This window comes from Triticum urartu, chromosome 6A (assembly GCF_056163025.1).
Source record: "Triticum urartu cultivar PI428250 chromosome 6A, HENAU_Tu73, whole genome shotgun sequence".
In the NCBI taxonomy this organism is placed as follows: Eukaryota; Viridiplantae; Streptophyta; class Magnoliopsida; order Poales; family Poaceae; genus Triticum; species Triticum urartu.
Genome location: NC_141878.1, coordinates 526,406,453 through 526,478,274, shown reverse-complemented (window position 1 = coordinate 526,478,274; position 71,822 = coordinate 526,406,453). Strand labels below are relative to the sequence as shown.

Sequence of the window (71,822 nt, the reverse complement as noted above, 5' to 3'; positions counted from 1 at the left end):
CTTGTTCATGATAATCGTTTATTATCCATGCTAGAATTGTATTGATAGGAAACTCAGATACATGTGTGGATACATAGACAACACCATGTCCCTAGTAAGCCTCTAGTTGACTAGCTCGTTGATCAATAGATGGTTACGGTTTCCTGACCATGGACATTGGATGTCGTTGATAACGGGATCACATCATTAGGAGAATGATGTGATGGACAAGACCCAATCCTAAGCCTAGCACAAGATCATGTAGTTCGTATGCTAAAGCTTTTCTAATGTCAAGTATCATTTCCTTAGACCATGAGATTGTGCAACTCCCGGATACCGTAGGAGTGCTTTGGGTGTACCAAACGTCACAACGTAACTGGGTGACTATAAAGGTGCACTACGGGTATCTCCGAAAGTGTCTGTTGGGTTGGCACGAATCGAGACTGGGATTTGTCACTCCGTGTGACGGAGAGGTATCTCTGGGCCCACTCGGTAGGACATCATCATAATGTGCACAATGTGATCAAGGAGTTGATCACGGGATGATGTGTTACGGAACGAGTAAAGAGACTTGCCGGTAACGAGATTGAACAAGGTATCGGGATACCGACGATCGAATCTCGGGCAAGTATCGTACCGCTAGACAAAGGGAATTGTATACGGGATTGATTAAGTCCTTGACATCGTGGTTCATCCGATGAGATCATCGTGGAACATGTGGGAACCAACATGGGTATCCAGATCCCGCTGTTGGTTATTAGCCGGAGAGTCATCTCGGTCATGTCTACATGGTTCCCGAACCCGTAGGGTCTACACACTTAAGGTTCAGTGACGCTAGGGTTGTAGGGATATGTATATGCAGTAACCCGAATGTTGTTCGGAGTCCCGGATGAGATCCCGGACGTCACGACGAGTTCCGGAATGGTCCGGAGGTAAAGAATTATATATAGGAAGTGCTATTTCGGCCATCGGGACAAGTTTTGGGGTCACCGGTATTGTACCGGGACCACCGGAAGGGTCCCGGGGGTCCACCGGGTGGGGCCACCTATCCCGGAGGGCCCCATGGGCTGAAGTGGGAAGGGATCCAGCCCAAAGTGGGCTGGGGCGCCACTTCCCCCTAGGGCCCATGCGCCTAAGGGTGGGGAAACCCTAGGGGAAGAGTCCTAAGAGGGGAAGGCACCCCTAGGTGCCTTGGGGGGGAGGGACTCCTCCCTTGGCCGCCGCCCCCCTAGGAGATTGGATCTCCTAGGGCCGGCGCCCCCCCCCTTGGCCTCCCTATATATAGTGAGGGAAGGAGGCCCTCTCACCACGCGCCTTGGTGCCTCCCTCTCCCTCTCCAACACCTCCTCCTCCTCCATAGAGCTTAGCGAAGCCCTGCCGGAGTACTGCAGCTCCATCACCACCACGCCGTCGTGCTGCTGTTGGAGCCATCTTCCTCAACCTCTCCTTCCCCCTTGCTGGATCAAGAAGGAGGAGACGTCGCTGCTCTGTACGTGTGTTGAACACGGAGGTGCCGTCCGTTCGGTGCTAGGATCATTGGTGATTTGAATCACGACGAGTACGACTCCATCAACCCCGTTCTCTTGAACGCTTCCGCGCGCGATCTACAAGGGTATGTAGATCCACTCCTCCCTCGTTGCTAGATGACTCCATAGATAGATCTTGGTGACACGTAGGAAAATTTTGAATTTATGCTACGTTACCCAACATTACGTTGTGATGTTTGGCACACCCAAAGTATTCCTACAGTATCCGGGAGTTGCACAATCTCATGGTCTAAGGAAAAGATACTTGACATTAGAAAAGCTTTAGCAGACGAACTACACGATCTTGCGCTATGCTTAGGATTGGGTCTTGTCTATCACATCATTCTCCTAATGATGTGATCCCGTTATCAATGACATCCAATATCCATGGTCAGGAAACCGTAACCATCTATTGATCAACGAACGAGTCTACTAGAGGCTCACTAGGGACATGTTGTGGTCTATGTATTCACACATGTATTACGATTTCCGGATAACACAATTATAGCATGAACAATAGACAATTATCATGAACAAGGAAATATAATAATAATCATTTTATAATTGCCTCTAGGGCATATTTCCAACAGTCTCCCACTTGCACTAGAGTCAATAATCTAGTTACATTGTGATGAATCGAACACCCATAGAGTTTTGGTGTTGATCATGTTTTGCTCGAGGAAGAGGTTTAGTCAACAGATCTGCGACATTCAGGTCCGTATGCACTTTACAAATATCGGTGTCTCCATTTTGTACATTTTCACGAATGGAGTTGAAGCGACGCTTGATATGCGTGGTCTTCCTGTGAAACCTGGGCTCCTTGGCAAGGGCAATAGCTCCAATGTTGTCACAGAAGAGAGTTATTAGGCCCGACGCTTTGGGAATAACTCCTAGGTCGACAATGAACTCCTTCATCTAGATTGCTTCTTGTGCTGCCTCCGAGGATGCCATGTACTCCGCTTCACATGTAGATCCCGCCACGATGCTTTGCTTGCAACTACACTAGCTGACTGCCCCACCATTCAAAATATACATGTATCCGGTTTGTGACTTAGAGTCATCCAGATCTGTGTCGAAGCTAGCATCGACGTAACCCTTTACGACGAGCTCTTCGTCACCTCCATAGACGAGAAACATATCCTTAGTCCTTTTCAGGTACTTCAGGATATTCTTGACCGCTGTCCAGTGTTCCATGCCGGGATTACTTTGGTACCTTCCTACCAAACTCACGGCAAGGTTTACATCAGGTCTGGTACACAGCATGGCATACATAATAGACCCTATGGCCGAGGCATAGGGGACGACACTCATCTTTTCTCTATCTTCTGTCGTGGTCGGGCATTGAGTCGTGCTCAATCTCATACCTTGCAATACAGGCAAGAACCCCTTCTTGGACTGATCCATATTGAACTTCTTCAATATCTTGTCAAGGTACGTACTTTGTGAAAGACCAATGAGGCATCTCGATCTATCTCTATAGATCTTGATGCCTAATATATAAGCAGCTTCTCCAAGGTCCTTCATTGAAAAACACTTGTTCAAGTAGGCCTTTATGCTTTCCAAGAATTCTATATCATTTCCCATCAATAGTATGCCATCCACATATAATATGAGAAATGCTACAGAGCTCCCACTCACTTTCTTGTAAACACAGGCTTCTCCATAAGTCTGCGTAAACCCAAACGCTTTGATCATCTCATCAAATCGAATGTTCCAACTCCAAGAGGCTTGCACCAGCCCATAGATTGAGCGTTGGAGCTTGCACACCTTGTCAGCATTCTTAGGATCGACAAAACCTTCCAGCTGCATCATATACAATTCTTCCTTAAGGAAACCATTAAGGAATGCTGTTTTGACATCCATTTGCCATATCTCATAATCATAGAATGCGACAATTGCTAACATGATTCGGACGGACTTCAGCTTCACTACGGGTGAGAAAGTCTCATCGTAGTCAACCCCTTGAACTTGTCGATAACCCTTAGCGACAAGCCGAGCCTTATAGATGGTCACATTACCATCTGTCCCGGTTTGTGTAAGAACCAAGACTAAAGGCCTTGGGCTTTAGTAACGACCCTTTAGTCCCGGTTTGAGAACCATGACAAATGGGCCTTACGAACCGGGACAATAGGCCCTTTTTCTACTAGTGGATTAAGCTCCGTGACACCAACCGTCTAGGGCACCAAAGCACCCAAGAGGAACAATCTCTAGGGTGCCCAAACACCTAAGAGTAATAAGCTTCTCAACTTCACTTTCACGTACCACCATAGAGAACTCAAACCTATGCACTAAATGCAATGGCAAAGGCACACGAAGTGCCCAAGTCCCTCACTCTCCCGAGCTTAAAAAATAAGCCGCCTCGTAAATTTGTTGAGACTTCTAAATTAGTTATCTCATAACTAGTTCAGAAGCCCCAATAAATATAAGAGACGGCTTGTGGTAAAAGCTAGGGAGGAAGTGGCTTATTTTTAAGCTGCCAAAAGAACTGGCCCTAGCTCAAGTCCTAGATGCATAATCTTTTTGAGCCGATACATCATTGATTTATATGTTTTAGCATAAACGAGACAATTGATGTATTTTTGTATCATTAATAGGGTTTTTATGTATTCTTGTGGAAGAAATGCATGAAAGATGATTGTTGTATGAAGAGGTTTATACCCAATGATATGAGTTCCCATAAAAAACAAAGAAAATCGAGGGTAGCCAAGTCAACACTCCTCCCATTGGCGCTGCCGCCGGTCTGCCCCATCTCCGATGGCCTCTGGGTCATGGAGGTGCAGAGGATCTCAGGCTCCCACTGGTGGGAAGGACCCAGTTCTCGTTCTTGTTAGTTTCGGCGTCTTGGTTGGGGTTGTGTGGCGACGGCGATGTCCCTTAGTAGGAATAATGCATCCCATGTTCTATCCCTGTCTCGATGGTGCATCTAGTATCATCAGAGTGTGTTTAGAGGTGTGTTTCTGTCGGATCTCATCAGATTCGGTCGGTGCTGGCCTTCGATGGATCTGTTTGGATCATGTCCTCGCTTGAGTGTTTACAGGTATCTGATCTACAACTTTCTTCATCGGCGATGGTTGCTTCTCTAGTGTGCTGGTCCTATGGAGTCTTAGCACGACAACTTACTGACTGTCCTCTACAACAAGGTTTGTCCGGCTCTAGTGAGGGAGGGGCAATGACGGGTCGCTAGATGGTCCACAGACATGGTTGTAATTTTTGTTACCTTTATTGTTCTTTGTACCGTCATGGTTGAGAATGAATAGATCGGAAGTTTCTAAAAAAAGGTTTTACCCAATGCCGTTCTCTTTACCAGAACATGAATGATGGTTCCCTAAGAAAAAACATGAATGATGGATTGATGTTCCACACACAAAGTGTGCAAATATGACGTTTGTAGACCGGAGATAAATATGAAGTCCGCAGTGAAGCCGGAGTCCATCCAACAAATCCAGCGTTACGTTTAGCGATCTCGGCCGACAACTCGCTAGGGTTGGTTCTCGAGAACGAGCCCGTGTTGCTGCATGGCGGAACCGGAAGCCCAGGAGATCGGGGGCGGGAAGAAGGGAGATCAAGGCGATCTAGGGTTTAGTGCGGAGGCGGGAGTTGCAGGAGGACAAGGGAGGAAGTTTGGGGCGCCTTTGGGTGCGAACGGGGCTGGATCCATGGAGGCGGCGGGGGCTGTGGCTAGAGATGCAGATCGGGAAGAAGATGCAGATCGGGAGGAGGATACTGTTGGATGGGATCAATTTGGCCCGGACCCAGAGTTGGAAGACGTGTTTGAAGGCCTAAAGCTTCATGGTGAGGAGGAGGAGGACCTCAATCTTTCAGGAGAGGTAGATGAGTTGATTAAGGATGTTCGTTGGTTGTGCTTGTTTCGGGTTCATACTATGAGGCCGTTTAGTCATGCGGCGTTACTAAATTCAATGAGCAACGCATGGGCTTGTGCCCAAGGAGTTACCTTCAACATCAAAGGGCCGAACCTGTTCTTGGCTCAGTGTCATTGCCTGGGCGATTGGAAACGGGTAATGGATGGAGGACCTTGACAATTATGACCCGGTGCTATAAATATTTACAAACTAGATATTTTGGCAATGATAAACCGGCAAGCTCTACAAGCCGACTGAAAGTCAGATGAGTTTTTAAGACCAATATTTTTTAAACCGGCGCTTTGGAAGCCAATTCAAGTGGATTATTTATTACAATATAAGATACCAATGTCTGCAAATTGGTTCTGAAGCTGGCCTATTGACCCAGATTTCTCAAAAGAAGTATCTGGATTTTTGCATTGGCAAGGTTTGGACATATCTGTAGAGATTTTCTATAAGATCTTTGAGTATGCATCCAGGAGGAAATGACAAGGACTTAAAGATGATCAGGTGCCGGTTCAGGAAAATATTTAACCCAAAGCACAACCTATCAAGTTTGTTCTTGTGTTTATTTTACAGGATCAGTTTAACATGGATAAATCCAAATTAAACTGGGGGCTAATGTCGGGGATATACCCCGCGGTATGACCCGGCCGGAATCATGACCTGGCCGGGCTTGGCGACTCACCAGAGACCTCGCTAGAGCTTGGCGACTCACTGGCGATCCACCCGGACATGGCAGTTTACATGTAACCCGCCTGGACATTGTGACTCATTGGAGACCCGGCGGGCGGATCAGACGGACGACAAGGCCCAAGGCCCAGCAGGCCGGCTTATACTCTGGTGGGCCGGCTTAAGAGGAAAGGGATGACAAATATTTCCTTTACAAGGAAGCAAGACACGGACTTGTATTCAACTTGTGAGAAAGGATAGACTAGTCCTAGTCCTACTAGGACTCCATATGTAACCCGCCCCTTCAACATATATAAGGAGGGGTAGGGCTCCCCAAAGAGGGACAAAAAATAATCTCTAGAGCTAGACACGAAGAGCCGGCTTACCGGCAACTCCCTCATGATCATAATGAGACCTAGCCACAAACAGCATGTAGGGTTATTACCGGATGATGTTTCCCGGGGCCCGAAGCTGTCTAAACCCTTGTCTTGTGTTGCGTCTCTCGATTCTGCCCAACCCCTCTCAAGCTACCACATAGATGGTTGGCCTCGCGACTAAGTCCTCACACTAAGGACATCTGTTGTGACAATTCCACGACAGATCCGGTAGTCATTGTGGAATACGATGGGTTCACTAACGTCTCTGAATATGCATTGGATATGTATCCTTTGTGGGCGAGGATCAAAGGCTTGCCGGATGGGCTCACAAGAAAGAGGGAGTTGGCGGAGAAGGTATCCAAGAAGGTCGGAGAGCCGCTGTTTACGGTGGTAGTTAATGAGGGGAGGATTAACCTAGCTAGCCACTTAAGGGTGAGGGTTTTTGTGAATGTCCAGAAGCCATTGGTGAGGTTTGTGAGTATCACCCTTAAGAAGATGAAACGGTACCCTGTTACGTATGAGAAGCTGCCGGATTTTTGTTTTTTCTGTGGCTGTATGGGGCATGTGGTAGAGGAATGCGGGGACGGGGTTCATGATCCCGCCGAGTGTGAATGGAGGGATTGGCTGCATTGGAGTAGTGAACCGGCCATGGCGGGAGGTGGTGTAGGGCGTGGTAGAGGAGGGAGGTCAACAGGCCAAGGCGTGGGGGGAGCGAGTCGGGCTGGTAGAGGTGGAGGCAGAGGCGTAGGAGGTTCAGGAGGAAGGGGCGGTTCAGAGGAAGCTCGGGCAAGAAAGGTAGATGTTGATGTTCAGTATGTGGGGGGTGGTGTGCACACCGTGTCGGGAGCTCCCAATATTGGTGATGACAATGTGCGGACGGCCCGCAAGAGGCTGATGGGGGTGGACGGTGTTGTTATGGTGCGAGGGCAACCAGTGCCAAACCTTGCGGGCAAAGTCCCGAACACAGTTCTGATGTTGGAGGGGGGAGTGGTTCAGGGGCGAATAATGGGCCGGACTCGACGTCTACACCGGGCAAGGTGCCCATTGTGAAGAGAAGGAAGCAAGGGGAAGATGGGGATGATGGTGACACAACTATGACTGAAGAGGCGGCCTCCTTCGAGGGGGACCGCCGGGCCCAATGAATGTCTTAAGCTGGAACTGTTGGGGAGGGGGGAATACCCGGACAGTTCGTGAGTTAGCGACTATCTGTCAGTCGCATTCCCCCAGTATGGTGTTTTTGTGTGAAACAAGACAGAAGGCTGAGAAAATAAAAAAGGTGTGTGGGAGGATTGGTTTGAAGGGTTTTGCTGGGGTTGACAGTAATGATATGAGTGGTGGTCTCGCTCTTTTTTGGCATGAGAACTACGAAGTGGAGATCTTGGATAAAGAAGAACACTTTATAGATGCAGTGGTCCATGTCCAGGAGGGGTCGGCGCAATGGAGGATCACTTGTATTTATGGTGAACCACAGGTAGAAAACAGGCACATCATGTGGTCAAAAATCGAGCAGTTAAAAGTTGTGAATGACCTACCTTGGCTTGTAGTCGGCGACTTCAACGAGGCCATGTGGGACTTTGAACATCTATCTGCTACACCGCGTGGAGAGCCACAAATGATTGCTTTTCGGGATACGTTGGAGAACTGTGGCCTAGTTGACCTTGGCTTCGTTGGTGTTCCCTTCACATATGATAATAAGAGGGGAGGAGGAGGTAATGTGAAGGTAAGGCTGGACAGGGCAGTTGCAACTAATGCGTGGAGGAACTTGTTTGCATATGCTACGGTGGTGCATGTTCCTTCACCTTGTTCAGATCATGTGGCCCTTGTCCTAAAGGGTTTGGCTGATCCGGGGCCGCTAGGTGGAAAGCAGAGGAGGTACGAGGTGTTTTGGGAGCGTGATGAGTCACTGCCTGAGGTGATAAAGGAGGCCTGGGAAGCAGTGGGGGGAGTTCATAATATGTCTCAGTTGCGGGACGCTCTGTCTAAAACAATGACAGCTCTCAGGGTTTGGAGCAAAAAAGTTGGTAATATCACTAGAGAGATTGCCAAGTCCCGCACTCAGCTAGAGGAGTTGATGAATATGAACGCTGACCGCCAAGATATCGCAAGAGTGACGGACAAGATGAACGAGCTTTTGTACCAAGAGGAGATGCTTTGGTTACAACGAACGCGTATCACGTGGTTGAAGGAGGGGGATAGAAATACAAAATATTTTCAAAGCAAAGCAGTCTGGAGGGCGAGGAAGAACAAGATTCGAGAGTTGACGGATAGTGTCGGTGTAGTTCACTCTGATCTTGCCTCTATGGGGGAAGTGGCTAACCGTTATTTTCATGATATTTTCACAGCTGATCCCACACTTAATGCAGCGCCTATTTTGGAACTAATTAACCCGGTGGTGACTGAGGAGGATAACACCAAGTTGTGTGCTCCTTTTATAGGTAAAGAGATCTCGGATGCTTTGTTTCAAATCCGACCACTAAAAGCTCCGGGTCCGGATGGTTTCCCCGCTAGATTCTTTCAGCGGAATTGGAGCACTCTCAAGGAGGGTGTGTTGGCTGCGGTGAAGGATTTTTTCAGCACTGGTGTCATGTCGGAGGGAGTGAATTCTACATCTATTGTACTTATTCCCAAAGTTCCCAACCCGGTAAAAATCACGGACTACAGGCCCATTAGTCTGTGTAATGTTATCTATAAGGTCATCTCCAAGTGCCTAGTGAATAGGATGAGGCCTTTGCTGGATGATCTCATCTCTCCTGAGCAAAGCGCCTTTATCCCAGGAAGGATGATTACAGATAATGCACTAGTTGCATTTGAGTGTATCCATCATATCAAGCAGGAGAAGGATCCCACAAGAAGTTTCTGTGCTTACAAACTGGACCTATCAAAAGCATATGATCGAGTGGATTGGGTCTTCTTGAGGCAAATGATGCAAAAGTTGGGTTTCTCTCAGCGATGGGTTGACTGGATAATGTCGTGTGTCACGTCGGTGAGATACTCTGTCAAACTTAATGGAACCCTCTTGGATTCGTTTGCGCCGACGTGTGGTCTTCGGCAAGGAGATCCGCTCTCTCCGTTTCTTTTTTTGCTTGTGGCAGATGGTCTATCAGCTCTACTAAAGAGCAAAGTGTCTACGGGTGACATCACGCTGGTGCGGGTTTCTAGACGAGGACCGGGCGTTTCACACTTATTGTTTGCTGATGATACTTTGTTGTTTTTTGAGGCTTCGAGAGAACAAGCAGATGAGGTTAAAGTGGTGTTGGATTTGTACGGGAAGGCGGCGGGCCAGTGCCTAAACCCTAACAAGTGCTCCATTCTTTTTGGCGAGGCTTGCCCCGTAGCAGTTCAGGAGGAAGTAAGGTCAGTACTTAATATCACGAGCCTTCACTTCGAGGAGAAATATTTGGGCCTACCGACTGTTGGGGAACGTTGCAGAAAACAAAAATTTTCCTACTCGTTTCACCAAGATCCATCTAGGAGTTCATCTAGCAATGAGTCATCGGATGCATCTACATACCTTTGTAGATCACGCGCGGAAGCGTTCAAAGAACGGGGATGAGGAAGGCGTACTCGACGTGATCCAAATCACCGATGACCAAGCGCCGAACGGACGGCACCTCCGCGTTCAACACACGTACGGGACGGGAGACGTCTCCTCCTTCTTGATCCAGCAAGGGGGGAGGAGAGGTTGATGAAGATCCAGCAGCACGACGGCGTGGTGGTGGATGCAGGGCGTCACAGTAGCAGGGCTTCGCCTATACTACGAAGGAGAGACGTAACGGGGAGAGAGGGAGGCGCCAGGGGCTGGTGTATGAAGTCCCTCCTCTCCCCCACTATATATAGGAGGGCCAAGGGGGGGTGGTGCGCAGCCTAGGAGATCCAATCTCCTAGGTGCGGCTGCCAAGGGGAGGTTTCCCTCCCCCCCAAGGCACCTAGGGGTGCCTTCCACTAGTGGGACTCCTCCCCCATGGAAACCCTAGGCGCATGGGCCTAGTGGGGCTGATGCCCTTGGCCCATCTAGGCCAAGGCGCACCCCCTACAGCCCATGTGGCCCCCCGGGACAGGTGGCCCCACCCGGTGGGCCCCCGGGACCCCTCCGGTGGTCCCGGTACAATACCGATAACCCCGAAACTTGTCCCGATGGACAAAACAGCACTTCCTATATATAATTCTTTACCTCCGGACCATTCTGGAACTCCTCGTGACGTCCGGGATCTCATCCGGGACTCCGAACAACATTCGGGTTACTGCATATACATATCTTCACAACCCTAGCGTCACCGAACCTTAAGTGTGTAGACCCTACGGGTTCGGGAGACAAGCAGACATGACCGAGACGAATCTCCGGTCAATAACCAACAGAGGGATCTGGATACCCATGTTGGCTCCCACATGCTCCACGATGATCTCATCGGATGAACCACGATGTCGAGGATTCAATCAACCCCGTATGCAATTCCTTTTGTCAATCGATATGTTACTTGCCCGAGATTCGATCGTCGGTATCCCAATACCTCGTTCAATCTCGTTACCGGCAAGTCACTTTACTCGTACCGTAATGCATGATCCCGTGACCAGACACTTGGTCACTTTGAGCTCATTATGATGATGCATTACCGAGTGGGCCCGGTGATACCTCTCCGTCATACGGAGTGACAAATCCCAGTCTTGATCCATGTCAACCCAACAGACAATTTCGGAGATACCCGTAGTCTACCTTTATAGTCACCCAGTTACGTTGTGACGTTTGGTATACCCAAAGCACTCCTACGGTATCCGGGAGTTACACGATCTCATGGTCTAAGGAAAAGATACTTTGACATTGGAAAACTCTAGCAAACGAACTATACGATCTTGTGCTATGTTTAGGATTGGGTCTCGTCCATCACATCATTCTCCTAATGATGTGATCTCGTTATCAATGACATCCAATGTCCATAGTCAGGAAACCATGACTATCTGTTGATCAACGAGCTAGTCAACTAGAGGCTTACTAGGGACATGTTGGTGTCTGTTATTCACACATGTATTACGATTTCCGGATAACACAATTATAGCATGAATAAAGACAATTATCATGAACAAGGAAATATAATAATAATGCTTTTATTATTGCCTCTAGGGCATATTCCCAACAGTCTCCCACTTGCACTAGAGTCAATAATCTAGTTACATCGTGATGAATCGAACACCCATTGAATTCTGGTGTTGATCATGTTTTGCTCTAGGGAGAGGTTTAGTCAACGGATCCACTACATTCAGGTCCGTATGTACTTTACAAATCTCTATGTCTCCATCTTGAACATTTTCACGAATGGAGTTGAAGCGACGCTTGATGTGCCTTGTCTTCTTGTGAAACCTGGGCTCCTTGGCAAGAGCAATAGCTCCAGTGTTGTCACAGAAGAGCTTGATCGGCCCCGACGCATTGGGTATGACTCCTAGGTCGGTGATGAACTCCTTCACCCATATTGCTTCATGTGCTGCCTCCGAGGCTGCCATGTACTCCGCTTCACATGTAGATCCCGCCACGACGCTTTGCTTGCAACTGCACCAGCTTACTGCCCCACCATTCAAAATATACACGTATCCGGTCTGTGACTTAGAGTCATCCAGATCTGTGTCGAAGCTAGCGTCGACGTAACCCTTTACGACAAGCTCTTCGTCACCTCCATAAACGAGAAACATTTCCTTAGTCCTTTTCAGGTACTTCAGGATATTCTTGACCGCTGTCCAGTGTTCCTTGCCGGGATTACTTTGGTGCCTTCCTACCAAACTTACGGCAAGGTTTACATCAGGTCTGGTACACAGCATGGCATACATAATAGAACCTATGGCTGATGCATAGGGGATGACGCTCATCTCTTCTATATCTTCTTCCGTAGTCGGACATTGAGCTGAGCTCAATTTCATACCTTGTAACACAGGCAAGAATCCCTTCTTAGACTGATCCATATTGAACTTCTTCAATATCTTATCAAGGTATGTGCTTTATGAAAGACCTATGAGGCGTCTCGATCTATCTCTATAGATCTTGATGCCTAATATATAAGCAGCTTCTCCAAGGTCCTTCATTGAAAAACTTTTATTCAAGTAGGCCTTAATGATGTCCAAGAGTTCTATATCATTTCCCATCAAAAGTATGTCATCTACATATAATATGAGAAATGCTACAGAGCTCCCACTCACTTTCTTGTAAACGCAGGCTTCTCCATAAGTCTGCGTAAACCCAAACGCTTTGATCATCTCATCAAAGCGAATGTTCCAACTCCGAGATGCTTGCACCAGCCCATAAATCGAGCGTTGGAGCTTGCATACCTTGTCAGCATTCTTAGGATCGACAAAACCTTCCGGCTGCATCATATACAATTCTTCCTTAAGGAAACCATTAAGGAATGCCGTTTTGACGTCCATTTGCCATATCTCATAATCGTAGAATGCGGCAATTGCTAACATGATTCGGACGGACTTTAGCTTCGCTACCGGTGAGAAAGTCTCATCGTAGTCAACCCCTTGAACTTGTCGATAACCCTTGGCGACAAGTCGAGCTTTATAGATGGTCACATTACCATCCGCGTCTGTCTTCCTCTTAAAGATCCATTTATTTTCTATGGCTCGCCGTTCAACGGGCAAGTCAGTCAAAGTCCATACTTCGTTTTCATACATGGATCCTATCTCGGATTTCATGGCTTCCAGCCATTTTTCGGAATCCGGGCCTGCCATCGCTTCTTCATAGTTCGAGGGTTCACCGTTGTCTAACAACATGATTTCCAAGACAGGGTTGCCGTACCACTCTGGTGCGGAACGTGTCCTTGTGGACCTTCGAATTTCAGTAGGAGCTTGATCAGAAGTATCTTGATCATTATCATTAACTTCCTCTCTAGTCGGTGCAGGCACCTCAGGAACATTTTCTTGAGTTGCGCCATTTGCCGGTTCAAGAGGTAATACTTCATCAAGCTCTACTTTCCTCCCACTTACTTCTTTCGAGAGAAACTCTTTCTCTAGAAAGGACCCATTCTTGGCAACAAAGATCTTGCCTTCGGATCTGAGGTAGAAGGTATACCCAATAGTTTCTTTTGGGTATCCTATGAAGACGCATTTTTCCGACTTGGGTTCGAGCTTTTCAGGTTGAAGTTTCTTGACATAAGCATCGCATCCCCAAACTTTTAGAAATGACAGCTTAGGTTTCTTCCCAAACCATAATTCATACGGTGTCGTCTCAACGGATTTCGACGGAGCCCTATTTAAAGTGAATGCGGCAGTCTCTAAAGCATAGCCCCAAAAAGATAGCGGTAAATCGGTAAGAGACATCATAGACCGCACCATATCTAATAGAGTGCGATTACGACGTTCGGACACACCGTTACGCTGAGGTGTTCCAGGCGGCGTGAGTTGTGAAACTATTCCACATTTTCTTAAGTGTGTGCCAAACTCGTGACTCAAGTATTCTCCTCCACGATCTGATCGTACAAACTTGATTTTCCTGTCACGTTGATTCTCAACCTCACTCTGAAATTCCTTGAACTTTTCAAAGGTTTCAGACTTGTGTTTCATTAAGTAGATATACCCATATCTACTTAAATCATCAGTGAGCGTGAGAACATAACGATAGCCACCGCGAGCCTCAACACTCATTGGACTGCACACATCAGTATGTATGATTTCCAATAAGTTGGTTGCTCGCTCCATTGTTCCTGAGAACGGAGTCTTGGTCATCTTACCCATGAGGCATGGTTCGCACGTGTCAAATGATTCATAATCAAGAGACTCTAAAAGTCCATCTGCATGGAGCTTCTTCATGCGTTTGACACCTATGTGACCAAGGCGGCAGTGCCACAAGTATGTGGGACTATCATTATCAACCTTACATCTTTTGGTACTCACATTATGAACATGTGTAGCATCACGTTCGAGATTCATAAAGAATAAACCATTCACCATAGGAGCATGACCATAAAACATATCTCTCATATAAATAGAACAACCATTATTCTCGGATTTAAATGAGTAGCCATCTCGAATTAAACGAGATCCCGATACAATGTTCATGCTCAAAGCTGGCACTAAATAACAATTATTAAGGTTTAAAACTAATCCCAAAGGTAGATGTAGAGGTAGCGTGCCGACGGCGATCACATTGACCTTGGAACCATTCCCGACGCGCATCGTCACCTCGTCCTTTGCCAGTTTCCGCTTATTCCGCAGCCCCTGCTTTGAGTTACAAATGTGAGCAACTGCACCGGTATCAAATACCCAGGAGCTACTACGGGCACTAGTAAGGTACACATCAATTACATGTATATCACATATACCTTTTGTTTTGCCGGCCTTCTTGTCTGCTAAGTATTTAGGGCAGTTCCGCTTCCAGTGACCGCTCCCCTTGCAATAAAAGCACTCAGTCTCGGGCTTGGGTCCATTCTTTGGCTTCTTCCCGGCAGCTTGCTTGCCGGGCGCGGCAACCTCCTTGCCGTCCTTCTTGAAGTTCTTTTTACCCTTGCCTTTCTTGAACTTAGTGGTTTTATTGACCATCAACACTTGATGTTCCTTCTTGACTTCTACCTCCGCTGATTTCAGCATTGAGAACAACTCAGGAATGGTCTTTTGCATCCCCTGCATGTTGAAGTTCATCACAAAGCTCTTGTAGCTTGGTGGAAGCGACTGGAGGATTCTGTCAATGACCGCATCATCCGGGAGATTAACTCCCAGCTGAGACAAGCGTTATGTAACCCAGACATAGTGAGTATGTGCTCACTGACAGAACTATTTTCCTCCATCTTACAGCTGAAGAACTTATCGGAGACTTCATGTCTCTCGATCCGGGCATGAGCTTGAAAAACCATTTTCAGCTCTTCGAACATCTCATATGCTCCATGTCTCTCAAAACGCTTTTGGAGCCCCGGCTCTAAGCTGTAAAGCATGCCGCACTGAACAAGGGAGTAGTCGTCAACACGTGTCTGCCAAGCGTTCATAACATCTTGGTTCTGTGGGACGGGAGCTTCACCTAGCGGTGCTTGTAGGACATAATCTTTCTTGGCAGCTATGAGGATGATCCTCAGGTTCCGGACCCAGTCCGTATAGTTGCTGCCATCGTCTTTCAGCTTGGTTTTCTCTAGGAACGCGTTGAAGTTGAGGACTACGTTGGCCATTTGACCTACAAGACATATTGCAAAGATTTTAGACTAAGTTCATGATAATTAAGTTCATCTAATCAAATTATTAATGAACTCCCACTTAGATTAGACATCCCTCTAGTCATCTAAGTATTACATGATCCGAGTTGACTAGGCCGTGTCCGATCATCACGTGAGACGGACTAGTCAACATCGGTGAACATCTTCATGTTGATCGTATCTTCTATACGACTCATGCTCGACCTTTCGGTCTTCTGTGTTCCGAGGCCATGTCTATACATGCTAGGCTCGTCAAGTCAACCTAAGTGTTTGCATGTGTAAATCTGTCTTACACCCATTGTATGTGAACGTCTGAATAAAACACCCGATCATCACGTGATGTTTTGAAACAGCGAACTGTCTCAACGGTGCACAGTTAGGGGGAACACTTCTTAAAATTAGTATGAGGGATCATCTTATTTACTACCGTCGTTCTAAGTAAACAAGATGCAAAACATGATAAACATCACATGCAATCAAATAATGAACGTGACATGATATGGCCAATATCACATAGCTCCTTTGATCTCCATCTGGGGCTCCATGATCATCTTGTCACCGGCTTGACACCATGATCTCCATCATCATGATCTCCATCATCGTGTCTCCATGAAGTTTCTCGCCAACTATTACTTCTACTACTATGGCTAACACGTTTAGCAATAAAGTAAAGTAATTTACATGGCGTTTCTCAATGACTCGCAGGTCATATAAAAGAATAAAGACAACTCCTATGGCTCCTGCCGGTTGTCATACTCATCGACATGCAAGTCGTGATTCCTATTACAATAGCATGAACATCTCATACATCACATATAGATCATTCATCATTCATCACAACTTTGGCCATATCATATCACAAACCACTTGCTGCAAAAACAAGTTAGACGTCCTCTAATTGTTGTTGCAAGTTTTACGTGGCTGAATTAGGGTTCTAGCAAGAACGTCTTCTTACCTACGTTAAAGCCACAACGTGATTTGTCAACTTCTATTTACCCTTCATAAGGACCCTGTTCATCGAATCCGCTCCAACTAAAGTGGGAGAGACAGACACCCGCCAGCCACCTTATGCAACTAGTGCATGTTAGTCGGTGGAACCGGTCTCACGTAAGCGTACGTGTAAGGTTGGTCCGGGCCGCTTCATCCCACAATACCGCTGAAGCAAGAAAATACTAGTAGCGGCAAGAAAGTTGACAAATCTACGCCCACAACAAATTGTGTTCTACTCGCGCAAGAAGAACTACGCATAGACCTAGCTCATGATGCCATTGTTGGGGAACGTTGCAGAAAACAAAATTTTTCCTACTCGTTTCACCAAGATCCATCTAGGAGTTCATCTAGCAATGAGTCATCGGATGCATCTACATACCTTTGTAGATCACGCGCGGAAGCGTTCAAAGAACGGGGATGAGGAAGGCGTACTCGACGTGATCCAAATCACCGATGACCAAGCGCCGAACGGACGGCACCTCCGCGTTCAACACACGTACGGGACGGGAGACGTCTCCTCCTTCTTGATCCAGCAAGGGGGGAGGAGAGGTTGATGAAGATCCAGCAGCACGACGGCGTGGTGGTGGATGCAGGGCGTCACAGTAGCAGGGCTTCGCCTATACTACGAAGGAGAGACGTAACGGGGAGAGAGGGAGGCGCCAGGGGCTGGTGTATGAAGTCCCTCCTCTCCCCCACTATATATAGGAGGGCCAAGGGGGGTGGTGCGCAGCCTAGGAGATCCAATCTCCTAGGTGCGGCTGCCAAGGGGAGGTTTCCCTCCCCCCCAAGGCACCTAGGGGTGCCTTCCACTAGTGGGACTCCTCCCCCATGGAAACCCTAGGCGCATGGGCCTAGTGGGGCTGATGCCCTTGGCCCATCTAGGCCAAGGCGCACCCCCTACAGCCCATGTGGCCCCCCGGGACAGGTGGCCCCACCCGGTGGGCCCCCGGGACCCCTCCGGTGGTCCCGGTACAATACCGATAACCCCGAAACTTGTCCCGATGGACAAAACAGCACTTCCTATATATAATTCTTTACCTCCGGACCATTCTGGAACTCCTCGTGACGTCCGCGATCTCATCCGGGACTCCGAACAACATTCGGGTTACTGCATATACATATCTTCACAACCCTAGCGTCACCGAACCTTAAGTGTGTAGACCCTACGGGTTCGGGAGACAAGCAGACATGACCGAGACGACTCTCCGGTCAATAACCAACAGCGGGATCTGGATACCCATGTTGGCTCCCACATGCTCCACGATGATCTCATCGGATGAACCACGATGTCGAGGATTCAATCAACCCCGTATGCAATTCCCTTTGTCAATCGATATGTTACTTGCCCGAGATTCGATCGTCGGTATCCCAATACCTCGTTCAATCTCGTTACCGGCAAGTCACTTTACTCGTACCGTAATGCATGATCCCATGACCAGACACTTGGTCACTTTGAGCTCATTATGATGATGCATTACCGAGTGGGCCCGGTGATACCTCTCCGTCATACGGAGTGACAAATCCCAGTCTTGATCCATGTCAACCCAACAGACACTTTCGGAGATACCCGTAGTCTACCTTTATAGTCACCCAGTTACGTTGTGACGTTTGGTATACCCAAAGCACTCCTACGGTATCCGGGAGTTACACGATCTCATGGTCTAAGGAAAAGATACTTTGACATTGGAAAACTCTAGCAAACGAACTATACGATCTTGTGCTATGTTTAGGATTGGGTCTCGTCCATCACATCATTCTCCTAATGATGTGATCTCGTTATCAATGACATCCAATGTCCATAGTCAGGAAACCATGACTATCTGTTGATCAACGAGCTAGTCAACTAGAGGCTTACTAGGGACATGTTGGTGTCTGTTATTCACACATGTATTACGATTTCCGGATAACACAATTATAGCATGAATAAAGACAATTATCATGAACAAGGAAATATAATAATAATGCTTTTATTATTGCCTCTAGGGCATATTTCCAACACCAACGCCGGAGGGGCGGATGTCTAAAGGGCGTTTTCAGAATCTACAGACTCGGCTCACTAAACGGTTGATACAATGGGGGGATGGCCTCTTGGCGCAACCGGGGAGAGAAGTGTTGATAAAGTCGGTTGCGCAAGCGCTCCCAACTTATATTATGGGCGTCTTCAAGTTACCGTTTTCAGTTTGTGATGATCTTACACGCATGGTGCGGAATTTTTATTGGGGATCGGCAAAGGGTAAAAGAAAGGTGTACTGGAAGAATTGGGACCATCTCTTGCAGCCCAAGGACAGAGGAGGAATTGGTTTTCGCGATTTTCGACTGTTTAACCAGGCCTTGTTGGCTAGGCAGGCGTGGAGGCTTTTAACGAAGCCAGACAGCCTGTGTGCTAGGGTCTTAAAAGCACGTTATTACCCAGATGGCAAGTTGGAAGACGCTGTTTTTGCTGGGAACGGGTCATCATCTTGGCAGGCTATATGCCATGGCCTGGAACTGTTGAAAAAGGGGCTGCTATGGAGAGTAGGGGACGGGCAAGCATAAGGGTGTGGCGGGATAGCTGGATCCCGAGACCCTTCTCATATAAGCCGATCTCTCCTCAAGGGTGTTGCCGTATTCGGTTTGTTTCTGGTCTGCTAAACACTAATGGGTCTTGGAAAGTTGAGATCCTTCGGGAATATTTTGTGGCTGCAGATGTACATGAAATAATGAAAATTCGTGCATCTCCTAGAATGGAGGGAGACGTGATCGCTTGGGGCCCCGGCAGACATGGTATTTTTACATTTAAATCAGCTTACGAATTGGCTTTCGATGAGGCTCATAGCAGTTCTGCGGTGGCGTCGAGTTATGCGCCTTCGGGAAGCTGTGCTTGCTGGGACTTCATATGGAAGTGTGACGCCCCCCCCCCCCCCAACGGTGAAGCACTTCGCTTGGCGCCTGTCGAATGATGCACTACCCACAAGCACCGTATTGGGCTGGAAACCACAGGTATGTGTCCGGTATGTGGAGCAGGAGAGGAGGATAACTTTCATCCATTCGTGCGCTGCCAGTTTGGGCGTGATCTGTTTGTGGCCATGGCCAGGGTGTGGAGGCTCCCGGATGTCACATCAATACTTAACAACGGGAAAGAATGGCTGCTACACGTCCTGGATCCTCTTACAAACCTTGAACGAACAATGTTACTAATGATTTTCTGGAGGAGTTGGTTTGTCCGGAACGAGCTAGTTCATGCTAAGCCTGCCCCGCCTATGGAAGTCTCTCTAAGATTTCTGCAAAGCTATCTGGTGTCCTTGGTTGGTATCAAGCAGAATCCACAGGCTGACCCAACCAAAGGCAAAACTTATATCGAATGGAAAGATACAGTGAGAAGGGGGAGAAGCGTTGGTGATCAGGACGAACGGAGTTGGACTACGCCCGAGCCGGAGTGGTGCAAATTGAATACTGATGGATCTTTTGTTGCGTCAGAACAAGCGGGTGCGGGCATGATCTTACGTGATCATTGCGGGGCTATCAACTTCTCGTCATGCAGGGTGTTGTTTTCGTGCAGAGACTCCCTTGAGGCGGAGTTGTGCGTGTGTATGGAAGGCTTGTCCCTTGCCTTGCAGCGAAGCGAGTTGCCGATCGTGGTGGAGATGGACTCTCTCGAAGCGATCTCTCTCATATCAAGCTTGGATGCGGATCGCTCAGTTTACTCTTCTATTGTTAGAGAGATTAAGCACTTAATGGGTTTAAGGAAGACTTGTATTTCTCATATAGTTAGATCTCAAAATAAAGTTAGTGATTGCTTAGCTAAGTTTGCTAGAACCCAAGGCAGGACCTTGACTTGCTTAGGAGCTGGTCCAGATGAAGTAGTGGAAATAGCATCTTATGATTGTAAAGACGTTGTGATTGAGTAATGCAATGCTATTTCTCCCGAAAAAATAAGTCCGCAGTGAAGCGCGCGCGTGCACAAACACACGCAAAAGTTTTCAGGTTAATATATACAGGAAGAAAAGGGAATCCTACGTGGCAGACAACGTGTCGTGCCATTACGTACACGCAAGCATAGAACACGTCAGGTACGAGATCTGAATACGCCCACCAAATCCACGGGCGGAAGGAGGGAACCATCGGCTCTCGGTCGTGCCGTGCGGGGTCCTGATCCCCATCGGACACCGTCGTCATCGGCCGGCTCCCAGTCCCACCTCCGTCTCCATGCGATCTCCTCGGCCGGCGCGGCTCGCTGCCGTCGCGCTTCTCCTCGCGGCGCTCGCCGCGGCCGTGGGCGCCCCCGCCGCGGCCGCGGCCAGCAGAGACGGGTACGGGCGCACGAGGAGGCTGCGCATGAGGGGCAAGGTCGTCGAGATGTGAGCGCTCCCCCCTGTCTTAGCTACCCTCTGCTCGATTTCTGTCGGGTTTAATCCGAGCTTTGGGACTGGGAAGGTTCCATTTCGTCGCGGGGATTTCTGTGTCGTACGGGGAAGATGATTTTAGCTGTCCTGTAAGCTCCGTCTTCAGACAGAAGCCCCTGTAATTCGGGTCGCAGATAAAAATGCGAACTTTGTTCGTCTTGTTCAGACGAGTGCCAACATCTCGAACTAACGCCTGTAACCAACGTTTTGGCCCATGTGGTCAATGAATCACTCCATAATCTCTCTATTTCAGTCCTGAAATAATTTTGCACCCCCCAGTCCCCAGAGCATCAGCCCATGTGATCAATGAATCACTCCATAATCTCTGTATCTCCATATTCTAGTACTGATCCATTTCCACTCATTTCAGGTTTTATCATGCTTATGACAACTACATGGCGTATGCATTTCCTGTATGTTCATCAGCTATTTTAGGAATTCTTGAGCAAAATTCAGTTCATTTGTTCATGGCCAATCTGATGTTTTCTGTGTTGATACCTTTTCAGCATGATGAATTGAAGCCTCTTACTAAAGGCTTCACTGACTCCCTCAGTGAGCTTGGCAACTTAAATGTATTAATGTATCGACAAATTTACAGTTTCCAATTGACATCACAAAAGCTTAAAGATACCCAGGCGTAATATCAACTCTTTCTTCCTTCTTGTAGCTTGAGCACTTGCCACAGGATTATAATGGATCAGCATTGACACTAGTTGAGTCATTATCAAGGTACACTTTATGAAGTTGTAATGTTTCTGGATACTTCGAGATTTGTGCTGTCTTTTGATGATAAGAATATGAATTGCTACGTTGTTTCTTCAAAAGGAAAATTGTATCCATAAGATTGATAGGTAATGCCTCTCTGTTTTGGCTCATGCAGTCTTGTTGTCTTAGGTAACCTAACAGAATTTGACAGAGGAGTTAGTTGGCTTTCAGAGAACCTAACTTTTGATGTTGATGCTCGAGTTAATCTTTTTGAGGTAATGCCATCTGATTTTTATCACCACTAGAACAAAACAATGACATGTTGCCAGGATTTAAGCAACAATCATTTTCTCACAGTTTTCCCTTCATGGTTTTTTCCCCCTTCTTATCCAGTGTAACATAAGACTTCTTGGGGGGCTTATTTCTGCTCATATTCTTGCAAAGGACTATAGCAGTCAGAATAAAGATGGAGTATATCAGAACCAACTGCTACGTCTTGCTGAAAATTTAGGCAGCCGGTTTCTGCCAGCATTCGAGACCCCTACTGGATTGCCGTATGCATGGATCAATCTTAAGGTTCATTTACAAACCCTTGGCCTTTCTTCTGATTTAGAAAGTAGTACACCGCTACAATCACGTTCCCGGATAAAATAAATAGTAAAAGACATGTATTGATAAATTCCATTTATTCAGCACGCCCCTTCCTTCTATGGCACAGAACAGAAGTGTCAAGCCTCCTGCGGAAACTAGATAATCATTCGACAATTATTTTGTTTCCCTTTCTGGATACCCTTGTATGATGTTACTTGTAACACTCAACTCATACATATTACATAGCTCACGTATATTACAATCCTTTTAATCATGATCTGACATGGCTGTTGAGCTTGTATTTTATTCATACATCATCTCTGATGCTATGACTACTTTTTCCAGTATGGAGTGATGGAGAATGAGACAACTGAAACGAGCACATCAGGATGTGGTGAGTGGCGGAATAGTCTTTATTCTGTTGGGTATCTTGGTAGTGGTAGCTAAGATACATAAATTTGTTGCAGGCTCCCTTATCCTGGAAATGGGTGCATTGTCACGTTTGACCGGTGATCCTAGATATGAAGCTGCAGCTCTTCGTGCTCTTCGCAAGTTATGGAGCATGAGAAGCTCACTGAATCTTGTAGGCTCAACACTAGATGTTTTGTCTGGCAACTGGATTGAATATTCGTCAGGCATTGGTGCTGGTACTACTTCTTATGCTAGCCCACTTGGTGTATCGCTTATACCAACGTCAAATTTGTAGCATAATTGTTTTTTGCCAAGTGTTTCTTTGTATATGTGGTTTAATTCTGTCTAATTAGAAGATATATGTGGTTGAGACATATTGATGATCTTTCGTAACATATTTGCAGGAGTTGATTCATTTTACGAGTATTTGATTAAGGCATATGTCCTTTTTGGAAGTGATGAGTACTGGGATATGTTTCACTCTGCTTACCTAGCAGTGCAGAAGTATTTCCGACATGGGCCATGGTACACCCTTTCTTCGTGCCATATTCATTCAAAAATTTCCATTCCATGCTAGTTACTTGTCGCCGCAATATGCTTGTACCGGACAGTAATAATCATCTGTCTTCTCAGGTACCATGAGGCCGATATCAGGACTGGAGAAGCAACACACTGGCAACTAACTAGCCTCCAGGCCTTCTGGCCTGGTGTTCAGGTCTGCTGACTCTGTACATGGTTGATATATCACCTTATTGTGGAATTTTTTATCTTGTATTGTTTGCTTACTGCTATCATCATCACCAGACACTACTAGGAGATGTTGCTGCTGCAAATCTGTCACATCGTGAATTTTACAATGTATGGCAAAGGTTTGGCGTCCTTCCTGAAAGGTATTAATAACTAAAAACTAAGTACCTCTTGACCATCAGTTTGTAAAGGAAAATGGAAATATTGAGTGACTGTTTCAAATCAATTCAGAGTATGATGCACAAGACTGACAAGAGTATGACCAAAACTTGCTTTCAGGTTTTACACTGTATTTTGTTGATGCGTGCTTTGTACTTTGCAGATATCTGTTAGACTACGGAATTTTGCATCCTACAGAGAAGTACTATCCTTTACGTCCAGAGTTTGCTGAGTCTACATTTTATCTTTATCAAGCAACTAAAGGTATGATCATGAATAACAGACAAATAATATTGTTGGCGATTTTTTTTCTTAAAATTTTAATCAAGCAGATAAAGATAATATGATGTCCAGATCACTAACACCACTGATCTCTATAGATCCTTGGTACCTAGAAGTGGGTGAAGCTATAATTGGATCACTTAATTACTACACCAAAGTGGAAGGAGGTTTTGCTAGTATCAGAGATGTTTCAACAATGAACCTTGAAGATCATCAACACAGCTTCTTTCTTTCAGAAACGTGAGCTGTTAATCTTCCTATTGTTTCTAATATGCAGTTGGAGCAAAACTGTCTCATTCGCGCTGATAGATCCCGTCACTGTTGAGATGACGGTTGATAACTCTTCTGCAGGTGCAAATATCTTTTTCTCCTTTACGACGATTCATTCTTGAGGAACAAAAATTACATATTTACAACAGAGGGCCACCCCCTTCCAGTAATGAGCACGTGGCACGAAAAAATTCCTCGACTGGATGTTCCCACCAATTGGACAGTTGTTAAGGTGATCCCATACCAGCTTACATCAGAACGCAAGTTAGGAAACCATATGATGCCCTAGCTCCTATTTGTAGGAGCATTAATCTTACTTTGTACTGTCATCGTAATGATATCGAGAACCTCTCTGCAGGACGGCAACCAACCGATTCGTGCGAGCGCATTGTCATCCAAAGTCTGTCCAGAGACAATTTTCCGGCAGAACGTTGGCTCCCCGTGGGAGAGTGCGTGCCACATACCAGATGTGTTCCCTAGCCACAGATGCAGAGCCGACGATGACTGTGGGATAGAGTCAGTAACATGCAAGAGGAGAACCTGCAGTATGGCTGGATACTGCGGCTTGTGGCTGGCGGTTTACTAGCCAATGTTGTTGGAGAGGATTATACTTTCGCCATTCGTTCACAGAATGATCAAAATAAGGTAAACACCACCTTGAAAATAGAATGTTACCCACCCGCTTCAGCCTGACTTTGTACATTAGAATAGCATCGATAGCAGATTCGTGACGTCTGAATCAGCCAAATTAACCTGTATGTCAAATGCTGGTTTGAAGTTTCATGCTGATGTGATGTATCTGCGGTCCGATATATGGGTGTATTTTATTGTGCGATATATGTAATTACTGTCTGATCTGATTATTTTAGCACATGTGGGCATGCAAAAAAAGAACATACTAGAGATATTGTACATTCTGGTTAATTTGTTCGGACATAATAATTAAGTTCAGTCTTTTGTTTGTTGTGAGTTGCAAATTGATCGTGATTGCACTGCTGTACAGTTTGATAGGGCCATGGAGCCGTGGCTCCAGGCTCTAGCCTTCCCTGCCATCAGATTTCTACTGTAGATTCACACCAATAATCAATGTAGCTGCAAAGTCAAATGTCAGATTGCAGGGCAGGAACAAAAAAAAGTTAATCCTTACTTTGATCTATACAAGACCACTTAGTCTTGTATTGGTATTGTAGATGTTCATAATTTCCTGCTTGATCAAACTTAAAACGGCTTGATTTAAGATAACACCAAATAGCACGCACAGTGATTCCCGCGCTTGGAAGAATCTGCTGCACATTGTGTATGTAGGGTCGTAAAAAAATCATGTGTAAATTTTCGATGCCACGCATCTCTGAAACTGAAGTTGCATTGTTTTGCCAAAAAGATCGAGGTGGAGAATGCCGACTTATAAATAAGTAGTATGTCAGAGTTATAGGAATAGACGATACACTTCCTAATTTCCTGTGGAAAAAAAGCTACTGCCATGTATATGTTTTTTTAATATATAAAAGGGTTTCCCCCAGCTTCATTGATGGAACTCACAGAACACTACACAAGTTCAGCAGTTCCTCATCCTGATCTCAGGACCGAAACATGCAGCCGATCAAAGACTCCACGCGGAGTCATTGGTAACAGAAATTGTTCACCTGCTATTCTTCGACAATGTTGGTGCCCAACCATGAGATCGCCAGAAGACCCCCCGCGCGCCTTTCTTCACAAGTTCATCCACTCGGTGCATCGCCTTTTGCACCTTTGGTGTCTGCAAATCGCTCCGGTAGGTGAGCCAAGCGACAAACATGGTAAATAATCCCATGGGGATCAGCGGGAAGTCTGTTCTCAAAACAAGCCTCATTTTCGAGTCTTCCACCAAGTCCGGCACAAAGCAATCAAAAAAGGACTTTGGCTGTCCCTTTTTCCGGACCATAAAAGTGAGATTCGACCACTCTCCAACCAGGGCCAGTTGTTTCAGGTGGACTAGGTAGATCAAAGCCCAAGCTACATTGGAAAACACCCCACACAAATGTGGCAAAAGGGAGATATAGCAAGAGAAAGGAAATAAGTAGCCTCCCCGTGGTCGATCGCGGCGGCGCTATAAAGAGCAGGCGAGGGTAGCTGGAGCTTCCGGACCTGGCATGGCTTCTAGACCAACAACCGCGCGGCGCAGGGTCCCTCCCTCCTCGCGCGCGCCCCCAATCGAACGGTACGTACGACGCAAGCAACCAACTCAACCGCGCCCTGCCAGTCGTCCACGCACGGCCCTTTCCCGCGTCCGATCGCTCGCGCCGCATGCTCGTCGACGTCATTCACACCCTAGGAGAAGCCCTTTTTTGCTCACTCGCGCGCGCACAATAACGCACGGCCCGGCGTTGGTTGCAGCGTGCGCCGTGCATGCGAATTGAACGCACCGCCTTTTCCCAGCTTAGCTCCCACCCCGCGGCGCGCCAGCGGGCAGGCTCCTCGTAGCCTTTACGCCACGCCCCTATAAAAGCCCGGCGCGGCGAGCGATCAACATCACAACGAAAGCAACAGCCAGCAAGCTCACTTGGCTACCAGCCTACCACTAGTCGCGGTCGCAGCTTAGCCACTCGTTGACATGGCCAGCAAGTCGGCCTCCCTGCTGATCCTCGCGGCGCTGGTGGCGGCCGCGGCGTGCGCGGGCTCGGCAACGGCGCGCGGCGTCCCGGTGGCCGCGAAGGAGGACGCGGTGAAGCGGCCGGAGACGTTCCAGGAGGGGACGGTGCTGATCCCGGGGATCGGGCGGTACGAGCTGGGCACCCACTACAGGCCGGACATCGGCGGGCTGGACCACAGCATCCCGGCCGCCGCCAGGGCGCAGTTCATCCCCGGTGCCGACGACACCTGGGTGCCCAACCCCGGGTTCGAGGTGCCCAACCCCTTCCGCCCCGCAGCCACCACGGAGTCCCCCTGATGAATGGATCGAACTCGTCCACGTTACGCCCATCGGTCGATGGGTAGCTAGCCTGCTACAATTCAATTTCCGCTAGCTTTTGGTTGCTATAATAAAACTAGCTGCTATACATAGGCAAGGCATGAGCATGCGTGTATCAGCGACTGCGTGCGAGCGCGCTGTCGACGTTGTGTGTGATTGGAGAGTGTACCTGTATGGGGTATGCATGGATGTGTAGGAAGGAAGCATCCGTTGCATATCTCGCTTTGCTTTGTTGTTGCCAATAATGTGTTTCAGTTCAATGTATTTTTCTTTTTAGTTCGATAAATTAATGATGAAGCTTGCTATGTTAGCCACACACAAAAAACAAGCTTGTATAGATGAAAGAAGACCCATTGTTCGGTCCAATCAGTGAAAATCTGAATTTGATCCTTGGTTAGAAGGGATGTTGTTTTCAGTGATCTAGGCAAAGGCTCTGGCTTAAGTTGTGTCGCCCTGCTAACGGCTTTCCTAGGCGTCTAATGTTCTAGATGGATTAGTTGACACTCACTTTTTAGATTTTAGATTTTTGTTGCTCAGTACTTCATATGGCAAATGTAAGCTCCACGTTAAACCGAGTCCTAAGACACAAAAGGAAAACGAAAGTGTATAGTATCAAAAAAAAAGTCAGAACGGACAACAACCCACACGCGTCCTTGAGAAAGCCACCGCCTACCCCAGCAACTGGCACGCAACGCCAACAAAACAGAGCTGAATTTAACGCATGAGGTGAACTTAGACACGATTGATGACCAAGTTTCACGTAGCAATTAGTAATGTGACCTCACAGAGCAATTCAAGCGCACATGGGCGCACCATAACACAGCCGCTTAGCGGCATACCATTTGTAAACGAGTCGGGCAGCATATATTTGCTTACTTGACGGCTTACAAGTCACGCAATGCTTTACTCCGGCAGCAAAGCTTGTTCAGTAGTTCATGGCAAAAAGTAGTCTACGTAGTTGGGCAAAAGATGCAACTACAAATTTCCAGCGACGACACCAATTTTTTTCCACCTCACTATGGCTGACCACCTCGCCGGGAACGTCCACGTCCGCGCCCGGTTTCTCGAGAACGACCCCTGGAAGAGGAAGGCTGTGGAGTGCTCGTCCGTACAAGTCTGTTTTGTCTGTTTGTTCTGTTTTGTATTGCCCTCTCCGTCAAGTTGATTGTTCTTCCCACACTCTCTGCTGCGGTACCGGGATTCTGTTGTTCAGAAGATGCGCCAGCAATGGCTGGGTTTGAAGGGGAAGGTTCACGTACAGGGGATGCATCTGTGGTTCTGCTTGGTGATGCATCCGCTCCGCCTGACTGTGCTAGAGGGCTTTGGTCTGGCTCCACCTCAGCAAGTTCAGCAGTACCGTCACCTTCTACAATCTCCTCTGACATGTCTGCGTCGCTCTTTGCTGCTGCCCCACTTGGAGATGCTGCCCTGAAAGCATCACCTGCTTGCTCACCAATATCCAGGGGACTGCTATCTGATTGTTGTTCAGGTTCATCCGGCAACTCCCCCTCCTCCCTCTCATCCTCAGCATCGGTGGCTGTAGTAATCTGGCCCTCTTCCTTCGCATCCTCGAGTTTCTGGTCTTCATCAAACGATTCCACTACTGCCTCTGACTTAAGCGGCACATCTTCCACAGCAGTTGCATCACTGTCCATATTAACTTCAGCATCCTGGCCTTCGATGTCCATTGATGCACCTGTATATTCTTCCATGTCATCATTGTTACCCGCTTCGTCATCCTTGATGTCCTCAACCTCTTCAACTGGCATGGAAGCCTGATCCGTGTTCATCTCTTCTCCAGGCTGTTGTTGCACATCTTGGTTGTCTATCGAGATAACCACAGGAGCCTCAGTCGTTACATCTTCAGGGGCCGATTGATCAGTTTTTAACTCACTGGAACTCTGAACAGAATCCTCTTTAGGTTTCTTTGATGGAGGATTGGCATCATTAGCCTCTCCATGTGATGCATCATCTCTCATCTGCGATGATGGCATGAGACGTTTGCGACCAGAAGGCAATACAGACACACTGCCAGAAGTTTCACGCTCCAGTGATGGGCCACCTTTTTCCTGAACTACTGTGGAACCTCGTTCTGTCGATGTGCCACCTTTCTCCTGTACTGCAGAAACATCGACAACTGGTGTAGCCGCATCAGCCTGGGGCTCTTCAATTCGTTCAAGACTAGGCCGAACGAGCACCCTTCTTGATCTGCGTTGTTCAGTACTTGGCTTGGGCAAAGAAGAAACTGCTTTCTCCTCCATCACTTTAACTTGAGCAGGCCTTGGCGGAGTAGCTACCTGCCGCCCTGAGGAAAAAGAAGATGGATTATTAACTCCCATACTTTAAGGATGTGTAACAAAGTAGAAACAACCCCATTGTCAACTACGATTAAGTTGCAACCCTATGCCACCAAGTAACATGCCTGGTAAGTTCAGTATAATATTGCATTTCAAAACAATGTCTAATACTAACTTTTGCGATAAATAACCGTTAATTTCAGGCTATTTATCAAATGCATGCGCCTAATCGATTCTATGATCTTGCCACATTTATTTCAACTACTTAATATCCCATCCTCGGAAGAATAGAAAGAATGAAGAGGGGAGCACCTGTCGCAGCTGCATCGACAGTGGGAGTTTCAATAGGTGGTGTCTGGCTAGTTGAACCATCTTGGAACGGGCTAGGAGACTCCTCCATTTTTTTAGCCGCAAGGAAATATGAACGGAACTGCTCCTCTACTGCTGATCCAGACGGGATTTGAGATGATTGTCCAGAATAATGCTGCAGAAAATGCACATCGACTTTCAATTATGATCATAGAAGATAATTAAGGATAAATGTGTTAGGTCCCTAAAATGAGCAGAGCTCCGTACTTAAAGTATATATACTGTGAATTCCATACCCAACAGGAAAATAAATGGATATTTAAGATAAACCATACCTCAATCACCTCCTTCACAGCCTGCCGGTGCTTCTCAATCGATTCCTCTATTTGCTTCTTCTCCTGTAAACGATATTTGAAAAAATCAATTGGATGACACTTAAAAAAACACCCTTTTGGTAAGAACTTACGAAGGCAAAACATATCAAGCCTTAAAAAAATGTCCACTGATTTATAAACATTGAAGATTCTTTAGACTTTTCTTAATATATGCCTTTACAACATTTTAGATAAAAATTAAAAGCATAAAAAAATAGTTATAACAATGCTACATGGCATGACTGGCTGACGTTTGTTTATCATGTGTAAGCTGACAATGTGCCAAAGCACTACGAATGGGAAAATCCATCGAGAATGAGCACGAGGAAGATATGTACCTTTGATAGATTTTGAACAGCGACGTAGAAAACGTTCTCAGCCTTTCTGCGGTTTGCCTTTTCTTTCTTGAGATCATCTCTCTCCTTCTCCAAGATTTTTTCCAGTGTCTGTTAATACATTCGAGTTAGAAGCAGGAAGAAATGTTTTAATGCCATTTAAGCTCAACATGCTAACCTGTATCCTGATGTCTTTCTCTTTTACGGCCTGAACATTTGATGTTTCCATCGGCATTTTCTGACCTGCTCATCAGATTTAGAACTAGAGAAATTGCAGATATCAATTGACATGAAAGAGAAAGAACGTCAAATTACTTGATTTAAGATCTTCAATCTGCTTCAAAAGGCTTTTATTTTCTTTTATAAGATCTGCCTTCTCTCGCATTAACACTTCAACCTTTTTCTGCATCATTAAATAGGGTCACATAATAACACATGAAAATTGCACTGAACTCTTGACCTTGCAACAGAAAAAAAGGAGATCCTAACCTTGTAGGTGAAGGTAATCTTCTTCTGTCTATCAATTTCAGATTTCAGGCTAGCCTATGGAACAGAATGGTATATTAATACAGCTGAGAATATGAAGTCATAATATTGGTATCACAAGGATTAATAAATTCAAACCTCAACATCATTCAGCTTCTTTTCCCTAGCCCCCAATTCAGACTGACAGCCAGCAAGCTTCTCATCTAAATTTCTTATGGCAACGTCCCTCTCGGAAAGAAGATTCTTTGCACGCTCAAGCTCAACTGAATTCTCTCTCAAGGTTGACTGTTAGGCACAAGAAATAAACAATAGAAGTCAGTTGACACTACACTTAGATAGCATGTCAATCAATAGAAGTCTCCTTGACACTACACTTAGATGGCATGGCTCTGGATTACATGGCTAAGGTGTGTACTCGTACTCCAGAAAGAAGACAGTGCACATGGATGGCAAAACACTTATATCCACAAGAAAATAAAAGATTTTTAAAATTTATGCCAGTAGTCCAAAAGAGTATCATTACTACTTTCTGAACTGAAATGGGGTTTTGCAGCATATGATACAACACTACCAATCGCGTGCAGCTTAAGGAAAAAAGGGCGGGCTGCTATGCTCTCCCAAAATAGAAAAATAGTATCATTTCAAGTACTTGTGAAGGAAATGTCAAGGGAGACATATGTTTTTTAAAAGAAAGTTTTAAAAGTGATATCTCAGAATTATGGCACTACAGAGAAAATAAAACCACTGACTTTGATATTTTGAAGTTCACCCTTCATGGTCTCATATGTTTTCAAATCGACGCCTCTACTGTTTTCAACCAACTGCAGAAGACAGTAAAAGTTCAGAACATAACTGCAACTTCAGAAGAGTCGAACTATAAATATCTGATATACTGGTGTCAATAATGTTAGGGCATGAAGAAAACATTAACTTAGACCATCTGAATGAAGAAATACAATACAGCACAAATTGAGCACCTCATCACTGTTTCCCTTTCTTCCAATACCTACCCTTTTCTGTGCCACACAGCAAGCCACTAAATCAATCAACTCCCACCGCTTATAACACCACCTATGACAGCAAAATTGAAAGCACACATTTTTCACTGCTGAATACGCTCCCATTATTCCCTTGGTAAGACTGCCCCCATAACTTCCAATAATACACAGTTTAATGTTGCCTGCAGAAAACTGATGCCCAGCATTGAAGGGATTTGCTGCCTCAAGTCCAAGAACAAGTGCCTGTTTGGTTGCCTGTCCCAGGGGACCAGGGAGCTAGGGGTGCAAAGCGGCATCCCGCCAAGACCCACCAACAACTGAAGCTAGAACAAATTGAACTAGCACATTCCGATCCAGCTAGAACTAACTTTTTCTCTTTTCTATACGAAGCAGGACGGGTTCGGGCGCCGCTCTGCACCCCTACAGGGAGCATCCCAAGAGTTCAATTTGGGAGGCCTGGGGCTGGGATGGCTCAATGGTACAAATTTGTTGTTTAGTTGAGCACTGATCTTTGCCAAAGATAAGAAAATAACCTCACTGTGTTGCCACCATGAAGCTCAACATGCTCCCTGCAGTCAGATCCAACCCCATGCACTGCCCAAGTGGGCATCAAGGCTGTGCCGTCATGCTCAGCCAACTGTCTGTTGTATTATTTGTTGTTTGGATATAGTTTTTCTTTTAGTTTGATTGCCAGATTTTAAGGGAGGTTGAATTAGGGTGACATGACTGACTGGACTATCATCACCAAGTCCACTACTTGGTATCCATTCACTTGGACGGATGAAATTTATTATATCATGACAGTAAGCATGCACATTCACTTGGACGGATATATTCAGAATGATTCGAGAAACAATATACTGGTACTTAATAAAAAAAAATTATATCTGAGGATGTGTCAGACTATACAATGGTAGCAAAATGACCAATAACATACCTCAGAAATCCTTTGGTTGAGATTTGCTATTTCAGTCTTCTTCATGTCTAGATCTTTTGTACACACTTCAGCATATACCTGTTTCTCCAGTAGAATTTTATTCAATCTTTCAGCCTCTATTTTAGCTTTGTTAACTTCCTCACGGAATTTCTGTAGAGAGAAAATCAAGAAACGAATGACTATAGCACATACAGCTATTGGCCATACCAAAACAAAATAGACAATACACCATCATTTAGCTGACCTGGCATTCTTCAAAATTGTGTCGGTTCTCCTCTCTAAGCTGTATGTTGCTTTCACGAAGCAAATTAATTTCTCTCACCTGAGCAAAATCCATTTCAAAAACAAAAGGGAAAATGAGATACATATATAAGGCACGAAGAGGAAATGTACAAATGTGTTGAAAATTCACAAGGTAGAATGGCACCTGGAGTTGCAGCGACTTGAATTCTTCATCCTTGAACATTGATGATCTTGCACTATCAGCTTGACTGCGGAGCAAGTCCTGTGCCTCCTTGCTGGACTTCAATGCACTTTCCAGCTATACAAGCAACAGAATGAAGTGCATCTGATTAGAAATAATAATGACCTTATATACTTCAGCTTTAAGGGCAGAAGGGATTTGCCAGGCTTCATCCACATCACACATAATTTGCCAATCATATAGCAGAAATCAAGTATAGAAGGGACAGTTCTCTCTCAAAATAGACAAACAAATGCCATCACATAAAATAGACAATCATATAGCTGAAATCATGTTTAAATATTGGTCCCCACTTCACACAAACAAACTGATTAAACCATGCCACTTAGTACAAAAAAATGTATATGTACAGTGAAAGAACAGGAGCACATGCAATCGGTAGTCATATAGCTGAAATCATGTTTAATATTGGTTCCCACTTCACACAAACAAACTGATTAAACCATGCAACTTAGCTTGCACAGAAAACGTATATGCACAGTGAAAGAACAGGACCACATGCAATGATCGTGCATCCCGCGGTGCAGTACTCATAGTTGGCAAGTATTTTAAACAAGTAACAGCGAGCAAGAGGGGCAAACTTAACATACCTCTATCTGAAGCCGTGATTTCTCCTGCTTAAGCAACGATATTTCTGTTTCCGCCTGAAATAGTTAACTGAATAAATACCACCGACAAGAAATAACATAATGTAGTAATATTCCGCACTCACTATTTCCTTTGATCTGCGCAAGTAGCTAACAACGCCATGCAAATCATCCTCTCCATGTGAGTCGGTTCGTTGCGATGAAAGTCCAGCAATACCCCGTTCTTGCTCAGCTAATCGAATGTGCAAAGCTTCTAATCGGTTGTGTAGAATCTTATTCTGCACGTGAAATAAAATGTTACCCAAGATAGTCATAATGAATAACAAGCAGATAACTAAACCATATGGTCATGAAACTGATCAACACTGAAATGGGCAACCAAGGAACTGCCAGAAACACACTGTTCCAAGAATTACCAGAACCAATCAGATATATTTTTATTTTGAGAACCCAATATCTAGACTTAAGATAAGCAGCAGGATTTTAACAAAAATAAGCATTACTAAAGAAAAACTTCTTACATAGTACAAGACTAATCATATAGTAACAATGGCAAGCCAAAAAACCTGATCATTTAGCTCGCTATACTTCCGAAGGGCCTCATCCTTTTCTTTCACCAACTCTATCTTTTCTTGCTCACCAGACGTTCTTAGAGCATCCTGAAAATATTACATGTTATTTTTTTACAGAACTAGCTAAGATGGTGCAACTAAGCAAATCACTGTTTTTATGCATCTAACTCCGCTTAATCTACAAATGCAACAGAATTTTTCCCAAGAAGAAACCGTGCAACCAAATTCATACTATGATGTAGAGATTGTAAACATAGATAAAGGGAACAGAATCGATATTTATTCACAATTGCATAAGTTAAGTTAAACAGCTAAACATATATGAAATCAAAACATGCCCCCACTAACCAAGAAAATGAGCGATATTGCTCGATCAGGTAGACCTGGAGTACAGAATTTTAGAAGTATCTGCCAGGTAGTACAATTTTAACAAAACCAGAGCAGCAAGGGCTTAGAAGTTATTCTTCAGGATTTTTAGGAGAAATGTAGTCTACGAGCACAGCGGTAATACTCCCTCCGTCCCAAAATAAGTGTCTCAACTTTGTACTAGCGTTAGTGTAAAGCTGTACGAAAGTTAAAACACTTACTTTGGGACAGAGGGAGTATTTTTCAAACAAAATCTGCAGAGTAGGGCAATAATCTGAAGAATAGCACCTGCTGTCAAGATATGTAGCTCACTAATATCACCAGCAACTGAAGAATTAATCAAGAATTAAGTACACTAACTACTTAAACTTGAATGGAGTGCTTCAACATAGCAGCAAGGTCTTTCAAATGAACCAGCTAGATACGGAAATAAGGATTAGAAGCCTCAACCATATTCCTCCTAAAAGAACAATTACCTACTACCAAAAGAATAGATCAATGTTTAAGTCAATCTTGAGAAACTCTTAAGTCCATCTGTTTCACCACAAATTGCCACTTGTGACAAAAGAGTGCTTGGCAAGCCAGATTCCTATGGCAACCCCATACTCCTCTCAAGGAAAAAGGTAACAGCATTACAGGTATACGTTATGGGCTTTTGGCTAAAACACATGTATAAATAGTACAATCGAGGCTACAAAAGTGGGTAATGCCACAACTTATACTTGGTCACAAGCTAAACTTTAACCCAAAAAGGTAAAATTCACCAAAAGCCAAAAGGCACAAACTAATCAACCGTTTTGGCCTAACAAAGCATGAATAGTACGTACTCTAGCCTGACAAAATATGAATAGTATGTACTCCACAAAGCCAAAGCCCGAAACAAAATAACGGAGTCCAAAGAATTTTGAGTGTCAAAATTTACATTTTCAGCCTTGTGTGCATCTGCTGTTTGACGAAGCATTGCCATTTCTTGCTGCAATGAAGACAGTTGCTTAGAAGTATTTGTCAGCTCCTGTATTGTTTCAGATTGCAGGATAACCTACAAGGAAGACATAATAAATATATGTGATACCAGCAGCAAAAATTTAATTCAGGTTCGTCGTAGGCGAAAAGGTATGAAAGGTGAATCAATCCTGCAAACATAGTTTATTTCTGCAAACTTAATTTTGTTCTATACTTACCATAGGTTCAATTCTGGTAGCAGGTAAGTGAGCAATTATATGGTTTAGATTAACTATTGCCATTAATGTGAAGGTAAGGATCTTAATACACAATACTCGATGAAATCATGGTAAAACAGTCTGAAACTTAGGTAAAAAATAAGAAAAGACTTACAAACAACATGCATAGTTGTTATATGACACCAGATTGCTGCTAATAATGTTAAGGCATGTGAAGGTTAGAATCTTACACAATACTCACTGAAATCATGGTTAAAACTGTTTGAAACTTAGATAACCAACATGCAAACAGATTTACAAACATCATGCATAGTTGTTTTATGACACCAAATCAACAAATGTCACCACATTTTAGTCAGTTGGAGAGACGCATAGAACTTTTTGGAGTTTATTATAACAACATTAATTAATCCAAATAACAATAACACCAAAACCTAAAGGAGTACCCACATGATACAATGATTGTTGCTTAATGAACAGTAGAGAAGTCTCCATTGAGAAAATGGTTTAGACCAAGAACGATAAGGGGCCAAGAGGCTCCAGCCATAATAACTGCCCTTCATGGCACACGCAACAACACAAAATGACACTTGGTATTCTAAGTATACTCATGGACAAACATTCATTTAGATTCTCAAATTAAGCTTACTAAGAAATGAAAACAGGAAAATAGGGTAATACCTGCCGCTCGTAGTTGTCTTGCGCGCTACGCCAACGCTTACACTGCTCATCAAGAGCACTCTTTGAGGAAGCCAATTCAACTTCTAAGTTCTCAATCCGCGATCTGTCAGAGAATTAAAACATTGGATCAACCAAATCTGCAAAAAAAAGAACACTGCATCCATGCCTATTTATTGAGAGTCCAACTGCTTACACTTTCTGGGAAACTTCATTCCTCAGGATCGTAATGTCATTCATAAGAGTAGTGATATCCTTCTCTTTAACTTCAATTGTACTGGCAGCTTCTTCACACCTCATCACATAGCTTTTCTCAAATTCAGACAACTTACTTCTCAACTTAGCGATCTCATCTTCCAGGCTTCTTTTGGCCATTTCGGACTACCAAAAGTAGGAAGAATTTTAAACACACGTCCAATAAAGTACGTGAGACTTCAATAGAAAGAAAAAAAAAAGACAGATATTTAATACCTCAGTTTTGTAATCCTGGTATGCCGATTCCATTTGCTTCAATGCAACTTCATTTGAGTTTGCAATTTCTTTGTACTGTACAGGAACATAAGTATTAGCAAAATTATATTAGCAAAATAGGTCAGCGAACAAATGTATTTATAAGTAAGGTTAATTTCATAGGAAAGAAATATTAGCAAAATTGCAGGAGATGGTAGGAGAACCTGAAGCATATAGTTTTTATTTGCTTGTGCTTCCTCCTTGCATTTTTCCAACTCCTCTTTCAACCGGAAAAGCTCATCATTCACCTACAGGAATGAACATGAAAACACCAAACACGTGAATAATCCAAAAATGGCCCAGTAAAAGCTGCATGAAGGTGGTAGAACATAGACTATAGAAGGCATAAAATATTCCAGATGCCAAGATTCAGTGCTGAACTCAAAGAGATACCAGTGGCATGGATCCATTTTTGAAGAAAAACAAGCATATCACATTGACCCTTTACCATAGTATATAAACAATAGGTCAATAGCAGATGAAAGCTAACTCACCTCATTTACTGCTGAGTTATCATGACCACCGTCCCTAAATATGATCTATATCAAGATAAGAAAGCAGGATCAGATTTTTTTTCTTGGAAAGAAAAAATAAATCAGGTGAAGAAGATAACATAAGTAAAAGTGTCGAGAATACTCCATGTTTTCTAAGTACACTTGATAAGACATGCAATAATATGTAGGAGAGTTCTTTAGCAGGCAGGCTGTTTTGTCGTAGTTCTCACAATGACCTTTTTGGGCATTCCACCATCAACAACATGCAACCTAAACTAAGGATAATGTTTGCTCATGTATAAAACAACTGTCATAAGAAGCTCAAACTTACAAGGGCAATGTGTCCATCAAAGCATCACATAACAACCACTACAGTGTTAGGGACAATTACAATTTGATCACTATTACAGAATGGACTAATAGTCAAGTTGAGATGATTTACTAAAGACACATTCCAGAAACCAACAGAATTAGACGAACCACAACATATAATCAAATTTTGGCACTTTTAGTTTTTTTAGCAAGTCTTTTTAGGGGAGAGGCCTAACTGAAATACATTGGCAAAAACGGTTCTTCACAAAAATTTACAGGAACCTGGGCACCCACACAAACTAAATAGGAGACAGATCTAATCAACTAGTTCACTTGACAAGCCATCAGTTACTCCTTGGGAGACACTGGCTTTTAACCATTATAAATATATAGATGTGCAAATAACAGTCTACACTCTGTTTTCATTAGGCAGATATCAAATATGCACACACTAAACATTCCAACAACCCAAAGTAAACAGCTCATTAATTAGGCAGACCATCAAATATGCACACCAAACGTTGCAACAACCCAAAGTAAACAGCTCCTTATATACAACATTTTCTTATTGCCAGCATGCGATTTTGGGTGGATGGAAGTCTTTAAAATCACAGTTTTGGACTGGCTAGTATTTACCCTTTTTGATTTGAGTTTCGCCTCCAGATCTGAACACTTTGCCTACAAAACATACAAGTTAAAACAGTCGGGTAATGCGCTCAAAACCTTGGTAAACAATTTATTTGAACGAACCTCTGCAACAGCAGCCCTCGCCTCAGCATCACTAGAAGCTTTCCATGAGCTCTGTAACTCTTGTCTCATATCCTCTACCTGCTTCATGCAGCCCTCAAAGGCATTTTTCTTGTCAAGTGTCAGGACACGAACATGATCTCGTTGCTCTTGAACCTCCTTTTTTAGTTCAGCCCAGTCTCTCTACAAAACCGTTTAGATTTAAAATAACCACGTACATGTAGACTTGAATGAACAAAATCAAGCAATATATTCCTAGGCTCTGATATCTTGCAATCATAATGTTGACAAAACAAATCCAAGGTAGTTATGAAACCTGAAGCAGAAGTGGCAATGCACCATAGCTGCTGAGATAAACTATTACCTCTAGTCGCTTGATGTACTCCTGTTGATTTCTCCTTTCCATGGACCTTGCATTCTAAATTATCCACAGGTTAACGAAGAGGCACACAAAATTCAAACGTTTTAATAGATCTTAAACACAACATACCTCTTGAACCTCGTCAGTAGTATGTATTGTGTCAATGGTGGCCTGCGATGCAACGTATCTCAGAAGAAGAAAAGGTGAAAGGAAATTTCAAGAAAATACACTAAAGATCCCTGATTACAAACAATATAAACTCACTTCAATGTTACAAAGAACATGGAACTTAATTAGATTTGCTGAGATTACAAATCAATACAAAAGCTAAAATTACTTGCTATTTCATGCAAAATAAACTATATACATTTATAACATAACACAACAGAAAATGCTAATGTCAAGTTGCCTGCCCATAGGCAGGTACAATAGAAAATTGCATCACTAACACAAGGATAAAGGATGGTTGTACAGAAAAACAGAACTTGCATGGTTATAACACAAGGACAAAGGATGGTGTACACACAAAAAATCTCATCTTTTCAGCAACACACAAAAAATCTCATCTTTTCAGCAACACCATCATATCAGCAGCTAAACGGTAAAATATGCAAAAAAAAAAGAAAGAAAGAAGCCATGAGATAAAATTTTAAAGTAATGGACATTGAGAAAAAACCTGCAGACGGTGCACTCTCTCAGACAAACTGTTGACTTCATCCAAAGATCTTCTCTCTGACTTCACTAAAATCTCTTTTTCATGCTTTAAAATAGACACCTAAAAATTGGAAACTTATGTCAGGGTTCAGCATTTTATAACTGTTCAAGGGATGCGATAAAATCCAACATACCTCCATTGACAGTTTCCTTGAGCTCTCCTCTAAAGCTTGCATAGAATCTGAACTTTCACGGAGTCTTTTTTCATAATCAACTACTAAATGCATCAACTCCGCATTTCTGAGCGAAACAGAATTAGCTTCCTTTCTCTGTATGTACGAATACTAGATTAGGATGAGTGTACACTTATCTTCTACTCCCTCTGTAAACTAATATAAGAGCGTTTAGACCACTACTTTAGTGATCTAAAGTTCTAAACGCTCTTATATTAGTTTACGGTGGGAGTACTAAGTAACTGGAAATTCAAGGTGACACACCAATGTGAGGAAAGAGTTATGAAGAAAGAACCTGGTGATCAATCTCTGCCATGAACCCATTAAGCCGGTCTCGAGCAAAACTAGCTTCCAGCACTGCCTTGTCACGCTCAGATCGCAAAGACATAAGCTCAGTCCTAAAAAAATGATAGCCAGTATTGGTCAGATATTCAATTTCAAGTAAAGCCAGAAAGAGCATCACATAAAGAGCCTGTATAAGTAGCCATCTACAACTGTAGTAAAAAGTTGTGAGAAATGGAATCATGTGTCTGCAAATCTGCAGACCCAACTTCAACACAGTTGGCAAGTAAATATCATGACAAGCAGATTTCGCATAGTTTTTTCGTAACAATGTTTGGCCATTTAAATATGTTTTTGTCTAGAAAAATACAAAGGTAAGTTATGAATCACAAGTAAATCAGAATGCCCCAAGAAAGATGTCGAAAGAGCTTATTATGATGTTATGTTGCTTCCTAACCATCAATCTTGTTGTCAATTGAGAGAAAAGACAAAAATACTAGATGTTACCTACATCTAACATTTTTCTACAGCAAACAAGGTAAGAAAGCAGAGGGGATAACCTCAACTTGGTCAACTCTTCATCGAGTTTTCTGGCCCGCTCAGAGACTTGTTCATGTGTTTTCTTCGAGATCTCCTGGTCAAAATCAAATGGAATTCACAGTGAGAACAATCATTAGAACTGCATGGTAGTACATATGATTGGTCACTTGTTGAGAAGATCACCTGTGATCCTTCAAACAGCACCATCAGGTCCTTTCTGCCATCATCTAGAAAATAAAAAACAAAACCACGACTTCTAGTTAATACTACGTTACTATAGCAGTAAGATATACTAACTGCGCACACCACTTCCATCACCACAGCATGCCAGTCTAAACTGAAATCAACATACGGTTAACAGATCGAACCTTGCAGATTACTGGATATGTTTTCGATACTGGAACGAGTCTTCTGCTGTTCTTCACACAATTTCCTGTACATCGCAACCTAAAAAAGTCAACTATATTAGGGCTGATGTCACATGCAGCTTGTGGATGACATTTTGAAGAATAGGGGGTTCAACGTCAAAAGATATTCCGGGTCTTGACAAGATATGTAAGACGCACAGATCTATGAAGAGATTCAATCATTATTGCTTGTTCTTCAGATTTCTTCATAACTTTTTCAACTCTTGATGCAGCGTCATCTGTGATTCTCTTCAGCTCGATTTGGAAGCTCTCCTAAAAAGGAAAAAAGGGAAGATGCTTGACATTTGCCCATGGAAATAACAGAATGGCCTGGTACTCACAAATGGAATATAAATATAAATTCAGATATACGGAGCGAAGTTAAACATCATGCATACCCTGAGTTCCACGCCCTTATTTTCAAGATCGGTAGAGAGCATGTGAACTTTATTTCGAAGTTGAACATTTTGCTGAACGAGCCCATTAATATCATTAAATGTCATCTGCCCCAGATTATCAGATGGTTACATTACAGATAGAATAAGCGTGTGAAATGATGGTAAAATATAGTATTTGTAAGGATCAAAATGAGGCTTACATGTGCATGGTTATTGTTTTCAGCATTAGACATGCCATTGCTTATGCTGGTAGAAGCAGCACCATGACCTACAATGGGAACACTAGAACCACAACGAAGCTGTACGTCTTGACATTCCTTTAAAAGAACAGCGACCTACAAATAATCAGAAGGTACAACATACAATTAACGAATCAAGTCTTCAAATATATAAATGATGTATCATCGATGCAATATACTATCTCCGTCCCAAAACATGAGTAGTTTGACCGTCTGAATTCATACTTTGACCAACAATTAGTCCAATAGTATGTAGTTTAAGTTACACTAAATAGACGCCATTAGATTCATATCCAAATGCACTTCCGTATGATTATGGTTGCCTGAGCATTGACTAAATAGTGTATGAGAGATATGTAAAGCATGAATTGAGACAATCAAAATACGTCTTATATTTTGGAATGGATGGACTTTATTTATATATTATATATATATATATATATATATTGTACAACATACTCAATGATAAAGTAGTATATATACTACCACGTCGTAGGCTCGTAGCATATCAGACGTGTGTGTAAGTACACCCAGTAGTAACATGCAATTTCCCCATATAAACTGCAGTTGTTTCACAATAGACAAGTTTGGATAACATCCACACTTTAAGTGGTAGGACGGCCATAACTAGGGCAATGCTTCGAAACAAAAATGTTCCACCAAAAATGTGGCAACAGTTAGTCAAACCAAAAATGTGCTAACTTAAACACTTGAGACATGTCTGCCTAATTTTCGGCATAACCACCAGGTGTGGCAACAACCCAAACATCCCTAAGGTAGTACTCCCTCCGTTCCTAAATACTTGTCTTTCTAGAGATTTCAACAAGTACTACATACGGAGCACAATGAGTGAATCTACACTCTAAAATATGTCTATATACATCCGTATGTGGTAGTCCGTTTGAAATCTCTAAAAAGACAAATATTTAGGAACGGAGGGAGTATTTGATAGATTTGGAGTATCAAACCATGCTTGTTCCTTTTAGACGAACATTCTGCTACTGTATCTAACGGAAGCGAGTTCGATCCAATTCCATATAGTATTTCTTTTCGGTCAGGAGATACTCCAGGGTGGGGGTACTACACAGAAAATTCACTGTTAAGCACCTTCTCAGTGATAACTTATGGAACTATTCATGTGTCATTTGATTAGATTTGAATGGATCAGATTTAGAACAACTGGAGGACGAATGGACATTTCATGAGAGCCTCATAAATAGAGATATCAGTTATCAGGACTGCCAGCACTTCAAGATTCTCTAAATCTTACCCACCAACAATGCACCCAATAATTAATGGGAGTTGACAATGAGATGATAGCACTAATAATTGAGGTTAGCGCTAGACATTTCACATGTACATATTTTAATACAGTTTCGCAATTCCAGTGAATGGAAGGAATATAACTAAAGGAATGTAGGGCGACTCACTTGTTTTTGCAGGTCATCTATTTCCTTGTTAGCAATAAAATGATCGCGTTCCCACCTTTTCAACTCCGACTGGAAGACACAATAATGTTAAAACCTCATTATAAGAAACTTAACAAGTTATAATACATGCATACCTTTAGATTCCTTATGGTATTCTCAAAATTATCATGCTCCAACAATGCCTGCTGCAATTTGTGATCCATTAGAGCATAAGCTTCAACCATCCTCTCATGCTCGGCTGACGTGAGAAAAAGGTCAAGCTTTAAATAGTGTGTCCAAATGGTTGAGCTTGTATAACAAAACAAACATCATTGCAATGCTATCATATCATAAATGGTACTTATACTAAAAATTTACCTCGCTCATCTAAGATGAGTTCAGCCTTCTCCTCAATTTCATGTAAGACCTGTTATACAGAAGATAATTCAGTCTCTAATAGTAGGCAGAATAAAGAAAAAGGATGCAGTACAAAAGAAGTAGATTAATAAAGGCTAATGGTTGCTTCCTTCCTGAACAGGAATGATGATGCATTACAAGTACGAGTACGTGATTATTGAATATTAACTACATGCGGTGTGTGTGTTATGCACTTCGCAGATAAACTTCCTGCTATCCACTACTAATCCTAAAATAAGAAGTGTGAAGGAAAAGAGAAATGTTAGACGAGGCAACATTGAGAAACTTCTTGTATTTGTCCATTTCTTACTTGATAGATGCTGTTTCAGAATGTATGCAGTAGAAATTTTAAAACATTGACCACTACATACAAATATAATATACCTTTTTTACAGCACCATTGTTTCAAATTGACCGATAACATAAATAAGAAAATAGTTTCTTTACAGCACAATTGCTTCAAATTACCACCCTTTCTAGAAACCATATGTAGAAAAAACTAGCAAAAACAAAAGAAAGTAAACATAAAACGTCCAGGTTTGGTTATGCTTCTCAAACATATACAGTTATCCAACTGGTTTTAGTTATGCTTCTCAAACATAACAGTTATCCAACTGGTTTTGAAACAAAGATGTGCTCCCTCCGTAAAGAAATATAAGAGCGTTTATATCACTAAAGTAGTGATCTAGAGGCTCTTATATTTCTTTACAGAGGGAGTAATTGCATATAGACGAAGTGTCAGTCAACACAGTTTAGTCAAATCATGTGGAACTATGTACGAGCTTAAATTCGGTCAAAGATATTGACAAGCACAATAATGTACCCTTTCCAGAACCGCTTCAGCATGTCTCCTCCCAAACCTCTCATGGCGTAAAGCATCAGTGGCTTCTTGATATTTCTCATATATCTTAGCAAGCTGATCATGTAAAACAGGTTATCAAGCAACATTTGATTTGAGATATGAAAAGCGTGCAATGTTGGACAAAATATAATGAGTACAAGACATCAAACATACACTCCAGCCATCACGAAGAAGAGAAGCAGCTAATGCAGTTCCAGAAACACCACTAGGTACTCTTGGAACTATCATTAGGTCATTCCGATTTACATCATCAGAAAGTGACCTGCAAAACAGAGAACAAAGCGGAATTCAGAAAATGTTCTCTCTTAGGACCGAGTTTTGATCTATAAACACAACATTTATTTTTTATTTTTTAAGATAATTTTATGTATGAACATTGGTAAAGATTAACATAGTAGGATGGTTTACACTGGATGTGACACACAGCAGATACCATATTTAGAAAGATCTAGCTCAAATACTACGAAAATCCACTTAACAGAATGCACATTAATGATGGCACCTACATGCTCTAGTAAAACAAATTTAACAGAAAAGAGAAGGCTGAGATTTCCATTTACATGCAAGCATGAGTGCAAAATAGAAGAAAATACACTCTTGGTGCCTATACAGTGATAGATCCTACTTCAGAGATCTTACTAGACTAGAGGGTCAGTGAGTTTTAGAAACCATACATTTCTTTCATGGGTGTATCACTTAAATCAGCGGGTTCTGCTGCAATGTTGGTGAATGGTACAAGGCTCATTTCACCAGACTTTCTTGAATTTTCCAAATCAAGTTCACACTTCTGTATCTTCTGCTTTAAGTTGGCAACTTCCTGCAGGGAAAAAAGAAAACAGAATAAGGTCCAAATCTCCACTACGATCCACTCACAGAATCCACTGAATTGGGTACAGAAAATAATCCCCAGATATACCATTTCAAGATCACTCTTGGCCAAGGTCTCCTTCCCAAGCTTTTCCTTGTAATCATCTTCAACTTGGGTCAAATGTGTCTGGTTTGCACAAAGAATGACAATTGAGCATAAGAGTTTCTATCCATAAAATGGGACAGAGAAGTACATCCAAAGAAGATACACAAAGGCATCACCTCCAAAGCTTTAATAACACCTTCAAGTTCCCCAGCCTTCTTTGACCATTCGCTAGAACTTTCTTTGTGAAGTTCAGCAAGTTTCATGACCTTGTTTTTTAGGGTTCAAATCAAAAGCTACTATTAGAGATGAACAGCACTACTGTAAAAAACATCATCGCTTCATAACTGCAAATTGCCAACGGCAAGGGGCTAGACCATACACATACAAGGTAATGGGATCATTGCAACGTTTCTAACTGTAAAGAATGAGTCTTAATCAGGTAGAGAACTTCTATATCAAGTACAAGAATTTACAATCAAGCTGTGACACTAGTCATATCAAAACACTTAAGCAGGCATACCAAATAAATTTGGCTGTCTACTTGGCTAGACAGGCACGCCAAGGTGGGCAAGATAATAATGGGTATTAGATAAGCCAGCCATGAGTTGAACTTGTTTCTCAAAAGAAATGCACAACTTTCATTGGTCAAACTTCAAATCCAAGGGCGACGACTGACTCTCATGCAAACCAAATATGTATGACGGCATAACAGATACTCCTCTGTAAACTTTTATAAGACGTTTTAGGTCACTACTTTAGGGAGTAACAGACAATCTAGCATTAACAAACACACAGCCCATGCCCCTGATATGCAATTCACAGCCAGAGGTTGGCCAATTCTTTGCCAAGAAAGATAACTCTAGCATCCCGTCTGGCTACGCTACGTGTACGATCGAGCTCCATCACCATGCTCAATGCATGGTGGGACTGCAAGCAGAGGGACTCCTGCGTATTTCGTGAGGAGACCCAGCGGTGCCAGGCCAGATGGGCACAATGAGCTATGAAACTCCCGATTAGGTCAAGGCCGGGGCTAAGAAACTGCAAATGTTTCTGCTCACTGACTTAGCTTAGTAATTTGTTCAGGTAAATATGTTTCCCCTATATATCAATATAACAAGGTGCAATGCTTGTTGCTTTTTCTCAAGAAGAAGATAAACATACTTGGGGTTCAATTGGCTTAGACAATTTCTGTGAAGCTGAATTCCTTATACTAGAGCTAATGAACATAGATCTACAATGCCTTCTAAGACTAGTACTATGTGTCGTGTGCCAAAGCGAAATTACTATCAAAGAGCTCGACAATTTCCAAATCGTCAAAATATAAAGTGAGCAAAGCAAATTGGGAGAGTATCTAGGATAGACAGCGGAGGTTGGGGGGGGGGGGGGGGGGGGGGGCATACAGTTGAAAGCTCAGCGCCAAGGCGTTGCTCATTAGCAGCTGCAGCATCCTTTGCTGAGAGTAGCTCCTACAGTCAACAAAAGATGAAATAGTAAAGGTTAGCTGGTTTTTTAGGGAATAGCAAAAGTTAGATGAAAGATATAGCATAATCATCAGAACTTATACCTTTTCCATATAAGATACTCTTTGCTCAAGCTCAGAAATCCGTTCTTTACTTCGCCTCAAGGAACTTGTAGATTCAGAAATCTCTCTTTCAAGCTGATAACCAGAAATCAGGTTCATGTTTTCTTTCCTGTATCTGTCACATCAAGTATTAAATAAGAAGAAAGTAACCTCTGCAATCTTTGCTGACATCCGAGACTCCTCATCCATGTTTGCCTTTCTTAGATCAGATAGATTCTTTACTTTTGCTTTCAGTTCCTCATCAAGCCAGAGATTATGCTTTTCAAGAAGCTCCTTCTCCTAATAAGGGAAGTAATAAAAATAAATAAGAAACACCAATTGGTCCATGAAAAACAATTGCTCAGGAACTTCCTTGAATCTTAGTATAACAATGAGTAACCAAAGAGCAGATGAAGACGATGCGATGTACAAGAGATTTATAGAGAACTGAAATAAGGCTTGGTAGAACATTATACTAAAACTTGCTTCGAAAGTTCTAAGCATTCCTAAGCCTTTTTATATGTATACCTGTTCAATGCGGTTACATGTCGCCTGGCAGTGAGTTAACTTAGCTTCAACCTCGTGTATCCTAGCCTCTTTACCAGCAGAAGAGTCAGCCTGATTTACCTGAAAAGACGATAAAAACGGTATGCCCACTTAATTTTATGCTATAAAACACAAAAGAGCAAAGGTCTTTCCACGACAAAGGAGCATGAAATCTCAATTGAGTTTAAAAAAGGCTTAGCTTGCTAGAGTGCATAGATAAAATAACGCTCATGATAGGCGCAAAAATAATATAACCCATATATCCATACCGCCAGCAAGAAAAAACGCAATAGATATTACATAGCATATCACATTTTTTAAATTTTCAAGATTGTCTGATGGAAAAACTACAGATAAGTTATTCAAGAAAGAGTGAGAGGTCTGACGATATGGCAGAATTCTTAAATAGCTCCACTTCAGTTAAACTGACAAGAGATCGAACATTCAGCTTTTCAAATGGGCAGATAGTTCATGCAATAATGCTATAAAAGAAAAGCAGATGTAGCTATGTTATATAGACGGTGGAAAACTAACGTTTTAAGTCTGTTCATGAAACAACATCAAATCTACATGTCATGATTTATTACAAATTACAATATATTTGAATGTAAGAATAGCTCTTCAAACAACATAATATCTACCAAGCTAACGTCAAATCTACATAGCATATAATGGCCGCCGTCTATGGAGGTACTGTATCAGCTCCACCGAGATAATATGTAGAAAACACAAACCTCTAAGATGTAAGAGAAGTTTTGTAAGATGTCACACATAAGTAATCAGGTGTGTCATAAAAACTTAACAAAGACGTGAAATAATGTATGGTAGAGACAGATATAGATGTATACCTACAAGCAAATCAAGTTAAGATCAAATATATTGCTCAGAATGCAAATTTGACTTTTGGACATGCATGCCTTCCAAAGGGATGGCCCCATGGGTAACTGATCGATAAAGTCATAACCAACTAACGAAAATGATTCATCCAGTAAGTCAGAAGTTATTCCAATAAATTTACTGGTGAAAACCAGCAAGAACGTCCGTAATATACAGTTGCTTGCGCATTTTTGCATGTACATTGCACCATATGGTGCTAAGCAAACCAAACCAAATCAAATCCTCTCTCTCCCTCTCTCTTGAGGTGCGCAAAAATCTGTTCTAAAGCAGGACAAGTTACAGAAACAAGCTGCACTAATTAGCATTTAGGCAGAAACAAACCTATAGTTAAACTCAATAACAAAATCCTCAAGCAGCAACCAGTAACCAGTAGTCGGTACTACCAATGTATGATGCTAAAAACTACATTGTCCCGCACACCACCATATCAGATTGCACCAAGCGACAATTTGTTCAGGTGATCATGTACTCTCAACTCGCTCTACAACCAGTTTGATGACTGCTGCATATTACTAGTAGAAGTGTGAGGGCGTTAGGGTAGCTCACCATCTTATCATGGTAGCTCTGAATGACGCCATCCTTCTCCCGTATCTCTGCGTCCCTCTGCTCGATCAATTCAAGCGACTGGCACTTGGACTTGTGCAGCTCCGAGATTTCCACTTTGAGACGCTCGACCTCGCCATCCTTTGCAATCTGCGACATCGGCAACACAAGTGGTCAGTGCAGGAAGCTTAATAACCAAACAAAATGATCAGTCGCCCAAAAAATCTAGGGTTCGTACTGCTTGGATGCGGAGCTGGTGTATCTCGGCCTGGGAGGAGGCGAGGTCGGCGGCGCGGCGCTCGGAGGCTGCGGTGAGCTCGGCCGCCTCGGCCTGGTACCGATCGACCTCCGCGGAGAGGGTGGTGAAGCGCTGCTCGAGGAGGGCGCAGGTCTGCTCGGCCGCGATGGCCGCCGCGTCGGCCTCGGCGCGGACGGTGTCGACCTGGTTCCGGAGCTCGCGGATGGCGGCGTCGGCCCGCTCGGCGACCGCGGCCACGTCCCCGCCGAGGAGCCGGAGCTCCTCGTCGGACATGAAGAGCGGCATCGCCGCGGGCGGGGTGGAGCGAGCGGGAGCCCTAGCCGCGCCGAGATTTCGGGGTGGCCTCCAGAAGGTTCTAGGGTTTCCCCGCGGGGAGGGGGCGAAGGGTGGTGGCGGTGCCGCAAGCGGAGGGGGTGAGCCGAGTTGAACTGGAGAATGGAGACGGACGAGACGCCAAACGGCGGAAGCGGAGGCAGTATATCGGGAGGAGGACGTGCTGGGGAGCCCGGCCTGGTTACCGACCTCAGGCGCCGGGCCTGTATTTGCGACGTGGGCTGGAAACGAGATGGCGGCTGCCGGGCTCCGTGTAACTTTTTGTCTCTTTTTTTACTTTTTTTTGTCTTGTTTACTAATGTGAGCCATTTTTGGTAGACAGAGCCCAGCACTGTAGCAAACCGGTCTATTATAGCGAACTGATTCATTGTAGCAAACCGGCATACTATAGCAAACTATTTTTAGAAAAGTGAACACGTTTTGAAATCTTGAACATTTTTCAAATTTATGAATTCTTAATTTAGAACATATTTTAAAAATTGTGACTTTTTGGAAGAAAAAAAGGAAAGAAGAAAAGCAAAGAACAGAAACAGAACAAACCAAAACCAAAAAAACAGTAAAAACAGAAAATGGAAAATCGGTAAACATACCAGACTGGAACCCTTCAGAAGTTCCCGAAAAACGGAACCACCGTCTTATTTACAAAGCATTAAATGGGCCAACCTAGCTCGGTTCCTCTTGTGCAATTTGACGCAAAGGAGCATCACATAGGATTTACCACGCGTACACTCATTGACTTTGTTACGTGACTAGCGGACCAATTCATATCACTTGCCTTTCTGCTTTTTCCGGGAAACCTATTCCGTCTGGGTTGCCAAATAGCGCCCACGCGTGTACCACCCGCCCATTTGAAGCTTCTTTTTGTTTTTTCTTTATGTTTTCTTTAGGGTTATTTTATGTTTTTATTTTATTTTTCCTTTTTTTCTTATTCATTTTCTTATTTTAAAATTTGTGAAGCATTTTTAAATTATTTTTAAAAAGTTAGTTTTCGAATGCATACACACTTCTTAAGAATTTTCATATACTTTCTGAACTTCTAATATTTTTCCAAATGCATGAAAAAAATTCTTTGTGAATGTTTTTTTAATTTTCATGGCTATTCAACCATGAATATTTTTTGAATTCACATACATTTTTTAGTTCATGGATATTATTAAAAGTCATGAGCATTTTTTGAATTCATGAATTTTATTTTCCAATTCACGAACATTTTTTGAATTTATGGATATTTTTTAGAACCATAATTTTAAAAAAATGTGTTCATTTCTTAAAATTCATGTATAATTCTTTTCATCCATGAATATTGTTTTAGTTTCTCTACTTTTTTTGAATTTGGGAACAATTATTAAAAAATAATATGATTTAAATCTATCAAAGTTTCAGCCATGTTTTCCTTTAGCCTTGGTGTCAGGGGAAAACCAGGCCAGACAAAACCATACAGTGAGCGAGGCGAATCGATGGGCCCAACCCATGGTGCCTCGTAGTGACACAGAGTGGTGCATGCGCGACCACGTCCTGCTCTACCACTTTTGCAGAGCCAGCAAGGATTACGTCAGGCTACCCGAGTTCCTCATAAACCGGTGGTATACCTTCACTACAATAGACACCTCCGATGACTCCGAGGTACTCATGAACTTTGACATGTCTGTGTCGATCCTCGTCGACATACAAACGCATTACAGGATCACCGACAATAGCAAGAAGCCATTGCCCCTCCTACAAGGGTTTTCACACAAAAAAAACGAACATGCAATACCTTAATAAGAAATGGGGGCGGCCTCTCTACCCAGAGCACATTGCATATGCGGCCAGAAACACTTACACAAGCTATAGCATGTACATATGTATCTATGGCACGAGGGAGTGTCTCCTTCCAGCCATAGAAGAGGAGCATACACACTTCTTAAGAATTTTCATATACTTTCTGAACTTCTAATATTTTTTCAAATGCATGAAAAAAATTGTTTGTGAATGTTTTTTTAATTTTCATGGCTATTCAACTATGAATATTTTTTGAATTCACATACATTTTTTAATTCATGGATATTATTAAAAGTCATGAACATTTTTTGAATTCATGAATTTTATTTTCCAATTCACGAACATTTTTTGAATTTATGGATATTTTTTAGAACCATAATTTAAAAAAATGTGTTCATTTCTTAAAATTCATGTATAATTCTTTTCATCCATGAATATTGTTTTAGTTTCTCTATTTTTTTGAATTTGGGAACGATTATTAAAAAATATTATGATTTAAATCTATCAAAATTTCAGCCATGTTTTCCTTTAGCCTTGGTGTCAGGGGAAAATCAGGCCAGACAAACCATACAGTGAGCGAGGCGAATCGATGGGCCCAACCTATGGTGCCTCGTAGTGACGCAGAGTGGTGCATGCGCGACCACGTCCTGCTCTACCACTTTTGCAGAGCCAGCGAGGATTACGTCAGGCTACCCGAGTTCCTCATGAACCGGTGGTATACCTTCACTACAATAGACACCTCCGATGACTCCGAGGTACTCATGAACTTCGACATGTCTGTGTCGATCCTCGTCGACATACAAACGCATTACAGGATCGCCGACAATAGCAAGAAGCCATTGGCCCTCCTACAAGGGTTTTCACACACAAAAAACGAACATGCAATCAAGAGATAAGAGAAGGATGTTCCTACAAGCCTCCTCAGAGATCAGTGACTCTCGGCCGTTGGATCATTTTCTTTGATGCGTTTTCGTCCGTCCGATCGACATCTAGAGGAAGCTGGGCTGTTGGATCTGAGACGATCACTGCTGGAATGAATAGTAATGGCAACAAAATGTAAATACCATGCCCCCACCAGGGCATTTCGGTCATTTCGCGTGGTGGGGGTATAAAAGCCCAATGCCCATAGGGTTTCTCCCCAATCCTCATCCTCCCTCTTCCTGTTCACGGACGGGGGCCGCCGCCGCCCCTTCCCCTTCCAGAGCTCGTGCTCTTCCTCTCTTCCCCGCCCCCCTCGCACCGCTGGAGCCGCCTCCGCCCCTTCCCCTTCCACAGCTCGTGCTCTTTCTCTCTTCCCCGCCCCCCTCGCACCGCTGGCCGCCGGCCCGCTGACTCCTTCACCTCCGGGAAGCACCGCCTTGTTTGCTCATGTTCGGCGACGGCCGTGGTTGAGCTCGAGCCCGGACGCGACGGTGCGTTGTTGAGCACGGCTGTGGCCCGAAGCGGCGGGGGTAGAGGCGCAGGGCGACGCGAGGCACCCACTGAGTGCCTCTCCACCAAATCCGGCCGCCACCAGCTCGCCTCGGCCTCCTCATCTTCGTGCATCTTCGGGAAGAGACGACCCGCGCTGAGTCGGCTCTGATCCGCGGTGAGAAGACAGCGGTGAGTGCCCTTTCCACTTCCCTCGTTTCCACGGTCTCTCTCTCAGATTATCTGTTCATCCCCTCGAGATTCGATTACGTGTGTATGTCTGTTCATTTGCAGGGGGAGCTGGATCCCAAGGGCAAAGTTTCAGTCCTCTAGAGCTGCGGGGAAGAAGAAGAAGATGTGACTCATATATTGCCTCTGGTGGTGAAGACCCTTCCCTGGAATCAAAGATATGCCTATCCCTGCATCATATAAAGTGTGGCCTACAGGTATCCCCTTACTTCTATGTTGCTATGTGCCTGCGTTGTTCAAGTGCATACTATGTTAGTTGCTACCTGCTGCACGGAAAATTTAATATCTTTTAATATTCATGATCCACTGCTAGATTCCCAAAGGAGAGATTTTTTTGGTCTTTGTTGTTTTGTTGGTACCTTGCTGTCAAAGAAAGATCTTCAGGTCTGGCTAGGTTCCAAAGAAGAGATTCTTCTTTGTCTTTGTTGTTTTGTTAGCGCTTTACTGTGAAGCATGGCCTTTGCTTTGTCTGGCAAAATATAATACTCAAAAGGAAATGGAAAAGGTACAACATGGATGGATCTATGCCATGGCCAGACCAAAAAAATGATGGAGATGTGGTTACTGGAAGTAACCCGACCTTCCAAGATCGCCAATTAACATGCTTATTTTCATTATTTGAGGTGGTTGTAGACAACGGCTGCCTAGCAGATAGTTCAAGTCAAGTCAAGTCCTCCTTTTTTGTGGTTAGATCTTAAGCATCGTCGGCTCTAAATTTGAGTTAGCTAGCCCATGTTACTTTGTGAGAGGCGGGCTTAGATTTTGTGTTTAGTTTATGTGTTTCAAGAACATATGCATGTAGATTGTCACTAATATTTGGCTGCTTCATTCTTATCTAAAACTGCAGGTATATTCCCACACTGAGTTGGATTATTGCTATGATTCAGTTGATTTGACATATACTTTATCATGCAGCAAAGCAACGGAGTCATCGATGCAGTGAGAGCTCAGTGTCGCGTCTGTTGGCTGAGCAGCAAGCTAGAGTTGCAGTAACAGAATATAGTGGTTCTACAGTGAGAATCTCATGTCTCTCTCACTATGTGTGTATCTCTCTCTTTCCTGTCCCTTTTTGCCAATCATTCATGCCTTTCATGATCACTGAGGTTTTTTTTGGGTTTTGTAGTTGTGGATTGCTGGGAGAATGATTACCCTGATTAGTTAGGATTTAAACTTATTAGCCCAGACCAAGATGGATTAGTTTTGATGTATTTTTTGGGTTAGAAAAATGTCAAGCCTTAACATTTACAGGAGCTTTACATATGTTTGGATTATGGTTCTGCTGTAGGCTTGCATAGATAAATAAATAGCACTCTTGCTATCAAAGTGTGTGTTTCATGGGCCTTTCTTTGTTTAAGGGAAATAACTCAATTTTTGTATCAGCTATAATTCTGCTATATGGAAACAAGCGGTGACTATTTCTTTTTTATCTGAACTGAGACATAATTCTAATGTATGTAAACAATCATTGGTTCTTTCTTTTTTATCTGAACTGGGAAATAACTCTAATCAGTTGTTTTTACTGTCTAAGTATCTTCCTTACCCGAAACTTGTGCCAAAACTGGTGTTTCTTTCATGTGTGTCTTGTGTCATAGATTATCCAACCCCCTCTACTTCTGTACAATTTTTTGTGGTGACAGATTGCTGGCACCATGTGAATCTGAAGCTCCACCATTTCCTAATTTTGCTCTCCTGGTCACCTCTAGGTTTCCTGGCAAGGCGATGATGTGTGAACCCTCTGTGCATGCCTAGCTGTATTGTGGGATGCGGCGGAGGTGGCACATGAGCAGATGAAAGAGGAATAATTGAAGCCCCAATGCCTCCACACATTCTTGCTCCCTGACAGTAGGAGTACTAGGTTGCAAACTCCTTCCCCTTCCCTGACATTTACAATTCATTTTTGATTAGCCATCACCGATGTTGACTATTGACTGAAATATTTAGTTCTGTTGCTGCACACCTAATATCTGCACATTGTGCGTCTATCGATTTAGTTGGTCCTCACTGTTTCTGAAAATAGATAGATTGTCCATGATGGATGTCAAATTTGTTGTTGGAATAGTTAATGAGAATCTAGAGTGTCGAATGTTACATCAATCTTTCTTTTGCCCGGATAAACTATTAGTGTTGATCAGCTACAAAGAACAAGAAATAATGTGGCTGGATTAAAATGGAGGTACATGGATTTAGAACAGAGTAAGATATGCTTCTGTACAACAACTATTGAATCAGTAATACAAAATATATTTCTTGAATGGATTTATTATTAAGAATAAAATAAGGCGTGAGAGTTCTAAAGCATCCACTGATAAATCCATGTAATATTTCGAGAAAGAGTTAAACCTGTATATGTTGTGTTCTTGTTATCTAATATTTAGATTCTCAGTTGTATGGAAGTAATAGTACATTTAAGACTATGATAACCATTTATTTAATAGTCACTTGAAACCGTCGCGGTCCTGACGCTTCTATCGAACTAGATTATTTCTTTTTGTACGCTACATTTGTTTTTCTACATAGAAGTGGTGATGATAATAACACGTTTGGTACTGGGTTCATGTGCGCTTATGCAGGAATATGTATCAGGTTGCATCCTCAAGCACTAATGCTTCCCCTCTTGGATTCTGGTTTCTTCGTCCATGAATTACCCGAGGTATGTGAGGAAACAACACTCAGCAAGAGTTTATATTTTGAGCCTGCTTTCCTGAAGAAATGTCCCGTTGTATAAGCATATTCATTTTTCCAAGAATTTCATTGTTTGACATTAAGTAGGAGTTTCTTATACTAAGGACCAAAATCGTTTCCCATCAAATATAATGTCTTTCTCACCTTCCCTCACTGCTCAGTCTCCTGGATGTGGCACACATCACCTCCTCGCGTCCTTGGCCACTCGGTGCCCGTTCATGCTCATCGGCGGGACGGTGCAAGGCGCAACTCTGATGCGGTTCCTCGCCGGTTGGACGGCGTTGAGGCGCAACCCCGGCACCCACTGAGTACTGCCTCGGCTACAAACTCCCTCGGTGAGCTCCATCTTCCTCCTGTTCCTCTTCTTCGGGACATGGTCGTGGCTATATTGATGTGGTGCTCATCTGGTTGATGCTCTATGCCCTACTCATGCATCGGTTCCTGTTTGAGCTCTGTAGTTGTGGATCCATGCTATTCTAGGGTTCGCAGGCTGCTGTTCATGTTTAGTTGCTATCATAGGAGCTCATGTGATGCTCTGGTTTACATGTGGATGCTCTGGTCCTATAGCTATGCTACTGGATCTGCTAAATTGATCAATGACGTTCGTGCTAGGGCGATGATGATTAACCGTGGCTGAAATATGTATGCCTTTGAGTAATCGAGGAACCTGTGGGTATCAAGTTGGATCCTCCCTCTTGTCTCTAGGATCTTTTTTGATCATGTAATACTTGTTGTTTTGTCCTTGGATGGTCATTCTTGTTGAGTGATAACCAGGGCAGCTCCCCTGTATTAACAAATTGGTCTGGTGATAAGAGATGACGGGGGTAGGTTATATGACCGAGGAAAGGCCAATCTGAGCCCACTATGCAATGAACCCTGAACCCTTTTTATTTGTATTTAAAGGTGTTGCTTATCCAGAAACATCCAAAAATAAGAGAAGAGTGTCTCACCAAGCCTCCTTAGTGTTGGGGAACATAGCAGAAATTCAAAATTTTCTACGCATCACCAAGATCAATCTATGGAGTAATCTAGCAACGAGGGGAAGGAGAGTGCATCTACATACCCTTGTAGATCGCTAAGCGGAAGCGTTCAAGTGAACGGGGTTGATGGAGTCGTACTCGTCGTGATCCAAATCACCGATGATCCTAGTGCCGAACGGACGGCACCTCCGTGTTCAACACACGTACAGCCCGATGATGTCTCCTACACCTTGATCCAGCAAGGGGAGAAGGAGAGGTTGGGGAAGACTCCATCCAGCAGCAGCACGACGGCGTGGTGGTGGTGGAGGAGCGCGGGACTCCAGCAGGGCTTCGCCAAGCACTACGAGAGACGAGGAGGGAGAGAGGTAGGGCTACGCCAACAGGGAGAGCAAATCACACGTGTTGGGCAGCCCCATACCTCAAGTATATATAGGGGGAGGGGAGGGGCTGCGCCCCCACCTAGGTTTCCACCCCTAGGGGTGGCGGCCAGCCCTAGATCCCATCTAGGGGGCCGGCCAAGGGGGAGAGAGGGGGGCGCACCACTAGGTGGGCCTTAGGCCCATCTGAGCCTAGGGTTTCCCCCTTTTTCCTTCTCTCTTCGCCTTGGGCCCTGGTGGGGGGCGCACCAGCCCACCTGGGGCTGGACCCCTCTCACACTTGGCCCACGCAGCCCTTTGGGGCAGGTAGCCCCACCTGGTGGACCCCCGGGACCCTCCCGGTGGTCCCGGTACGTTACCGATAGCACCCGAAACTTTTCCGGTGACCAAAACATGACTTCCCATATATAAATCTTTACCTCCGGACCATTCCGGAACTCCTCGTGATGTCTGGGATATCATCCGGGACTCCGAACAACATTCGGTAACCGCGTACATACTTTCCCTATAACCCTAGCGTCATCGAACCTTAAGTGTGTAGACCCTACGGGTTCGGGAACCATGCAGACATGACCGAGACACCTCTCGGGCCAATAACCAACAACGGGATCTGGATACCCATGTTGGCTCCCACATGTTCCACGATGATCTCATCGGATGAACCATGATGTCGAGGATTCAATCAATCCCGTATTCAATTCCCTTTGTCTAGCGGTACGATACTGGCCCGAGATTCGACCGTCGGTATCCCGATACCTTGTTCAATCTCGTTACCGGCAAGTCTCTTTACTCGTTCCGTAACACATCATCCCGTGATCAACTCCTTGATCACATTGTGCACATTATGATGATGTCCTACCGAGTGGGCCCAGAGATACCTCTCCGTTTACACGGAGTGACAAATCCCAGTCTTGATTCGTGCCAACCCAACAGACACTTTCGGAGATACCTGTAGTGAACCTTTATAGCCACCCAGTTACATTGTGACGTTTGGCACACCCAAAGCACTCCTACGGTATCCGGGAGTTGCACAATCTCATGGTCTAAGGAAATGATACTTTACATTAGAAAACCTTTAGCATACGAACTACACAATCTTTGTGCTAGGCTTAGGATTGGGTCTTGTCCATCACATCATTCTCCTAATGATGTGATCCCGTTATCAACGACATCCAATGTCCATGGTCAGGAAACCGTAACCATCTATTGATCAACGAGCTAGTCAACTAGAGGCTTACTAGGGACATGGTGTTGTCTATGTATCCACACATGTATCTGAGTTTCCTATCAATACAATTCTAGCATGGATAATAAACGATTATCATGAACAAGGAAATATAATAATAACCAATTTATTATTGCCTCTAGGGCATATTTCCAACAGTCTCCCACTTGCACTAGAGTCAATAATCTAGTTCACATCGCCATGTGATTAACACTTACAGGTCACATCGCCATATGACCAACATCCAAGAGTCTACTAGACTCAATGATCTAGTTCACATCACTATGTGATAAACACTCAAAGAGTTCTGGGTTTGATCATGTTATGCTTGTGAGAGAGGTTGTAGTCAACGGGTCTTGCCATATTCAGATCCCTATGTATTTCGCAAAACTTTATGTCATATCGTAGATGCTGCTACCATGTTCCACTTGGAGCTATTCCAAATTGTTGCTCCATTATACGTATTCGGTATCTCTACTCAGAGCTATCCGGATAGGTGTTAAGCTTGCATCGACGTAACTCTTTACGTCGAACTCTTTATCACCTCCATAACCGAGAAACATTTTCTTATTCCTCTAAGGATAATTTTGACCGCTATCTGGTGATCCAGTCCTAGATCACCTTTGTACCCTCTTGCTAGACATGTGGCAAGGCACACATTAGGTGCGGTACTTCAGCATGGCATACCGTATAGAGCCTATGACAAAAGCATAGGGGACGACCTTCGTCCTTTCTCTTTCTTATGTCGTGGTCAAGCTTTGAGTCTTGCTCAACTTCACACCTTACAACTCAGGTAAGAACCCCTTCTTTGAATGATCTATTTTGAACTCTTTCAAAAACATGTCAAGGTGTGCGTTCTTTGAAAGTATCATCAGGCGTCTTGATCTATTTCTATAGATCTTGATGCCCAATATGTAAGCAGCTTTATCCAGGTCTTCCTTTGAAAATCACTCTTCAAACAACCGTTTATGCTTTCCAGAAATTCTACATTATTTCAGATCAACAATATGCCATCCACATATACTTATCAGAAATATTGTAGTGCTCCCACTCACTTTCTTGTAAATACAAGTTTCTAGCAAACATTGTATAAACCTAAAAGCTTTGATCACTCCATCAAAACATATATTCCGATTCCGAGATGCTTGCTCTAGTCCATAGAAGGATTGCTGGAGCCAGCATACCTTTTAGCATCCTTAGGATCGACAAAACCTTTTATTATATCACATACAACTTTTCTTACAAAAACTGGTAAGAAAACTTGTTTTGACATCCATTTGTAAGATTTCATAATCAAAAAATACAGCTAATGCTATCATGATTCCGACGGACTTAAGCATCGCTACGGGTGAGAAATTCTCATCGTAGTCAACTCCTTGAACTTGTGAAAAGACTCTTTCCCACAAGTCGAGCTTCATAGACGGTAACATTACCGCCCACGTCCGTCTTCTTCTTAAAGATCCATTTATCTCAATGGCTTGCCGATCATCGGGCAAGTCCACCAAAGTCCATGCTTTGTTCTGATATATGGATCCTATCTCGGATTTCATGGCTTCTAACCATTTGTCGAAATACGGGCCCATCATCGCTTCTCCATAGCTCGTAGGTTCATTGTTGTCTAACAACATGATATTTAAGACAGGATTACCATACCACTTAGGAGTAGTACATATCCTTGTCGACCTACGAGGTTCGATAGCAACTTGATCCGAAGCTTCATGATCACTATCATTAACTTCCTATTCAACAAACGTAGGCGCCACAGAAAACATCTTTCTGTGTTGCATCACTCTCTGGTTGAAGTAAAGGTTCAACAACCTCATCAAGTTCTATCTTCCTCCCACTCAATTCTTTCGAGAGAAACTCCTTCTCGAGAAAGGACCGTTCTTAGCGACAAACAATTTGCCCTCAGATCTGAGATAGAAGGTATACCCAACTGTCACCTTTGGTATCCTATGAAGATGTGTTTGTCCGGTTTGGGTTCGAGCTTCTCCGGCTAAAGCCTTAAGAATCGCAGCCCCAAACATTAAGAAACGACAACTTTGGTTTCTTGCCAAACCAATGCTCATACGACATCGTCTCAACGGACTTAGATGGTGTCCTATCTAAAGTGTATGCAGCTGTCTCTAACGCATAACCTCAAAATGTAAACGGTAGATTGGTAAGAGACATCATAGATCTCACCATATCTCATCGGGTTCGATTACGACGTCCGGACACACCATTACAACTGTGGTGTTCCAGGTGGCTTCAACTGTGAAACAATTCCACAATGTCTTAAGTGATTTGTGTAGGATCGAAAGTATGTCTAGAGGGGGGGTGATTAGACTACTTGACCAAATAAAAACCTAACCTTTTCCCAATTTTAGTTCTTGGCAGATTTTAGCTATTGTAGGACAAGTCAAGCAATCATCACACAATTCAAGCAAGCATGCAAAGAGTATATTGGCAGCGGAATGTAAAGCATGCAACTTGCAAGAATGTAAGGGGAAGGGTTTGGAGAATTCAAACGCAATTGGAGACACAGATGTTTTTCCCGTGGTTCGGATAGGTGGTGCTATCCTACATCCACATTGATGGAGACTTCAACCCACGAAGGGTAACGGTTGCGCGAGTCCACGGAGGGCTCCACCCACAAAGGGTCCACGAAGAAGCAACCACCCACAAAGGGTCCACGAAGAAGCAACCTTGTCTATCCCACCATGGCCATCGCCCACGAAGGACTTGCCTCACTAGCGGTAGATCTTCATGAAGTAGGCGATCTCCTTTCCCTTACAAACTCCTTGGTTCAACTCCACAATCTTGTCGGAGGCTCCCAAGTAACACCTAGCCAATCTAGGAGACACCACTCTCCAAGAAGTAACAAATGGTGTGTAGGTAATGAACTCCTTGCTCTTGTGCTTCAAATGATAGTCTCCCCAACACTCAACTCTCTCTCATAGGATTTGGATTTTGTGGAAAGAAGATTTGAGTGGAAAGCAACTTGGGGAAAGCTAGAGATCAAGATTCATATGGTAGGAATGGAATATCTTGGTCTCAACACATGAGTAGGTGGTTCTCTCTCAGAACATATGAGTTGGAATTGTGTATGTGTTCTGATGGCTCTCTCAACGAATGAAGAGGAGGTGGAGGGGTATATATAGCCTCCACACAAAATCCAACCGTTACACACAGTTTTCCAATCTCGGTGGGACCGAATCAACAAACTCGGTCGGACCGAAAAGGTAAACCTAGTGACCGTTAGAGATTTTCGGTGGGACTGACATGCAACTCGGTAGGACCGATATGGTTAGGGTTTGGGCATAACGTAATCTCGGTGAGACCGATTACACAAACTCGGTGAGACCGAGTTTGATAATAAGCTAACCAGAGAGTTGGTCAGGTAAACTCGGTGGGACCGATTTGCTCTTTCGATGAGACCGAAAAGTTACAAAAAGGAAACAAAGAGTTTACACTGCAATCTCGGTGGGACCGATTCGCTCTTTCGGTGAGACCGAAAAGTTACGAAAGGGAAACAGAGAGTTTGCAATCCCATCTCGGTGAGACCGAGATCCCTATCGGTAGAACCGAATTGCTAGGGTTTGGCAGTGGCTTATGACAAGTGAAACTCGGTGGCGCTAGATAGAAAGAATCCGTAGGACCGAGTTTGGCTTAGGGTTTAGGTCATATGTGGATATGGGAAAGTAGTTGAGGATTTTAAAGCATATCACTAAGCACATGAAGCAAGAGGCTCATTAAGCAACACCTCATCCCTCCTTGATAGTATTGGCTTTTCCTAAAGACTCAATGTGATCTTGGATCACTAAAATATAAAATGAAGAGTCTTGAGCTTTTGAGCTTGAGCCAATACTTTGTCCTTAGCATTTTGAGGGTTTCACTTTCACATCCATGCCATGACAATCATTGAGCTTTCCTGAAATAGTCATCTTGGAATAGCATTAGCTTAATGAGCTATATGTTGTTATGAATTACCAAAACCACCTAGGGATAGTTGCACTTTCAATCTCCCCCTTTTTGGTAATTGATGACAACATATAGATCAAAGCTTCGACAAATGATAATAAGCATGAAATATATCGTCGCTTTGAGAAGTATGTGACAAGTAAGAGCTCCCCCTAAATTTGTGCATATTTAAAATTTTCTTTGGACTGCAAATGCACAAAGAGTTAGAGTCATGGGTTACTCTTCCATGTCACATACATCTTGGTGGAGCACTTAAAATGATAAGAATGAAATACATGCACTCATCACCAAGAATAGTGAATGATCACATAAGATAGATAAGATGATAATATTAAGCAAACATTAAGTGTAGCTTATGATCAGACACATGATCATCAATGTCTCATGAGCAATGACATAGTATCTCACACAGAAGCAAACAAAGTTCGAAAAACCACCAAATAAAACAAGAGAGAATAAAAGCAACACTAAAAGCAACACTCTCTCTCGAAGCCTATGATCTATACATTTTCTCCCCCTTTGGCAACAAGTTACCAAAAAGTTCCTAGAAAATGCATAGTGCTAAGTCAACACTCAGGCTTGATCTTCAGGTGGTGGTGGAGTCCGGAGCACTCCAAGGACGAAGCCTTCTGTAGACGTAGTCGGAGTCGAGGCTGAAGTGGACGCTGGAGCTGGTGGAACTGAGGCTGTAGCTGGTGCAGACGTGGTGGCTCTGGGGTCAGCAACTGGCACTACAGACGACCTCGGACCTCGTGGCACTCTGGCAAAGGCATCAGTTGTAGTCTTGCCTCTCCTCTCCTGCATGTCATCCTGGAGCTGCTCCACTGCAGTCTGAATCTCTGTCACTTTGACATCCAAGTCATAGAACTTTTGTTCCATGATCCTCTCTAAGATTGCCTGGTTCTGAGTTAGGGTGGCTAGTCCTTGCTCAATCCGCAGGGTAGATGCAATCAAGTAACCAAGCTGCTCTTGTTTGGTTTTCAAGAAATACTCAGATGCCTCCTCTTGAGTTGGCATCTTGGCAGCTTTCTCCTTCCTCGCCTGCTCCTTCTTTGCTTGTGCTTGAACTGATGATGGTTCATTCTCATTCATCACAACTTGGTTGTCCTCAAAGTCTGGATGAATAGGCAAGTGTTCCTTGTCCAACAAGTATATGCCTGTGCCCATCTTCGAGTTGATTAACTCCTGAATCTGAGGGGCATAACCACAGCTCCTCTTCTGATCTGCTGCAGTCCTCTTGATAGTTTCTACTATGAGGCTCATGACCTTGAATTTCTGTGGCATGTCAAAGATATGAAGCAAATTGATCGCATGGCCTCTGATCATCTTGTGATCACCTGACTTGGGCAACAGAGTGTGCCTAAGGATCCAGTTAATGGTTGGCAGCCCTGACAGAAGATAATGCACAGACCCAAACTTGAAAGTATCAAGTGCCTCGTTTGGAATTTCCTTGTACATATTGGACATAGAGTTGTGGTCCATCTTCTTCTTGACATAGATATCCAAGTCATCCTCATGCTCTTCTGGGGCATTAATCAGCTGAGCCCATTCAGCAACTGTAGACTGGTACCTCGTACCCTCTGACATCCATACAATCCTGCCATCTGGATAGAAATGGGCTGTGGAGTATAACTGCATGATGAGTTCCTCGTTCCACTTTGTGAGCTTTTGCCCAACAAAGTCCTCTACTCCACATGCCTTGAAGCTGTCCTGCACTCCAGGGTAGTACTCTTCGTTGTCCTTGATGTATTGCCAATCAACCCATCTCATATCACAGACAATTGGCTTCTTGTCTAGCAGCATTGTCTCATAAAAGTCTTGCTGCTCCTTGGTGTGAAACCTGTAGTCAACTGCAGTCCTTCTCCTTGAAGCATACGGGTCTGCTTCTCTCCACTTCCGGAGCCCTGAATCTCTCCTGAGTTTCATATCCTCAGCCACAGGATGAGCATCGTTGTGGTCTGGGATCTTGGGCTTGAGCTTTCTAAGAACATTCTCTTCTTCTTCTTCCGCAGCTTCAGGAACTGGGGCCTTGTTCTTCTCAGCAGCTGGGATGCTTCTTGTATTCCTCTTTGGCTTTGGCTTTGGAGCTGGCTTGGCCTTAGAAGCAGTTGACCCTGATCTTATGGCATCACCCATCAGCTTGGGTGCCTTAGGTGCTGGTGCAGCAACCTCTTCTTCTTCATCCTCATCTTCCATGATGGAAGCCTTTCCAAGCACTTTGGCTACGGTCTTCTTGACCCTTTCCTTCCTCTTCTTTCCCTCAGCAGCAACTGGCTCTATGGGAGTGGGTTTCTCATTTGAAGCTCTGGCCTTTGACATAGGCTGCCTGCCTGCTGGCCTTTTGATCTTCATCCCTGGTTTTATGCCCTGTGCTGGCTCAACTCTCTTGGAAGTTGCTTCCTCTTCTGCCACATAATCCTCATCTTCTGAGTCTGAGGTTCTCTTCTTTCTCTGTCTTGTGGCAGCTTTAGGCAGATTGCTAGGGTGCTCCTGCTGCCATCATCTGAGGAACTTGAGGGACTAGTGCCCTCACTCATCTGCACTTGCTGCTCTGACAAGTTCTGGCTATCACTTTGGTCTGACATGATGCAAACTCTGACTGCTGACCCTGTGAATAGTTTATAGATGAGATAGAGTGGATAAGCATCACAAAATGCAGAGATTTTTGCAAAAGAATAATTCAAAAACTTAGTTTTAGTTTCCCACTGAAAGCATCTCGGATCCACTGATTTCTAAACTCGGTGATACCGAAGCAGTTTTGGCACCTAAACTAGTGAACTCGGTCAGACCGAGTCACAGTTCGGTGGCACCGAGACTGCTAGGGTTTCACAGAGTTCCAAAATCGGTCACACCGATAAGTAATTCTCGGTTAGACCGAGTCTCACTTGTGCAATGGCATAAGCCAAATCGGTGGGACCGAGTTTTTCAACTCGGTGGGTCCGAGATGGTTTCGACGGAAACCTAACCCTGAAATTTTCGAATTAAACCTAATCTACGAGTTCATTGACTGGATAGAAGTTTAACAAACGTGGCAAGAATCATGATGATCACAATGTGCTAAGAATCGGATTGGGGAATAGCACAAAGATCGAGTCCATACCCTAGTTCGGCGGAGACTCGCTATGGCGGCAACGCGGGGTTGAATTTCCGTTGACGGCGACGGAGACCAGCGACTGGAGGCGGCTGGCGGCGAGGAGACGATCCGGAGACCAAGTTGGCAGAGCAGGCTATCGCGCGGGCGAAGGGGTTCGGAGAAATTTCCAAATTTTTGCCCGTGACTATATATAGCCCGACCCTGTCGGTGTGACCGAGTGGAACAACTCGGTGGCACCGAGATGCAAAACTGTATACAGTTGTTGCAACTCGGTGTGACCGAATGGTTCAAATCGGTTGCACCGAGATCGAAAACCTAGATCAACTTAATGATCTCGGTAGGACCGAAAGTAGGGTATCGGTCAGACCGAGAATCATAAAGAGGTTTTGGAAGTTTAAGTCTATGACGAATCGGGGACTCCGAGCGCTCCTCACACAGAGTGGTTCGAATCTGACTTGATCAAATTTTGTGATGTAGCATGAATAGAGTTTGAGACGAGAAAAGCATAGATAGCTAGAGGAGGTTCTTAGGCATTCTTGTCCATCCACTTGGCAAAAGGAAATAAAACCAAACAATCAAAACAACAAGTGGATGTCCTCGAATGAGTAAAATATGCAACCAGCATGCTCACACAATAAGATGGCAAATGAAATATGTGACAAGGCATGCACAACCAATTCTAGCATCTATCAAGCAATTTGCGATGACAAGGTCATCTATATATGAGTATATTGACTTAGGAGTCAGGTGAGAACACTTGATCATAGGTCATACTCATCGTTTAAGCTCAAGTGGGGTTACCACTTTTACATAAAGCATTGTTGTGTTCACATCTTTAGAGTTGCTTTAGCTCAAGTCTTAGAGTAAAGCTCCCCCTAGATGTGATATCCCCCCTTAGAGGGATGAACTAACCTCGGGTTTTGTCGATGATGACTTCATGTAGATGTTGAAGATGTGGATGCTCAATGTTAATGTAGATCACTTGGAGCTATCCATTTGAGTGAATTGCACTTTCAATACCTACATGGGTTAGTCCCACAAGGAACAAACAAGGATATCCATAGACATAGAGTGATGCACACACAAGATGATGTCCATGAAAACTTTTAGGTTACCTTGTCCCTTGTCTTACCAACAAGAGGGTTTGTGACTCCTTGAACTAGTGTAAGATGTGGAAGTTGATTGCACTTGTTCTTGCCAAAATGATAAGAGTGGAGTATGTTGGCGGAGTCACCCTCAAGAACTCTCTAGTTCTTCTTCTTTTGGATCCACACCATCTTGATGGGAATCCTTGGAGTTGTAGTCATACTTGATGAAGTGGAACTTGAAGTAGTCTTGGGAATCCACTTGACTAAGGTCTTAGGAGCTTCTTCAAATGCATCAATTTCCTCTTGAAGCTTGTCCTTGCCTTTTTGCTTGTAGTCTTGTGATGGAAGACCATCTTGAGCTTGTGTCCCCTTGAAAGAAGTATCATACTTCTCCTGTTGAGGAACAAACTTTGTCTTGGGGTATTGATCTTCTTCCTACTCAACTCCATTGGCATTGAACTTTCGTTCAAAACCAACACCTTGATTCTTCCGGTGCATTCCCTGCTTGCGCATAATTTCCTCGAATTTCTTACTCCCGGCAAGGCTTTTGTACACTCCTTTCTCTATAATTCCCTTCAATAAGCTATTTTCTTGCTCAAGTGTAACTTGGCTAAGAGAATCATTAGTGGAATCAAGAGAACTACTAGAAGCAACAATATTGGATTTAGCATGATCATTGTTACTGCTAGAGGAAGAATCTTTCTTGTTCTTGTTACTAGACTTGACTTGAGGCATGTAAGTGGATAAGAGTAAACGCTTGGCAATGTAAGAAGAACTTTTCTTGCGGAGATCATCATTGATTGCTTTTAAGAACTCATGCTCTTGCTCAAGATTGAGCTTTTCAAAGCGTAATTTCTCATGAGCTATTAAAAGTTCTCGATGATCTTCGAAGATAGTTTCATGAGCTAACTTAAGAGTGTTTAGTTCTTTAGTTAGAGCCTCAATCTTCTCCTTATCATTGTCATTCGTTTTATCTTGATTAGCATGATTAATTGACGTTTCATCATGGTATTCATCACTAGAGTTGTCAACAAGAAAATCATCACCTAACAAGTCATCTTCATCACTATTGAAATCAACATACTCGGGGTGTGTTACCTTAGGACCTTTGGCCATGAAGCATCTTCTAATTCCTTCATTTGGTGAGTCAAATATGTCGTAGGAGTTGGTTGACACAAGTGCTAGACCGGCAACACCTTCATCTTGAGTATCTTCGGAGTCGGAGTGATAACTTCTCTCGGAGTGGCTGTCGGAGTCGGAGCCGGATACCCATTCACCAACATGAGCTTGATGTCTTCGTTTTGTGTAGCTCCTTGATGATTTTTCCTTCCTTTCCGAATTATTGCTTCTCCGTGAGTATCTTCGTTCATAACGATCATCTCTACTCCTTCTCTCTCTTGGTGGTGATTCTTTGCTTCTTCTTTTTGGAGAATCTTCTCTTCTCTTGTAGGGAGCCATACACTCACTGGAATAGTGTCCAGGTCTTCCACAACTGTAGCAGTTTCGCTCTCGACTAGAAGATCTTTTATCATTGTAGGACCTTGACTTGAAGCTTTTATCTTTGCTTCTACTCTTGTAGAACTTGTTGAAGTTCTTCACCATTAAGCTCAATTCTTCATTGAAGTTTTGTTTCTCACTTGATGATGTAGGGGCTTCACATGAGGCTTTGTAGGCACCACTTGATTTGTTGTGAAGTTCCTCTTTATCCTTAAGTGACATCTCATGAGCAACAATTCTTCCAATCACCTCCGTTGGCTTGAGATCTTTGTAATTGGGCATCATTTGGATCAATGTGCACACGGTATCATATTTTCCATCCAAGGCTCTTAGAATCTTCTTGATGATGAATCTATCGGTCATCTCTTCACTTCCTAAGCCGGCAATCTCATTTGTGATGAGAGCAAGCCTAGAGTACATTTCAGCGACACCTTCACCATCCTTCATTTTGAACTTGTCAAGTTGACTTTGAAGCACATCCAACTTGGATTCCTTGACGGAGTCGGTACCTTCGTGCATATCAATCAAAGTGTCCCAAATTTCCTTTGCATTCTCAAGACGGCTGATTTTGTTGAATTCTTCGGGGCACAATCCGTTGAAGAGAATATCACAAGCTTCAGCATTGTATTGCAACATCTTCAACTCATCCGCGTAGCTTCACGGTTTGGTTCTTTCCCCTCAAAGAAGTCACCTTGCAAACCAACACACACAATAGCCCAAACGGCGGGGTTATGTCCAAGAATATGCATTTTCATTTTATGCTTCCAACTAGCAAAATTAGTACCATCAAAGTAAGGACCTCTACGGTGATAATTTCCCTCGCTAGATGCCATACTCTCCTAGGTTGTGAAACCAAGGCTATGGAGATCAAAGCAAATGGAGACCAAAGCTCTGATACCACTTGTAGGATCGAAAGTATGTCTAGAGGGGGGGGGGGGTGATTAGACTACCTGATCAAATAAAAACTTAACCTTTTTCCAATTTTAGTTCTTGGCAGATTTTAGCTATTGTAGGACAAGTCAAGCAATCATCACATAATTCAAGCAAGCATGCAAAGAGTATATTGGCAGCGGAATGTAAAGCATGCAACTTGCAAGAATGTAAGGGGAAGGGTTTGGAGAATTCAAACGCAATTGGAGACACGGATGTTTTTCCCGTGGTTCGGATAGGTGGTGCTATCCTACATCCACGTTGATGGAGACTTCAACCCACGAAGGGTAACGGTTGCGCGAGTCCACGGAGGGCTCCACCCACGAAGGGTAATGGTTGCGCGAGTCCATGGAGGGCTCCACCCACAAAGGGTCCACGAAGAAGCAACCACCCACAAAGGGTCCATGAAGAAGCAACCTTGTCTATCCCACCATGGCCATCGCCCACGAAGGACTTGCCTCACTAGCGGTAGATCTTCACAAAGTAGGCGATCTCCTTGCCCTTACAAACTCCTTGGTTCAACTCCACAATCTTGTCGGAGGCTCCCAAGTAACACCTAGCCAATCTAGGAGACACCACTCTCCAAGAAGTAACAAATGGTGTGTAGGTAATGAACTCCTTGCTCTTGTGCTTCAAATGATAGTCTCCCCAACACTCAACTCTCTCTCATAGGATTTGGATTTTGTGGAAATAAGATTTGAGTGGAAAGCAACTTGGGGAAAGCTAGAGATCAAGATTCATATGGTAGGAATGGAATATCTTGGTCTCAACACATGAGTAGGTGGTTCTCTCTCAGAACATATGAGTTGGAATTGTGTATGTGTTCTGATGGCTCTCTCAACGAATGAAGAGGAGGTGGAGGGCTATATATAGCATCCACACAAAATCCAACCGTTACACATAGTTTTCCAATCTCGGTGGGACCGAATCAACAAACTCGGTCGGACCGAAAAGGTAAACCTAGTGACCGTTAGAGATTTTCGGTGGGACTGACATGCAACTCGGTAGGACCGATATGGTTAGGGTTTGGGCATAACGTAATCTCGGTGAGACCGATTACACAAACTCGGTGAGACCGAGTTTGGTAATAAGCTAACCAGAGAGTTGGTCAGGTAAACTCGGTGGAACCGATTTGCTCTTTCGGTGAGACCGAAAAGTTACAAAAAGGAAACAAAGAGTTTACACTGCAATCTCGGTGGGACCGATTCGCTCTTTCGGTGAGACCGAAAAGTTACAAAAAGGAAACAAAGAGTTTACACTGCAATCTCGATGTGACCGATTCGCTCTTTCGGTGAGACCGAAAAGTTACGAAAGGGAAACAGAGAGTTTGCAATCCCATCTCGGTGAGACCGAGATCCCTATCGGTAGAACCGAATTGCTAGGGTTTGGCAGTGGCTTATGACAAGTGAAACTCGGTGGCGCTAGATAGAAAGAATCGGTAGGACCGAGTTTGGCTTAGGGTTTAGGTCATATGTGGATATGGGAAAGTAGTTGAGGGTTTTGAAGCATATCACTAAGCACATGAAGCAAGAGGCTCATTAAGCAACACCTCATCCCTCCTTGATAGTATTGGCTTTTCCTAAAGACTCAATGTGATCTTGGATCACTAAAATATAAAATGAAGAGTCTTGAGCTTTTGAGCTTGAGCCAATCCTTTGTCTTTAGCATTTTGAGGGTTCCACTTTCACATCCATGCCATGACAATCATTGAGCTTTCCTGAAATAGTCATCTTGGAATAGCATTAGCTCAATGAGCTATATGTTGTTATGAATTACCAAAACCACCTAGGGATAGTTGCACTTTCAATTTGCCAAACTCATAACTCAGAAAATCCCCTTTTGATCAGATCGTAGAAACATGATCTTCTTTGTTATGATGATTCTTAACTTCACTCTGAAATCGCTTGAACTTTTCAAACGTTTCAGACTTGTGCTTCATTAGGTAGATATATCTATATCTACCCAAATCGTCAGTGAAGATGAGAAAATAGCGATATCCACCGCACGCTTCAATTCTCATTGGATCACACGCATCAGCATGCATGATTTCCAACAAGTCACTTGTCGTTTCATTGTACCTGAAAATGGGGTCTTAGTCATCCTGCCCATGAGGCATGGCTCGCATGTGTCAAGTGATTCAAAATCAAGTGACTCCAAACATCCATTGACATGGAGTTTCTTCATGCATCTTACGCCAATATTACCTAAGTGGCAGTGCCACGAGAAAGTGGTACTATCATTATTAACTCTACATCTTTTGGCGTGAACATGTGTATTACCACGACCGAGATTCAATGAACCATTCACATAGGGTGCATGACCATGAAAGGTATCATTCATGTAAACAGAATAACCATTATTCTCTAACTTAAATGAATGACCGTATTGCAATGAACATGATCTAATCATATTCATACTCAACGTAGACACCTGATAACATTTATCTAGGTTCAATACTAATCCCGAAGGCAGATGGAGCGTGCGATGGTGATCTCATCAACTTTGGAAACACTTCCAACACACATCGTCACCTCGCCCTTAGCCACTCTCCGTTTAGTCCGTAGCTTTTGCTTCAAGTCACCAGTAATAGCAACTGAACCGGTATCCAATACCCAGGTGCTACCAGGAGTACTAGCGAGGTACACATTAATAACACGTATATACTTTGTTGAAGTTGCCAGCCTTCTTATCTACCATGCATTTGGGGCAATTCCGCTACTAGTAACCGTTCCCCTTACAATAGAAGCACTTAGTCTCGGGTTTGGATTCAACCTTGGGTTCCTTCACTGGAGCGGCAACTGATTTGCCATCCATGAAGTTTCCCTTTTAGCCCTTGCCCTTCTTGAAACCAGTGGTCTTATTAAACCATCAACACTTGATGCTCCTTCTTGATTTCTACCTTTTGCGGTCTTAAGCACCGCGAACAGCTCCGGGATCAACTTCATCCCTTGCATGTCATAGTTCACCACGAAGATCTAGTATCTTA

The 71,822-nt window shown here is 43.6% G+C and overlaps 3 protein-coding genes across 4 annotated transcripts; 2 read left to right on the top strand and 1 right to left on the bottom strand.

Moving 5' to 3' along the window:
* Positions 1–20,631: 20,631 nt before the first annotated feature.
* LOC125514630 (Glycosyl hydrolase family 47 protein) lies at positions 20,632–25,073 on the top strand. Its single transcript, XM_048679968.2, has 15 exons — positions 20,632–20,902; positions 21,318–21,360; positions 21,454–21,519; positions 21,615–21,676; positions 21,828–21,927; positions 22,046–22,228; positions 22,589–22,637; positions 22,711–22,890; positions 23,059–23,179; positions 23,288–23,369; positions 23,459–23,544; positions 23,724–23,824; positions 23,941–24,082; positions 24,194–24,344; positions 24,471–25,073. Exons 1-15 carry the CDS (start codon positions 20,751–20,753, stop codon positions 24,696–24,698), a joined length of 1,746 nt encoding a protein of 581 aa, XP_048535925.1. The 5' UTR covers positions 20,632–20,750; the 3' UTR covers positions 24,699–25,073.
* A 1,529-nt stretch (positions 25,074–26,602) lies between these two features.
* Positions 26,603–27,345, top strand: LOC125514631 (putative cell wall protein). Its single transcript, XM_048679969.2, has one exon. The coding sequence runs from the start codon at positions 26,703–26,705 to the stop codon at positions 27,036–27,038; it is 336 nt and encodes a 111-aa protein (XP_048535926.1). The 5' UTR covers positions 26,603–26,702; the 3' UTR covers positions 27,039–27,345.
* A 441-nt stretch (positions 27,346–27,786) lies between these two features.
* On the bottom strand, positions 27,787–49,708 carry NUA (nuclear pore anchor). 2 transcript variants are annotated; one of them, XM_087528608.1, is made up of 48 exons: positions 49,227–49,708; positions 48,992–49,138; positions 47,531–47,629; positions 47,174–47,302; positions 47,006–47,098; positions 46,842–46,907; positions 45,618–45,707; positions 45,445–45,522; positions 45,203–45,345; positions 44,682–44,790; positions 44,490–44,582; positions 43,628–43,676; positions 43,405–43,508; positions 43,271–43,339; positions 41,802–41,936; positions 41,602–41,706; positions 41,363–41,476; positions 41,165–41,243; positions 40,980–41,023; positions 40,817–40,890; positions 40,270–40,372; positions 39,936–40,070; positions 39,764–39,862; positions 39,217–39,258; positions 39,043–39,144; positions 38,730–38,909; positions 38,616–38,657; positions 37,668–37,712; positions 37,338–37,421; positions 37,135–37,209; positions 36,860–37,044; positions 36,667–36,769; positions 35,727–35,843; positions 34,433–34,525; positions 33,992–34,144; positions 33,870–33,923; positions 33,223–33,336; positions 33,040–33,117; positions 32,796–32,945; positions 31,610–31,681; positions 30,999–31,145; positions 30,864–30,917; positions 30,690–30,777; positions 30,553–30,617; positions 30,378–30,485; positions 30,001–30,063; positions 29,669–29,840; positions 27,787–29,364 (listed from the first exon to the last, which is right to left on the bottom strand). In XM_087528608.1, exons 1-48 carry the CDS (start codon positions 49,530–49,532, stop codon positions 28,076–28,078), a joined length of 6,138 nt encoding a protein of 2,045 aa, XP_087384734.1. In that variant the 5' UTR covers positions 49,533–49,708; the 3' UTR covers positions 27,787–28,075. The 2 variants fall into 2 exon arrangements, with proteins under 2 accessions (XP_087384734.1, XP_048535923.1); XM_048679966.2 differs by having other exon boundaries at positions 39,091–39,144.
* Positions 49,709–71,822: the final 22,114 nt, after the last annotated feature.

Coding starts and splice junctions, on each gene's coding strand:
- LOC125514631 (XM_048679969.2), top strand. CDS start 26,703: ATGGCCAGCAAGTCGGCCTCCCTGCTGATCCTCGCGGCGCTGGTGGCG.
- NUA (XM_087528608.1), bottom strand. CDS start 49,532: ATGCCGCTCTTCATGTCCGACGAGGAGCTCCGGCTCCTCGGCGGGGAC. Junction 47,099..47,173: donor TGTCAGCAAAGATTGCAGAG/GTTACTTTCTTC, acceptor TCTGGTTATCAG/CTTGAAAGAGAGATTTCTGA. Junction 38,910..39,042: donor CATTGCCACTTCTGCTTCAG/GTTTCATAACTA, acceptor ACGGTTTTGTAG/AGAGACTGGGCTGAACTAAA.
- LOC125514630 (XM_048679968.2), top strand. CDS start 20,751: ATGCGATCTCCTCGGCCGGCGCGGCTCGCTGCCGTCGCGCTTCTCCTC. Junction 23,370..23,458: donor CCTTCTGGCCTGGTGTTCAG/GTCTGCTGACTC, acceptor CATCATCACCAG/ACACTACTAGGAGATGTTGC. Junction 24,345..24,470: donor CCAATTGGACAGTTGTTAAG/GTGATCCCATAC, acceptor ACCTCTCTGCAG/GACGGCAACCAACCGATTCG.